This window comes from Convolutriloba macropyga, chromosome 1 (assembly GCF_964194025.1).
Source record: "Convolutriloba macropyga chromosome 1, txConMacr16.3, whole genome shotgun sequence".
Taxonomy (NCBI): domain Eukaryota; kingdom Metazoa; phylum Xenacoelomorpha; order Acoela; family Convolutidae; genus Convolutriloba; species Convolutriloba macropyga.
In genome coordinates this window covers 8,584,607-8,656,695 of record NC_134468.1, presented here as the reverse complement: position 1 = coordinate 8,656,695, position 72,089 = coordinate 8,584,607, and the positions used below count along the sequence as shown (strand labels likewise).

General features: G+C 35.2%; 2 protein-coding genes across 2 annotated transcripts; both read left to right on the top strand.

Moving 5' to 3' along the window:
* The first annotated feature begins 24,996 nt into the window (after positions 1–24,996).
* Positions 24,997–26,778, top strand: LOC142334733 (lysosomal dipeptide transporter MFSD1-like). The gene has a single exon (XM_075382999.1). It carries the CDS (start codon positions 25,027–25,029, stop codon positions 26,626–26,628), a length of 1,602 nt encoding a protein of 533 aa, XP_075239114.1. The 5' UTR covers positions 24,997–25,026; the 3' UTR covers positions 26,629–26,778.
* A 769-nt stretch (positions 26,779–27,547) lies between these two features.
* On the top strand, positions 27,548–54,244 carry LOC142334726 (uncharacterized). The gene is made up of 11 exons (XM_075382985.1): positions 27,548–27,904; positions 31,663–31,927; positions 35,941–36,125; positions 36,665–36,856; positions 37,457–37,833; positions 38,271–38,460; positions 41,305–41,471; positions 41,641–41,848; positions 48,898–49,075; positions 52,213–52,463; positions 53,454–54,244. The coding sequence occupies exons 1-11, from the start codon at positions 27,622–27,624 to the stop codon at positions 54,002–54,004; spliced, it is 2,847 nt and encodes a 948-aa protein (XP_075239100.1). The 5' UTR covers positions 27,548–27,621; the 3' UTR covers positions 54,005–54,244.
* Positions 54,245–72,089: the final 17,845 nt, after the last annotated feature.

The window sequence follows — 72,089 nt, the reverse complement described above, 5'->3', positions numbered from 1 at the left end:
ATAAACAATCAACTTAGTGATTTCATCATTATATATTTCGTTATAGCAAAATTTTTTCTAAATATAGCAAAAACATGCTAAAGTTGATATACGTTCCATAATCGCCTTCAAGTTAAGAAATGAAATCTAATTTTCCATTCCTGAACATATTCCGTACCGAGCTCAAAGTGTAAATCAGTGCTGGGCAATTGTAAATGCAAGTCTCCCATGTAATATAATTTGCTCGCTTTCTCGCTTGAAATTTGCTTTTTTCAAGTGTAATTTAACGGCGCATAAGAAAATGATGCACTAGTCTTGGTGGCACAGTAAGAACGATCATCTCGGGAGTTTGAGATCGTGGGTTCGCTATGCGTACGGAATTTAATTTTCGCACTCGGCTTAGTCTTGCCAAGTCTTGGCCAAGTCTGACAAGCCCTAAATTTGTTATGATCATAGCTCGAATCAGTACTGATACCTAGACTTGGAATGAGACCTGACAGTGCTGATATTGACTTGGCGTTAAGTGCGGGATTAAATTCACCCATGCCAGCCAAGTTTACAAACTTTTTTAAACAGAACTTTTTGTTTCCGTCATTTAAAATCCTTCTAACGTCCTTCCCGGGCCGAGGAATTTGGCCAAAATTATGTAAGATCAGCGGCAACTAGCGTTGACAAGTCGGAAAATTCACCGCAATTTTCTTACATAATTTTGCGTTGAATGCGTTGAATTTGAAGACAAAAATTCAACGCATTCAACGCAAAATTATGTAAGAAATGGCGGTGATTTTTCCAACTTGTCAACGCTAGTTGCCGCTGATCTTACATATTTAGCGTTGAATTTAGCGTAGATCTTACTTATTTAGCGTAGAATTTAGCGTAGATCTTACATAATTAGCGTTGAATTTAGCGTAGATCTTACATATTTTTGCGTTGAATTTAGCGTTGATCTTACATATTTAGCGTAGAATTTAGCGTAGATCTTACATAATTAGCGTTGAATTTAGCGTAGATCTTACATATTTTTGCGTTGAATTTAGCGTTGATCTTACAAAAAATCAACGCGTAGAACTCTGGGTATGGGACTCGAACCAATGACCTCCTGTTTACTTGTCGCCTCTTCTACCATTGCGCCACCGTACCTTGGTTTCCTTAAGAGCCGCAATCCTTATAAAGCGTAAATCTTACATATTTTGCGTTGAAATTAGCGTAGATCTTACATATTTTGCGTTGATTTTAGCGTAGATCTTACATATATTGCATTGAATTAAGCGTAGAACTTGCATATATTTCGTTGAATTTAGCCTATATAAGAGCACTAAAAAAGTTTTTTTCTGACTTCTTGTTTCTCACCTTAGGAGTATAGGGTTCGAAATAGTGAAAAAATTAATTTTTCGAAAAAAAAACTTGCAAAAGTTTTGAAATCGTAAAATGGTCTGAAACGGATTTTGCACTTTGAAAGAGCACTAAAAGGTGATTTTTCTCACCTGTGCAGTATAGGGTCGAAACACGAAACAGTTAAAAAATTGACTTTTTGAAAAAAAAACTTGAAAAATTTGAAATCGTAAAATGCTCTCAATTGAATTTTTCACTATAAAAGAGCATTAAAAATGATTTTTCTCTGACTTCACGTTTCTCACCTTTTCAGCATAGGGGTCGAAACAGTAAAAAAAAATTGATTTTTCGAAAAAAAAACTTGGAAAAATTTTGGAATCGTAAAATGATCTCAAATGGATTTTGCACTATAAAAGAGCACAAAAAAGTGGTTTTTTGCTGACTTTGCTTTTCTCACCTGTGAAGTATAGGTATCGAAACAGTGAAAAAAATTGATTTTTTGAAAAAAAAACTTGAAAAACTTTTGAAATCATAAAGTGGTCTGAAACGGAATTCAAAAAATTCAACCTTAATTTTGTAAGATCTACGCCAAAACTCTACGCAAAAACATGTAAGATTGGCGTTGAATGCGTTGAATTTATGTAAAATCTACGCTAAATTCAACGCTAAATATGTAAGATCTACGCAAAAATTCAATCCAAAATATGTAAGATTGGCGTTGAATGCGTTGAAATTATGTAAGACCTACGCTAAATTCAACGCTAAATATGTAAGATCTACGCTAAAATTCAACGCTAAATATGTAAGATCTACGCCAAAATTCAACGCAAAATTATGTAAGATTGGCGTTGAATGCGTTGAATTTATGTAAGATCTACGCTATTCAACGCTAAATATGTAAGATCTACGCTAAAATTCAACGCTAAATATGTAAGATCTACGCCAATTTTCAACGCAAAATATATAAGATTGGCGTGGAATGCGTTGAATTTATGTAAGATGTACGCTAAATTCAACGCTAAATATGTAAGAGCTACGCTAAATTCAACGCTAAATATATAAGATCTACGCTAAAATTCAACGCTAAATATGTAAGATCTACGCAATAATTCAACGCAAAATTATGTAAGATCTACGCTAAAATTCAACGCTAAATATGTAAGATCTACGCTAAAATTTAACGCTAAATATGTAAGATCTACAACAAAATTCAACGCAAAAATATGTAAGATTGGCGTTGAATGCGTTGAATTTATGTAAGATCTACGCTAAATTCAACGCTAAATATGTAACATCTACGCTAAAAATCAACGCTAAATATGTAAGATCTACGCCAAATTTCAACGCAAAATATGTAAGATTGGCGTTGAATGCGTTGAATTTATGTAAGATCTACGCTAAATTCAACGCTAAATATGTAACATCTACGCTAAAAATCAACGCTAAATATGTAAGATCTACGCCAAATTTCAACGCAAAATGTGTAAGATTGGCGTTGAATGCGTTGAATTTATGTAAGATCTACGCTAAATTCAACGCTAAACATGTAAGATCTAGGCTAAAATTCAACGCTAAATTATGTAAGATTAGCGTTGAATGCGTTGAATTTATGTAAGATCTACGCTAAATTCAACGCTAAATATGTAAGATCTCCGCCAAAATTCAACGCAAAATTATGTAAGATTAGCGTTGAATGCGTTGAATTTATGTAAGATCTACGCTAAATTCAACGCTAAAAATGTAAGATCAACGCTAATATTCAACGCTAAATATGTAAGATCTACGCCAAAATTCAACGCAAAATTATGTAAGATTGGCGTTGAATGCGTTGAATTTATGTAAGATCTACGCTAATATTCAACGCTAAATATGTAAGATCTACACCAAAATTCAACGCAAAATTATGTAAGATTAGCGTTGAATGCGTTGAATTTATGTAAGATCTACGCTAAATTCAACGCTAAATATGTAAGATCTACGCTAAAATTCAACGCTAAATATGTAAGATCTACGCCAAAATTCAACGCAAAATTATGTAAGTATAGCGTTGAATGCGTTGAATTTATGTAAGATCTACGCTTAAGCGTAGATCTTACATAAATTCTACGCATTCAACGCCAATCTTACATAAATTTGAGTTTTTTAGCGTTGACACCTCGACCCGGGTTACCAATCATTTATAACTTTAAATATATAATCAACTTAGTTATCTCATCATTGTAATATATTTCTTTATACTTATATTGATAAAAAGAAAACCTATCTAAGCTTGAATTACAAATTAGTTCCCTACCCTAGTCGAGACCTGGAATTTATGAAAAGACCTATTAACCCCAGAAGTGTGCGGGACGGGGGGGGAATATTGAATTAAATTACACGGTGGAGGACCCTAGTTAAATTCGAGGCTAATTCTTTCCATAAGTCCAGACAAATTCTTTTCAATTCTTCCCAAATTCTTCCCAAATTCTTCCCAATATCTGTCGAGGACAGTCTTTTCATACCTTAAATCTGTCGATGACGGTCTTTTAATATTTACAGGTCCCGACTAGGGTATTTATATCCCTTACTCTATAGGTATCATAAATCCTATTAAACTTCAACATCCCTTATCCAATATTGTTACAATTATCAAAAACTTCATTTTTAGTTTCCACCACTAGAAATATAAATGTCCTTGCAATCAAATCTTACCAGATTATTAACACCGGCACGTTTATGTGCCATATATCAAACATCTGAGCGTTACGAGGTCAAAAGTAAAGACTGGTTTTAATAGGAAAAACAGTATGAAGACTGTAAGCCAGACTTGAAGGGGCAGATTTAAATGACAAAAATGAGTATCTAATACGTTATAAAATGTTTTAACTTTTCGTGCACATGGGTATAAAAGTAAACAAGGCGGCTCGTTAATGTGCGTTCGCCCATGATGTTGCGACCCGAGCTCATCTGCATGTTTGACTTAACTGTCAACCAAATGAAGAGATAACAAAAATAGATGTTTGAGTTTTAAAAAATTGTTACAAAACCTAAATACTAATTGAATTACATAAAGCCATGCCTCATTACAGCGCTCATGAGATCTGCCAATATAAAGACTACGAGAAAAAAACAACAAACAGCAAAAAAGCAAACACAAACATTTCACGGCAGAAACCCAATATATAAATTTAAAAGCACCCAGTAACAACGTCAAAATGCAATCAGATAAAACCTTAACTACACAAAATTAGTTTTTCATAACTATACAGCAGATGGATGTTTTCCATAATGAGACTAGGTAAAAAGTCGACATGGAGAAGAAAAATGAGGTTAAAGTCACAGATCAATCAATATTTCTTAAACCAATTAATTTCAAAAGTCAAAAAATCCTTTAGCTTATAACAAAATAATTCTTGATAAATTTACTAAAAATCATTATGAAAAAAATGAGACCTGTCTTTGCTTAGACTAAGCCATTGGAACGGACTAAATACGAAGAAAATCTCAAAAAATTTTGAACAATTTACACAAAGACGCAAAAAATCTCAAAAAAGTACAAACAAAAACACAAATTATCGAAACCATTAAAATCATTAGCTATTACCTGAATTTTAGGTAATTTTATTTGAGTTTTCATTTATACTAATTCAGCTAAAATTATACTGAAAGAGTAAATAAGTTCGTTCATATGGGCTACATATGCAAATCATTGGGATCTGTTATTACCTGAATAAGCTAAAAGAAGAGAAAAAGAAATACAGATACACCACTCACAACTTTTTTTAATGAAAACACATATTGTCCACAAACAAAACATCAGTTACGACATAATATCAGTAGACATGTTATTTTTTGAAATTCAAGGAATTGGATGGGACCTCTCAATGATGAGAATAAGTTACAAGTTGACAATAAGTATCATAAATTTTCAGACTATTGGCTGTAAACTGACTGTTTCGGGTGACAAAATTCATATAATCGTCAATTAAAATTTTATGAGACCGGTCAGAATTTTACGGCTACCTAAAAATAAAAAAAAAGGCAAAAACAAACTCAAAAAAATTTACCGAGAAAAGTGTCAACGCCATCAGACAATGAACTTTTCAGTATAATCTCTTCTATTTTCAATTAAATTTTTAACAGCAGGGTGATTGTTTTTATTGTTACAAAAAGACTTGAAAAATAACAAATATAAACAAATATATTAAAACCACGACGTTTTTAAGAAAAACCCTAGTATCAAAGACATTAAGTTCAATAGTTTTCAACGGAATTAAATAAATAAGTTCTGCAGTGATGGATTAGCAGTCGTACGTTTCAATCATTGCTCATCGATAACTAATCGCAATAAGTCGTATGGCAATGAAAAATACATCAAAACCACGAAACTTCTGAGAAAACCCAGAGTATCAACGTCATAAAATTCAATAGCTTTCAACGGAAGGCATTTAATACGCTAAATTATGCCTATATGATGTAGTAACAAAGATATTTGTCAATAAAAAGTTATCAATTAGACATTACAACATGTCATTGACTATGAAAACAACAACAAATACAGGCAAATCCAAAAGTTCAGTTGAAAAGTGCAAGAAGAAAGTGTCGACGCCATTTAAACCATAAGCTTTTTTCTCTGAAAAATTTTCTACGATCCATTGAACGTCTTCTCTACGCCAATGGGAGCTGTCAATGTTAGGATAATGTAAAATGATTTCAAAACTAACCAAAATTACTAAAAAAAATAACCAAAAATAAGAAAAAAAATTATGAAAACTCGTGCACCGAAGTCAAAAAACCAATAGTTATAAGCAATACAACACCGCTAAACAGATAAAATGTTGTGAAGTAGAAAGAAAAGCGGTTCTGTCATTACTGAGACCGACTTAAAGTTCACGGAAAAAAGTTTAAGATTGATTAATGTTCACAAAAGAATTAAAAAAACTAATTTTTGAAGACTTAACAGCCCTTAAATTCAATAGCTTTCAACAGAAGTCAATGAATACGCTCAGCTATGCCAAAATGTGGTTGCAAGGATGTTTTTCATGCCTATCTAATCAATAAGACATCACAATATGTCTTATGACTATCGAAAAAACAATTACACTCAAAAACCAAAAATTCTGTAGAAAAATGCGAGAAGAAAGTGTTGACGCCATTTAAACCATCCTTTTTTCCCTGAAAATTTTTTCTATGATCTTTTTAACGTCTTTGCTAAAACAATTGTAGCCATCAATATTAGGATGACGTGATAAGATTTCAAAAGTAACCAATAAAACGAAATGTCCAAAAATGAAAAAAAAATTGATATCTTGTGGCATTGAAGTCGTATAACCAATAGTTATTTGCTAAAACTGCTAATAAGATTAACATTGGTCGCAGTAGGAAGGAGTGGGGTTCCTGTTTTTACTGAGGCGAACTTACAGTTCACAAAAATAGGTTTATGATTTACTAATATTAAAAAAAAAACTTCGAAATTTGTTTTCGAAGCCTTAACAGCCGTTAGCTCTCCACTCACAGCACTAGATAGGTTCATTTAATGCTCATTACGAAATCTATTACACCTTTAGGCAACGAGTATATGCCATAGGATTCTAAAACTTTAGTAAAACCTGAAAAAGAAAATCAAAATTTCATTTGAAATTACGAAAACTGAGATACGAATCCAAAAAAAAAGATGAGCGATCCCTTGGAAACGGAAACGAAGTTTTTGTTCATTGGGCTTCGTTTGATTGTAAGTAAAGTTTGCCATTAACGGAGCCTTTTTTTAAAAAGTTACTGGTCGCTAGGTGACTTGAAAAGACAAAAAAATGCAATATTTTCGAAAAAAAAGAGCTCCCAAATAGAATTCGATTTTTTTTCGATATTAAACTTCCCTCTGAGATTAGAACTGGTCTTTTTATCGCCTTTCGTCTATTAAGAACCAAAAATTGATTTATTTTGTGGCGTGAAATCTAATTTTGAATTAAATTTTTCTTAGAAAAAATGTTATTTCGAACAAAAATTACGGGGAAAGTGAACAAAGGTGAACCAAATATCCCGTGTTCACACAAAACTTCAATCCTCGATAACTCTTCGAAAAAAAGAAATTCAAAAAAATCTTTTTAAATAATTTGAATTCTACGCTAGATGAGCATTTTAATGATGCCACTCACATTTCTCTACGATGAATATATCGGTCGGCCAAAATTGACAGAACAAAAAAAAAACCCATTTGAGTATATAGTTCCTCCCCCCACAAGTGGGTCGGAACAATAATGTTTTATGAAGGATTAATTAGGTTCATAAAAAAATATGTGATAAAAGAATCCACTGAATTTAATGTTAAGATGAGAGCACAAGCAAAAATTGAATCCGGCAGATATCCAAACATATAAAAAAATGTCTTGGAATCCAAAAAAAACATGGGCGATCCCTTGGAAACGAAGTTTTTGTTCATTGGGCTTCATTTGATTGTAAATAAAGATTGCCATTAACGGAGCCTTTATATTAAAAGTTACTAGTCGCTAGGTGACTTGAAAAGACAAAAAAAATGCAATATTTTCGAAAAAAAAGAGCTCCCCAATAGAATTCGATTTTTTGTTCGATATTAAACTTCCCTCTGAGATTAGAACTGGTCTTTTTATCGCCTTTCGTCTATTAAGAACCAAAAACTGATTTATATTGTGGCGTGAAATCTAATTTTGAATTAAATTTTTCTTAGAAAAAATGTTAATTCGAACAAAAATTACGGGGAAAGTGAACAAAGGTGAACCAAATATCCCGTGTTCACACAAAACTTCAATCCTCGATAACTCTTGGAAAAAAAAGAAATTCAAAAAAATCTTCTTAATTTTGAATTCTACGCTAGATGAGCTTTTTAATGATGCCACTCACATTTCTCTACGATGAATATATCGGTCGGCCAAAATTGACTGAACAAAAAAACACATTTGAGTATATAGTTCCTCCCCCCACAAGTGGGTCGGAACAATAATGTTTTATGAAGGATTAATTAGGTTCATAGAAAAATATGTGATGAAAGAATCCACTGAATTTAATGTTAAGATGAGAGCACAAGCAAAAATTGAATCCGGCAGATATCCAAACATATAAAAAAATGTCTTGGAATCCAAAAAAACATGGGCGATCCCTTGGAAACGAAGTTTTTGTTCATTGGGCTTCATTTGATTGTAAATAAAGTTTTCCATTAACGGAGCCTTTATATTAAAAGTTACTAGTCGCTAGGTGACTTGAAAAGACAAAAAAAATGCAATATTTTCGAAAAAAAAGAGCTCCAAAATAGAATTCGATTTCTTTTTCGATATTAAACTTCCCTCTGAGATTAGAACTGGTCTTTTTATCGCCTTTCGTCTATTAAGAACCAAAAACTGATTTACTTTGTGGCGTGAAATCTAATTTTGAATTAAATTTTTCTTAGAAAAAATGTTAATTCGAACAAAAATTACGGGGAAAGTGAACAAAGGTGAACCAAATATCCCGTGTTCACACAAAACTTCAATCCTCGATAACTCTTGGAAAAAAAGAAATTCAAAAAAATCTTTTTAAATTTGAATTCTACGCTAGATTAGCTTTTTAATGATGCCACTCACATTTCTCTACGATGAATATATCGGTCGGCCAAAATTGACTGAACAAAAAAAACCCATTTAAGTATATAGTTCCTCCCCCCACAAGTGGGTCGGAACAATAATGTTTTATGAAGGATTAATTAGGTTCATAAAAAATATGTGATAAAAGAATCCACTGAATTTAATGTTAAGATGAGAGCACAAGCAAAAATTGAATCCGGCAGATATCCAAACATATAAAAAATGTCTTGGAATCCAAAAAAATGAGCGATCCCTTGAAAACGAAGTTTTTGTTCATTGGGCTTCATTTGATTCTAAAAAAGGTTTGCCATTAACGGAGCCTTTATATTAAAAGTTACTAGTCGCTAGGTGACTTGGAAAGACAAAAAAATGCAATATTTTCCAAAAAAAGAGCTCCCAAATAGAATTCAATTTTTTTTTCGTTATTAAACTTCCCTCTGAGATTAGAACTGGTCTTTTTATCGCCTTTCGTCTGTTAAGAACCAAAAAATGATTTATTTTGTGGCGTGAAATCTAATTTTGAATTAATTTTTTCGTAGAAAAAATGTTAATTCTAACAAAAATTACGGTGAAAGTGAACAAAAGTGAACCAAATATCCCGTGTTCACACAAACCTTCAATCCTCGATAACTCTTCGAAAAAAAAAGAAATTCAAAAAAATCTTTTTGATTTTGAATTTTACGCTAGATGAGCTTTTTAATGATGCCACTCACATTTCTCTACGATGAATATATCGGTCGGCCAAAATTGACTGAACAAAAAAACCCATTTGAGTATATAGTTCCTCCCCCCACAAGTGGGTCGGAACAATAATGTTTTATGAAGGATTAATTAGGTTCATAGAAAAATATGTGATGAAAGAATCCACTGAATTTAATGTTAAGATGAGAGCACAAGCAAATATTGAATCCGGCAGATATCCAAACATACAAAAAAATGTCTTGGAATCCAAAAAAAACATGGGCGATCCCTTGGAAATGAAGTTTTTGTTCATTGGGCTTCATTTGATTGTAAATAAAGTTTTCCATTAACGGAGCCTTTATATTAAAAGTTACTAGTCGCTAGGTGACTTGAAAAGACAAAAAAAATGCAATATTTTCGAAAAAAAAGAGCTCCCAAATAGAATTCGATTTCTTTTTCGATATTAAACTTCCCTCTGAGATTAGAACTGGTCTTTTTATCGCCTTTCGTCTATTAAGAACCAAAAACTGATTTACTTTGTGGCGTGAAATCTAATTTTGAATTAAATTTTTCTTAGAAAAAATGTTAATTCGAACAAAAATTACGGGGAAAGTGAACAAAGGTGAACCAAATATCCCGTGTTCACACAAAACTTCAATCCTCGATAACTCTTGGAAAAAAAGAAATTCAAAAAAATCTTTTTAAATTTGAATTCTACGCTAGATTAGCTTTTTAATGATGCCACTCACATTTCTCTACGATGAATATATCGGTCGGCCAAAATTGACTGAACAAAAAAAACCCATTTGAGTATATAGTTCCTCCCCCCACAAGTGGGTCGGAACAATAATGTTTTATGAAGGATTAATTAGGTTCATAAAAAAATATGTGATAAAAGAATCCACTGAATTTAATGTTAAGATGAGAGCACAAGCAAAAATTGAATCCGGCAGATATCCAAACATATAAAAAAATGTCTTGGAATCCAAAAAAAACATGGGCGATCCCTTGGAAACGAAGTTTTTGTTCATTGGGCTTCATTTGATTGTAAATAAAGTTTTCCATTAACGGAGCCTTTATATTAAAAGTTACTAGTCGCTAGGTGACTTGGAAAGACAAAAAAATGCAATATTTTCCAAAAAAAGAGCTCCCAAATAGAATTCAAGTTTTTTTTCGTTATTAAACTTCCCTCTGAGATTAGAACTGGTCTTTTTATCGCCTTTCGTCTGTTAAGAACCAAAAAATGATTTATTTTGTGGCGTGAAATCTAATTTTGAATTAATTTTTTCGTAGAAAAAATGTTAATTCTAACAAAAATTACTGTGAAAGTGAACAAAAGTGAACCAAATATCCCGTGTTCACACAAACCTTCAATCCTCGATAACTCTTCGAAAAAAAAAGAAATTCAAAAAATCTTTTTGATTTTGAATTTTACGCTAGATGAGCTTTTTAATGATGCCACTCACATTTCTCTACGATGAATATATCGGTCGGCCAAAATTGACTGAACAAAAAAACCCATTTGAGTATATAGTTCCTCCCCCCACAAGTGGGTCGGAACAATAATGTTTAATTGATAAAAAAATCCACTGAATTTAATGTTAATATGAGAGCACAAGCAAAAATTGAATGCGGCAGATATCCAAACATATAAAAAATGTCTTGCAATCCAAAAAAAACATGGGCGATCCCTTGGAAACGAAGTTTTTGTTCATTGGGCTTCATTTAATTGTAAATAAGGTTTGCCACTAACGGAACCTTTATATTAAAAGTTACTAGTCGCTAGGTGACTTGAAAAGACAAAAAAATGCATTACTTTCGAAAAAAGGACCTCCCAAATACTATTCGATTTTTTTTCGATATTAAACTTCCCTCTGAGATTAGAACTGGTCTTTTTATCGCCTTTCGTCTATTAAGAACCAAAAGTTGATTTATTTTGTGGCGTGAAATCTAATTTTGAATTAAATTTTTCGTAGAAAAAATGTTAATTCTAACAAAAATTACGGTGAAAGTGAACAAAAGTGAACCAAATATCCCGTGTTCACACAAACCTTCAATCCTCGATAACTCTTCGAAAAAAAAAGAAATTCAAAAAATCTTTTTGATTTTGAATTTTACGCTAGATGAGCTTTTTAATGATGCCACTCACATTTCTCTACGATGAATATATCGGTCGGCCAAAATTGACTGAACAAAAAAACCCATTTGAGTATATAGTTCCTCCCCCCACAAGTGGGTCGGAACAATAATGTTTAATTGATAAAAAAATCCACTGAATTTAATGTTAATATGAGAGCACAAGCAAAAATTGAATGCGGCAGATATCCAAACATATAAAAAATGTCTTGCAATCCAAAAAAAACATGGGCGATCCCTTGGAAACGAAGTTTTTGTTCATTGGGCTTCATTTAATTGTAAATAAGGTTTGCCACTAACGGAACCTTTATATTAAAAGTTACTAGTCGCTAGGTGACTTGAAAAGACAAAAAAATGCATTACTTTCGAAAAAAGGACCTCCCAAATACTATTCGATTTTTTTTCGATATTAAACTTCCCTCTGAGATTAGAACTGGTCTTTTTATCGCCTTTCGTCTATTAAGAACCAAAAGTTGATTTATTTTGTGGCGTGAAATCTAATTTTGAATTAAATTTTTCGTAGAAAAAATGTTAGTTCGAACAAAAATTACGGTGAAAGTGAACAAAAGTGAACCAAATATCCCGTGTTCACACAAAACTTCAATCCTCGATAACTCTTCGAAAAAAAGAAATTCAAAAAAATCTTTTTAATTTTGAATTCTACGCTAGATGAGCTTTTTAATGATGCCACTCACATTTCTCTACGATGAATATATCGGTCGGCCAAAATTGACTGAACAAAAAAACCCATTTGAGTATATAGTTCCTCCCCCCACAAGTGGGTCGGAACAATAATGTTTTATGAAGGATTAATTAGGTTCATAGAAAAATATGTGATGAAAGAATCCACTGAATTTAATGTTAAGATGAGAGCACAAGCAAAAATTGAATCCGGCAGATATCCAAACATAAAAAATGTCTTTTTTGGTAAATCTTGGAAGAATCCTGATTTTATCCTAAATACAGTGTAGTTGTTGAACCTAGTTCAAGAGGCCCAAATTAAATATTTTACAGAAGTAGAGCATGATTCAGATATTTGTGTTCACGCGAAGATCAACCATTGATTTCGGATGTTGCAAAGGCTTAGAAAGATTTGTGAAGCGACCAATTGTTGATTTTGAGATGTCTGAACTGATTTCATTTTCTTTTGATGGTTACGAAAAAATTGTTCGTCTCCGTCCATTGATACAGGACTTTATTTATTCTGTCTCAGATATTTATGAAGGTTTTTGTGAAAAATTTGTAGTTCTTGTTTGACCATGAAACAAAAAAGAGTGTTGTATCTGCTTTTTTGGCCACAAGTCTTCCTCTGAAAATATGGTTCTTCTCACAGTTAAAACAAATTCACCATGCAAAATTTTAAAAAAATATGCTCATTTGTGTGTTTAAAACAACCATTTTGTGATTTGCGAACAATTTTGTCCTTGTATATTCTTCTAGAAAAAATCTAGAAATTTCCCTTTGACAGTCCTAACTGCTTGCTCGTTCTCTTACCGTGCATCTCTTCTTGGCTAGCACTCTTTTTTGCTGGGTGTCCCGCTTCTTCAACCCTATTCATTTAACTCCCTATTATTTAACCCCGATTTATTCACCCCTGTATCATTTAACCCCTCTATCATTTCACCCCGATTTTAATCTTTCTATAAAATTAGGGTTATTAAATTAGCAATATAATCATTTGGCCATGCCTCGCGTGCCATGGCCATGCCTCAGCGGCCCGTGGGACTTGATATGAAACTATCACAACCGAACGTGGGATTAATTTATCCACTTAGTTATGACAAAACATGCCTTTAATGTCGACTGTTAAGTGGGGGGATGAAATGATAGAGGGGTTAAATGGTAGACGGGTTAAATGATAGAGGGGTGAATAAATCGGGGTTAAATGATAGGGGGTTAAATGAATAGGGGTGAAAAGAAGTAGAACCTTTCAGCTGATATTCGCAGCACCATAAAAAGTCAAAAGTGCACTCGCTTCCCTCTGCCCGGGTCGAGGTTTTGCGGTGAATTGTCGTAAGAAATGCGGTGACAAAAAATAATTTTCACCGCGTAATTCTTACATTTTTTTGCGGTGAATGCGGTGAATCGCGGTGAATTATTTATTTTCACCGCGTTCTCAGTATTCTTACAAAAAAGAATCGTCCCCACCCGGGTTCGAACCTCTGACCTCCTGCACGCCTTCAACTGTTTAGTCCACTGCGCCAGCTTTCACTTACGTCTTTGAAATCTCTTGTGAATTTAAATCAGATTGAGTAAACTTTGGAAATCATATGCGGTGAATTTTTGTAAGAAATGCGGTGAAATGTGGTGAATTTTTTTTCACCGCATTCACCGCTTTCACCGCATTTCTTACATTATTTTGCCACGAACGTTGATGCGGTGAGTTTTTGTAAGAAATGCGGTGAATTTTCCGGTGAATTTTTGTAAGAAATGCGGTGAAATGCTGTGAATTACTTTTTTTCACCGCAATCACCGCATTTCTTACAAAAAATTACCCTGAAACCTCGACCCGGGTGTGTATCTTCCTGGTGAACACAATCGTCTACAATTGAAATTTCCTTAAATTTCGGAGCTCATTTATCATAATTTCGTAATTTATTTAGTTCATTTCATTTGCTCTCTAATTTGATGATAATTTCAGTGTCCTTATTTGGTGCTCCTTAGCCCTATCCTTTTTGTTCAAGTTTATATTGAGTATTTCGCGCGTTTTGTTTATATGAAGGATCTTTTCTGCTAGCGCCCCCCCCCCCCCGCTTAGTTAGGCACCCCCATTTATAAATGTGTAAGCATATTGTTAAAGCTAAGTAATCTTATACGTGAACATATATGAGCAATATGCATTTACTAAAAGCTAACATAGCTATGGTTTGAAAGTATTACGCATTCAACCAAAATTTGTTGCATATAACGTAAGCATCAAAAAAATTTCTGTATTCGATCATTTTTGGTGTCATCGGCTACGATAAGGGCTTGAATTTTTAAAACTTTTTTAAGGAAACTATTCTAAAAGTGCGCTAGCAGAAAAGATCCTATATGAATCCGGTCTGTGAATGTAGTTTCGGCTTTGCTATAATAATTGTACCTTGTTCATTTTTTTTCTGTGAATTGATTCATGATGAATTTGTTTATCATTATTTTGTGATACTGTAATTTCAATCTTTTCTTTCTCAATTTAAATTTCAATTAAAACTCCCAAAACGTTGATTTCACTAGCTCAATCCAAGAGCTGTCAACTGCGACGCGAATACAGCGAGAAAAGTGCATCGAACTTTCACAAAACACCATAGCAGATATTGGTGTGGTTTTGCGGGGCGAAAACCACCGATCAATTGTAACACAGCAAAACCGTGTTTGCCATGCAGTACTGTAAACATAGTAGTGAACTCAACTCGAATTAGCAACATTGGCCCTTGAAAACAAACATGACTCTTGATGCCCTACTCGACCACAAACCCACCGCAGTCAAAAATCCCACAAAACGCAGACATGGGGAACCACTCGAAGATCCAACGGATAACTCTGAGAGGGGGACGACAAATTCGAATTTACCAAATGGAACCTCAATAGGACCTCAGATGTCAGAAAATTGACTGAAATCGGAATGCTATGTGCTGAACTAACCTGGTCATTGTGCGTTCAAAAACGCGTTTCGTTACTATACATCATCAGTGTAGGGACAAAAGGGCGACGCATTAAAAAGTTCCCTTCTCATAGAAATTCCGTCAAGATGACATCTACAACATGACAGCACAAAACATGTGGGGCATGCTCGAACTGGCATTCATCTTATCAGGGAACAACAATATTGGTCGATATACAAAGAGGATTGCCACGCGAAACAGTAAAACCAGATAGAACTTTGTGCAAAGCAGTCAACATGGAAATGGGCTAACAGCACCAACACCGAATTTCATCTAGCTAATGGAGCAGCGTAAACCTGATCCAACTGTACAATCAACTTTGCGGAGGGAAAGGACAGCTATTACAACGTCTGCGAAATGGATTCAATTTAGACACGAACAGCACATGCAAAAACTGTGGAAAGATTTGGACCCCCAACCATAAGCAATCCTCTGGGGCAGTTGTTAGGAAATGTACTGATTGTGGACTTAAAAAGCAGTTCGCTATTGTGTATCGGAAAAAAATCAAAACAGAAAGAATACATAAAACACTAGAGTTAACAATCTCAAAAATAACAAGACTCAACAGGAGTCGAACGTCAACTGTGCATACAATTATAAAATTTGTTTCACATTATAATTCATCTGAGGACAACTAGAAAGCTACGGTTGATAACAAAAACATTTTTATGAAATCGCACCGCAAAACTTAAATCTAATTATCGGAAACATCGATTACACACTGTGACTTGACTCCGGGAATGGATGTTCACAAGCAGTTTATTACTGGCCAAACGAATAATGTACAATTTCAGTGAAGCCAAAGTTGGGAGAAAAAAAGTTAGAACAAAGATTGTTTTCGAACAACATACGCAAAAATCTTAGTGAACATGAAATTACAATGACTGGAAAATAAAGCGTGCGATAATAGTCGTAATTGAACGGGTTATTTTACCAATTTGGTTTTTACTAACTCGACAGCCAATTCAATACAATGAATATAATTGGATTAGTTATCAATGTTTAAAGGGAAATTGTCCGAGAGTTTGCAGAACTTAGAAGTCGAATCGGAAAATCAAAATAATCAATTTGGCGAAGTTCATGTCCAGCATAAATATAAAATTGAAGAGGGAAAAATAATGAAAGAGGCTCATATTCAAAAACATTCAAGTGGCTGTGTTCAATACTTCATCTCACTGATTATAGAAACATTTAAAAGGTGTAAATCAATCATAATACAGCGAGCTTTAAAAAATCTCAAAAAAATCACTGCATAAAAACAAGTAGCAAAAGCCAAATATTGAGTCGTTTCTTTTCACAAAAGTTTAAGCTCGAATGAACTGCAAGAGACGGTCTGTTTCACACAACAATTGATTCACCGTACGCTTAAAACTTCCTCGACATCCTGATACGACACGCCTTTGTTTTTTCAAAATAGTGAGCGTTGATATGACAGTCACTTACTGATTTAAAACGGGGTTTAACGATGTGAGAGATGTGCTTGCTGAATTCCAAAAAGCAATAAACTCTATGCTTACGGGCCCTGAAAATGCTCAGTGCTACTTAGACGACATTCTGACAGCCAATAGGGGAAAAACTTAGCATCATCTCACACTAGCAAAAGAATGTTTAAAGAAACTAAATAACAAAAACCTTGGCATAAAATTATCACAATGCCATATTGCAAAACTGGAGGCCATATGGTTGACTCGCAAAATTACCCGAACACGACTTACACTTCTGGCAAACGAATGCTGTTCAGTTAATCAAAGCCCCTAGCAACCTGAAAAATTGAGATCGATCATGGGAGCCGTTGATTTTTTTGGAAAATTTATCCCTAATCTATCCTCAATTTATCATCCACAGAGACCACAACCAAAGAGATATTCCTGACTCATCTGGAGTGATGAACAGGAAAACATTTACGAGACATTAAACAACAATTTATGAACAAAAAAACTTGAAACTACTGAGAACAAACTCCTCAACCTAGTCTTAAAAACAGGTGTGAAATAAGATAAATGCAGACGAGGTTTAATGGACGTCAAAAGACGCAAATATTAGAGAATTCGGCGATTGCATTCCTCCCGAGAACGAAGAAAGATTGTAACCCTACTTGCATGGAAATTATTCCTGAAGACACTTTTAAGTGCAATCTTTGCATCAAATTTCTGGAGATCCCAATGAAGAAATTCAAAAGGATTGTTCAGGACTGACATACAACGAAAACGATATACTTCCTAGCATGCATTTAGTGCTTTCCAAAATTTCTTGCAGCCTAAATATTCACTATAGCCAACGCACAGAATTTTCGTAAATTTCTCCACAATTTTGTTTTTATTTTACACAGCGTTCCAATTTTTTTAGTTTTTGTTATACTGATGGAGAAGCAATCACAATAAAATTTGTGAAATTACCGAAAATAGAGAAAAACATATTAACAAAAAATTATGTTTGTAGTTTGTTTGTATTAATTTCTTTGGAACATTTTTCTTTTCCTCCTAAACTTGTTAATTTTTTTTGTTTCTTCTCCTGATGCTATCAGGTGACACTGATTGAACCGTTGTCCACAACTGGATAAATTGATTGAGTATTCCATTTACTTGAAAACCAGAGGAGCAAGCAATTTAGAATCATTTTAACACTTAAAACTTAAAAACAATTTAAATTCTTTTGCAAAAAAAATCTCTAAATGCATATGTCACTGTAATTGAAACATGACTGAACGAAAAAATTAGAACTAAAAACATTTTTTAACGGCCTCAAATAATTTCTCTTGAGAATTTGAGAAAAGACACAACAGGGGCTTCAGAAGAGGAAACAGCCAGCCAGCATCAACTCAAATGTTGAAACGGTTGATGAACATTTTTTCGAACCCGTTTACGTTGAAAAAAAACCTTCTATTGAAGAACTATTTGTCAACGTTTCCTTTCGCTCGAACAAACATTTTGGGAACTACTTTCTGTATGACATAAGTATGGAGGTATCTGAGACATTTAGTATAAAAGACAGCCTTATTTTGCTAGGAGATTACAACTTGAACACAGAAAATTTAGCTAGATAATTATGCATTAAATTCGAGTTTAGCGTTTGTTAATTTCGGATTTGAGACCAGAAGTCAGAATGAAAAATTTATGCTAATTGATGAAACTTTCATTTTGAGGTATCAAATAACCGGTCGGAATGTCACAACAACACTTTACTTCCCCTAACTTTTTGTTTAAACCTTTGGATCACTTCTTTCGTTGGTATATTAGAGTAATCACACAATAATAAAAAAAGTGAACCTTTTTTACCCTCTAAAATTAAAAGAGATCATGCTCCTGCAGAAGTGTGGCAAAGCTACCAATTCGAGAATTGCTGTCATTTGTTTGATTCAATCATCAACATTTTTGAAAAGAAATTGTTGAAAGTCGCGTTTCAGTTCACATCAATAAAATACGATCACAAACATTAATCATTACTAAATCTGGGCTAACACACGAATTTACAAACTTGATTGCCAAAGTAGCCCTAAACTTGTTTTGCTTACAAAAAAATCCTGACAGTGAGACGTACAAACTATTTAAGCATTTAAAAAACTTAGTAATTAAGAGACTAAGGCAAGCAAATAACAATTTTTGTAACATTTTTTTTAAAAAGCTACCATCAACTAAAAAAGACACAGCTTCATTTAACAAAAGATCAGTGTGTCCTAAAAAATTTATTAAATATTGATAAAATGGATAGTAAAAATTAATCGACTAAATAATGGAACCCCCATTTTAGCATAAACTTTTCAGTGCCGCCTTTTGACGGATTTCTTGCAAAAGCATTAAATTGTTCATAAAGAGAAGTGTTGATTTTAGAAAAATTCTGCAAAAAATGATGTTACTGTATTGGCTAATTGGGACCAAAGTAAGGCAACTGTTGGTATTTTGTTGGCTCTTGTGAGGACTTCCAATTCAATTTTGCATGGTTTTTGCTTCAAAATTTCAAATTAATAGGTTTTTAATAGGAAAAAAACAATATCTGCGCTTCCTGCTAACCACGGACAAAGGAAAAGTTAACCGCTTTCTCACCGATTGCCAGATAATTTATGGTCTGCCACAGAGAATTGTTCACGGGATTAATTTTTTCAGTTCGCAGATGATACAAGTATTGTTTGTTGTGGAAAAAATAGTTATGTACATAAAAAAAGTATTTTATATCTTGTGGGAAAAAAGGATATGTATCAGTAGAGGTGAACAAATTTACCTCATACACGAAAAAACGAATTCTTTTTTACACCAAACAGCGATTTGGGATTTTTTTATATAGAAAAAGTTGTCACAGCACAAAATTGTTTCAGATAACTTGATATTCAAATTAACAGGAAACAACTTTTTGACGAGCGGTTGAAGAAATGTTTAGATAAGATTGCCGACACAATACGATCAATATCGCTATTGAGACATCGATTTTCCGTGAAGATGTGTATTCTTCTACTGAAATCTCTTGTACTTGCACTCTTATATTTTGCAACGCATTAATGGACAGATTATCTAAGATATAAAGATGTGACTTCGAAGTAAAAAAAATGGATGTTTCTTTTTTTTTCGTACGCTGAGGCGCAGGTGCCAGGGTGAAATCTTCATTGCATCCGCATATTGTTCATCTTTACAGCTTCCCAAACATAGCCAAGAACAAAGCCATCACGAATCTTGCTTTTTGTTAGCGCACAGCGATATTGCTTCAATGGAATAGCGTTCAGCCAGCTTGATGCTTAAATGTTACTGGCTAACTCACGTTGGTGAAACCCGTTCCTACTTCATTTGCTTTCAATTGTCGTCCTTTTCCATTTGACATCAGCGTCCTTCTACTTTTGCTTCAGATACAATTTATTGTTGTTTTTGTTTCACTCGGGGCTTGACTAGTAATGAAGTATGTATAGAATTGAATTGCTTGTTCGTGATCTTTAAAACAGTCTTCAGGTATAAGGACAATTAGGAAACCCCCAATTTGGTTATAGGCGTGTTTTTTATTAGACATGAGAATAAATTGATAAGTTTAGATAAGTTTATCGCCCGCTTCTATCATCAGTTATCATTGTCCGGATACCAATTTTGAACTTTGAACACCAGGGCTCTTATCAAAAGCTATCCGCCGAGAAGATTGATAATGACGAAGGAATATCAATTGAGACGTTGCTATGCCAGAAGACTTTGCAATCTGTTGATATCAGGCGGGTTTCTCTTCAGATGTATCAAGGCTCATTGTTGATTGATTTCTCACATTCTTTTTAACAAGTCTTAATTATTCTAAACCGATGAGGTTGAAGATTTGTTAATGTTTTCACGTGAAATACTGGCACAACAGACCATCTTTTTTAACAAAGTTTTCCGCTGTCTTAGTGATCTCTCTGCAATTGTTGTTGTCATTGTAAAACTCTTCTATACTACCAAATGCTTTATCGCTATCGGCTTTTTCCACATTGTTTTGAACAAAAGATGCTTGGTTTTTCCAGAAAGAGGTTGTTTTAATTAGAAAATAATCGGCAAGATGATAATCGTAAGCAAGAGTTCGTAAAATCAAAGAGTCGAAAAAGTTTTTCAGGTTATCAAGAGGGCAAGCAACGTTACAATCATCGAAATACCTTTTTTATACTAAGAGGCAATAATCCGAAAATTCAATTAAGGGAACTTTGGCAATCCCATACGACGAACTTGCAACGTGTTCACCTTGTGTTGTAGTGCACTGAGAGAGGATAGTTTCTTTCTCAACGAAATGTTTATGATTCACAATATGAAGTCTAAGCAAGAACAAAGAGGGAGTGGCATAATTTGCAAATGCTTTTTGTGGCAAGGTCGCGGTTGAGACAAATAAAAGCACTTTTAGCTTCAGTATGCAAAATCGATGGCGAATCTGTTTTTTTTGAAACCAAGTTCGAATAAACTTAAATGTTTTTTTCCTCATTTTGACACGCAATTAGTAGTTGATTACCATTTAATATCTTAGGGTCTGGTTCAACACAATTTACAATAATTCTTCTGATTTTTGGCCTTTGGACTTCACCAATTCTAGTCGATCGTACACAGAGACGTTCATGAAGAGCCATCACCGCACATGAATTATGCGGAAGGAAGATTGCAAATTAAAAAAAGCGTGCTGCCCGTTGGGCTTTGGTTCTGGTAAGATCAATCGAGGATATATTGAAAGAATTCTGAAAGCTGTGCCAATTTTGTTTGTTGAGGCGGGAAAGGCAATGGCTTCATTGAGTCTTCATGGCAGGTTGTCTACCCCTTGAGACATAAGAGTTATTCAAACATGGACTGACAGCATGGCAAAGTTTTTAAATTTTCATTGCTAAAAATGTAACTCATATTTCTTTCGAGTGGTTCTGTAACTCATGTTTCCTTTTAGTGGTTCTGGACGTTTCATAGTTAAGACATTAAGCACTGTTTTCTTGTCAACTTTGTCAATTTCAAGAAAGACACAAACTGTCTCTTCGTTTGTAAGTTTTCTTGTTGACATTTATTTGTCAAATTCTCTCTATTCAAAAACAGATTGTTTTCGTTTAGTTCTACTCAGCTTTTGCTTCGTTAAAAAGGATTTCGATTTCCTCCTCTATCCTTCGATCTATACGTCTTGCAACGATTTTGTTGTTTGAGATTTCATGCTTTGTTCTTGTTCTTGCAAGAGTTAGATGAGATAGCAGCATTGCGCAGTACAAAGCCGTTTCCGCTTAAATAGCATTTAAAGTGGCAGACAGTATTTGTTTTGAAGGTTTAAAGCCTCTTTTGGCTCGTGGTTAAGTCAATAGCTGCTGGGTTCAGATAAGGTTTCTCTATCAGCTTGTGATATCTGCATCTCATCAGTTGCGTCCATGTCTTAAAAATGTTGCCTCTGGGGTGTTTAGACTTGCTTTTGTTTTGCAGCTTTTGACATCCAAAATGCAAAATTGTCTATAATAAAAATAGGGAAAATGTCTGATCAATTTTCATTAAGACCTAGTCAAACCAGAAGATGTTGAAATATTCACGGGTATGTGAGTCTTCAACAAAATTGTCGAACAAAACAAATTATATCTAGACAAAATGTCAATAGCAACTTAGGAATGAATCCGATTGTTCGCCAATGCGTACATGAATGGATTGTTTTATCATGATGGCTTTGGTTAGCAAGAATTGCAATATTTAACTGGCTTTGGTTAGCACAAATGGCTTCGGTTAGCAAGAATTGAAATATTTAAGAAAACGCTGAATGATTTTTTGGGTCTCAGAGTATGAAAAGTTTCCTTTGAATAGTAATATAGGAGATTTTAAAAGATTTGTTTGTATTTCGAAAGAAAACAATTCGAAGAAATGTATGTGATTTTTTAGACCGCAAAAAAGGTACCACAAATGTTTAAAAAGGAAGTTGTACAGAATTTACGATATGCCGGTTCTTTGATCTGTCGTCATCAAAACATAAGCTTATACATCTAAATCACGGAAACCAATCAAGGTTGATGCGACCGTCGGCAACAGTGATCTTGCAACGTTTGGAACTCAGGCTGAAAGAGCAGCAAGCTTCATGGACAAAAATAAGAGGAGCAAGCCTCAGGGAGAAAAATAGCGAAGTGTCCTTTATACGCTCTGAAAACGCTAGCGCTTTGCGCGTGGGGCTGTCGAAGTTCGCCACAAAAATTTCGGTAAAAAGCCATAATAACAATGAACAACCAGAAGCTAGCTCTTCAACAGCTCAGAACAACGCTTTAATTAAAATATCAGGAATAAGCATTGAAGAACAAATTTTGGATCTTTTCCCGTTTGTGCCTACCATACGTTATGCGCACCCCAGTTACATAGCACGTGCCATTACATAGGAAATCTTAATGTAAAAAATAGTGCACATGCGTCCGTGGGTGCAAATAATATGCACCCACTAAGCTGTTTGTGGATTTTATCATTTTATTGATAGATTTTAAACAATACGAAATGCTTTATGAAGACGTAGTGCTGGGACTAGCCAATATTCACCCAGTGTTGGGGAGGGGCATTTCTTAATTTACCTATTTTCTTTTAAAAGTAATTGTATCTTGCTTTGATTTTGCTGCATTTCAGAATATGAGGAACACTGTAGACTCTGCATCCCTTCCTATTGAAATGAGGCCCGAGTGTGAGCCTTCTGGGTGCGGAGCCTGGCCTTTATTTAATCCTCGTTGTAAATGGCATCGGTATTTCGCCATGTTATTCATTTGCTCTCTGTCATTTGGTTCTTTCTTTTGTTATGATATGCCTGCTGCTCTCGCCAATCAGATGCAGTCAGACATGGGAATTTCAACCAGCCAATACACTCTCCTCTATTCAATCTATTCTTGGCCAAATGTAATTTTCTGTCTTTTTGGTGGATTCTTGATTGATCGAATTCTTGGCATTCGCCGAGCTGCCGTGCTTTTCAGCGGCTGTTGTGTCATCGGACAGCTTTTAGTAGTACTTGGAGCCTTTTTTGTCCAGTTCTGGCTAATGTTGTGCGGACGCTTTGTTTTTGGAATTGGAAGAGAGCTACTTAGCGTTGCGCAGTACGGATTCATGGCTGTTTGGTTTAAGGAGGCCGAGTTGAGCCTGGTCTTTGGGATTGAATTGTGCCTTTCTCGTCTTGGAACGTCTGTGAATTTTATTATTTCGAACCAGATATACGATGGTTTCAGTAAAAAAGTTAGTAGTGAAACGCGGGATCTTGGCTTGACATTATTTGTGGGTTTATTAATTTGTATTGTCTGTCTGGTATTTGCAATTGTTATGTGGTACCTCGATTACAGATCTTCTAAAATTGTAGCTACACGGTTTAGGGGAAAGACCATAATGCAAATATCGACGGTTAAAAAATTTCCAATAGCGTATTGGCTTTTAGTTGTTATCTGTGTGTGCTACTATTCTGCTTTATTTTCATTCATTGCTTTAGCAAAACTGTTTTTTATGGCAAAGTATGGCACCGGTAACAATCAAGCGTCATTAACCGTAAGTATTGTATATATTACAACCTTCTTGTCTCCAATTGTTGGCATTGTAGTAGACTTAATCGGACGGAACCTTAATTTCTTGTTCGTTCTGTTGACTGGATCTTTAATTTCTCACTGTCTGTTAGCTTTTTCTTGGGTTCCTCCTTGGATCTGTATGATTCTGATGGGTTTGTGTTACTGCCTTTCGGTTAGTACATTATGGGCAATGGTAGCGCGCATTATTCCTCAAAACCGACTCGCAACTGCTTATGGTATTATGGAGAGCTTACAGAACCTTGGTCAAGCAGTCGCTGCTATCATTTGCGGTATGCTGGTTGAAAATCAAGGCTATTTAATGCTCGAAGTGTTTTTCATTTGCTGCTTATGGGTGGCTTTAGTTGCGGCATCTTTCTTATTGCTATGTGATTATTTCTATCGATTGGAACTCAATTTATCGGCAAAACAGCGATCAGAGAAGCAGGCTGAAGAGAACGAAAAAAACGCATATGCTGCTTATTGCTATCAATTTTATACTTAGTTGTTTTGCTTGCATTTTTTGTTACAAAAAATTGGTAGTTTTAGAAATAGAAGCTAAAAAGTTTAAAATGTATACTAATGCAAAATTGAAATTTTTGCCATGTGCAAGGTTTCCATACGGCGTTTTTGTTTTTAAAAAAAAGATAATTGCATGGTTCACAAATTTTGCCCAAATCAGGTGCTTTAGAGACATAACAAATATTTAGTTATTTCTCTTTCCCCTTTTCAGATAATGGAAAGGAGTGTAGACTCCACAGTAGAGCCCGTTGGGCTCACAATTTCACAAAGTGAACCCACGGGGTGTGGTGCGTGGGCGCTGTTCAACCCTCACAATAGAATGCACAGGTTCTTTGTGCTAGCGTTCATTTGCTTTCTGTCTTTCGGATCCTACTTCTGCTACGACATGCCTGCTGCTTTAGCCGATCAGATTCAAAAAGACATGCATGTCTCAGCTAGTCAGTATACATTACTATACTCGCTCTATTCTTGGCCAAATACTGTACTTTGTTTCTTCGGAGGATTCCTTATCGATCGCGTGTTTGGGCTCAGAGCTGGGACGTTAATCTTCAGCGGGTTCTGTATTGTTGGACATTTCATAGTATCAACCGGCGCCTTGTTCGGACCCGATTATTACTGGATGATGGAGGCGGGGCGATTTGTGTTTGGCCTGGGCGGCGAGTCCCTTGCAGTGGCCCAGAACGCATACAGTGTTTCGTGGTTCAAAGGCGCAGAGCTGAACATGGTGTTTGGGTTGCAACTGAGTTTCTCGCGATTAGGATCCACTCTTAATATGAATATTATGACCCCGATTTACAACAGCTTCAGAAGTTCCTTCAAAAGTTTCGAAGACTACCAAGTACTGGGAGCTGCTCTATACGTTGGGTTCCTGCTTTGCATTTTCTCGTTCATGTGTGGTGTTGCAATGTGGATTTTAGATGCGAGGGCGGCAAGGGTCTTGAAGCGGAAAAAGGAAGAAACCGGGGAAAATATTAGGATTACCGACGTCAGGTACTTTCCCGTATCGTTTTGGGTGCTGTCAATCATTTGCGTTATGTATTACTCAGCGGTATTCCCTTTCATTGCGGTTGGGAAAATCTTTTTCATGGGTAAATTCGCGTTTTCAGACTCGGCTGCTTCGTTGCTGAATAGCATAGTTTATTTCATATCAGCCGGTGCTTCGCCTATTTGTGGAATCCTTGTCGATAGAACAGGAATGAACGTTATGTACTTGTTGATATCAACAATTGGAACCTTGATTTCTCATTTGTTGCTGGCGTACACCTGGATCACACCCTGGCTTGCCATGATTATAATGGGAGTTTGTTACTCGCTTTGCGCATGCGCGTTATGGCCCATGGCAGCTCTTATTATACCCTCAAATCAACTGGGCACAGCTTATGGCATGATGCAAAGCATTCAGAACCTTGGCTTGGCTCTGGCAACGTTGATTTGTGGCGCCATCGTCGAAGCCAGTGGTTATTTGATGCTAGAAGTGTTTTTCATTTGCTGCCTGTTCATAGCACTGATTGCCTGTGTTGTACTGTACCTAGTCGATGACTATTATGGTGTTGGGTTAAATCTTACAGCCAAGGCCAGGGCAAGAATTGAAGCCGAAGAACGGGATCGAGCCGAGATAATGGCAAGTCACTCCGAAGCGTCATCACAAAGCGAGTCGGTACATGGTGAAATCAACTATGACGTTTTAACTCAGCCTCGCGACGCGACCGCATTACGTCATCGATTCTATTCGTTTGTTGCTCCTGACGCTGAGGAGCCGGTTGAGATGTACAAAGCTAGAACTATCTCTCTGTCGCGCCGTTCCGTGGTATCATAGAAACTTTCATCATTTCATGTTTCTCGGGGAGCAAATGGGTACTGTGTCCTTTCCCACCCCTTGAACAAAATTTTGTTTTTAATTGACTGTGTGAACAAACCAATGTGTTTTTTGCATTGAAAATTGTTTAGCCTAATAGATGTAAATTAGGTGCAATTTATATATAACCCTACAAAGATGTAATATCAGTGTTCATGGGGGATGAAGGAGGCAAGGGGTAGGGGGGGGGGGGCAGTTCCCACAAATTATCTATTTTCATACACATATTTGATATTCGTTATTGATTTTGTTTCACCGAAATGTTATATGAAATTGTATATTAAGCTGTAAAGTGTTTGGAATGTTAAGATCAATGTTTACATGAAATGTATCGGTGCTTCTTTGTCTTTATAGAAGGTAATTTTTCTGATGTTAAAATCACGGCTGATGTGCCAATTCACACAAATTATGTTATATAATGTTCAATGTGTTTATGTTGAGTGTTGTGTTATTGTATTTTTCTAATTTCTCAATTTTACAATCATATCTACAAAAAATTGATCGGCGTTGACAAGCGGAGTCGTATTTCGATTTGAATAATGCGCCAACTTTCCTATTTCTTGTTTGTCTTCTCCGATCTCAATATTCAGTAGTTTAATCTATACATGTAGTCTTAAATGAAGCGTGTTAAACCTATCATTAGTTAGTCAGAAATACAGTTTCCAATGTTCAAGACTTTTGGTTCAATTTTATTCTATTTCTGTTGCAATATTTGCGAATTCATGATCATAAGAACCCTCTAAAGATACCCTATTATTTGCGATTAGACTTCTATGAGTCTTTTGAAACGTTAAATCTAGCAGAACTTTAGAACTCAACTTCTCATTACGGTAGTCATATAGCTACTATGTTCTTATGTGCAAGTTAAGTTAAACTGACTCAATTTTTTGTATCTTCAGAATCGAATATTGATGTGAATGTGATTCGTGTCTCAATTGACACTGACGCACAGTCATGACAGATACCGTGGCACTGTGGTCGCGGGTCAAGTCAGTTTTGGTTGCCAGTCGTGATAACCAGAAACTGCTCCAAGACGTCTACAGCAATTACAACATCCCGATTGAAATCAGGGAGCGTTTTCCTTCTTTTATAGAGGAGGTGTTCCTGCCGACTGTGGAAGATATCCCTGGAGAATTGGCTCCTTGTCAATCGTCCATTGTGGACAATGACAATGTACAGAGATTGCTAGAGTTCATGGTTGCCAGTATCAACGAGGAACTTAATTCTACGTCACAAAGTTAGTTCGCAAAACGAAAATACCCCCTCCCCGCACCCCATTCCAACCCCCCCTTTGATGGGAAATTGAACTGATACCGTCAAAACACCGGTGGATTATCACAAATTTTTGAAGCTTTAGAAGGAGGTACGTTCATTTTAATGGCTACATTCATTGATAAAACTAAACGATCAAATCAGACGATTGGACGTACGAAATTTATCCTTTAATATACACTTTTCAAAGTTTGAGTTGTATTTGACATCTGAATACACGATGCAAAATTTACTTCAAATATTGGAGGCATTATCAATTTGAACAGATTTCACGTGGAACAGCATACTGCTGATAACAGTGAACTGACAATCTTCAATCTAGATTTTTTCCGCAATTAGTCATGTCATTGTTCACTTAAGATGAGCTATTTACAGTCGATTTATATAGAAATAAAAAAATGGAGATCGGGGTGGTACTTAAAATGCTCCTCAAAGACAGGAGGCATACAATGTTGAATTCCAATGTGAGCTTTTTTTTATGTCAATGAGTGTAACCGCACCTCTATTTTCGGTTTAGCAAACCATTATTAGCGCACAGGTGAAAATATTTTCTTCACATTGTTAAGAAAACGAAAACTTCGGCCCAAGTTTAGTCAATTGTTTCAGAGTCAAGGTTGAAAATTGGGTTTTACTGATGAATGCTGCGCTTGTATTAATTTTCCAATAGTTTGAAAACTGGCTGTGTTTAATCATTCGTCTTCGCTATTTTTTTTCACATTTGGCAAAGTTGTAAATTTGAAACAGATTCGAAGATGTCGCTTGAAAAAGTCTTAGTGAATAGAACAAAAATTTTTTCACAGTAGATATGTCTAGTCTTGTCAAAACATTGCAAAACAAAGTATCAATTTACTTTGTGATTCGCACAAGCGGAGCTTTTCGAAAAGTTGTTTGAGGAAACTACATATTAAGTTATTTTAAGTTACGTTGCTATTAAATTTTGACACTCTAGATTTTGACACTTTAGAATTTGCTTCAGAACAGCAAAAAACAACAAAAGTTGGAAAAAAAATTTACTGCAGCATTACTGGATGTTCAAGCATCATAGATAATAAGGGGTATGCTAACATGGATAATAAGGTAAGATATACTAATCAATGTTTGAGTTATATTTGACATCTGAAGTACAAGTTGCTGGCTGCCGTAGAGGTTTTCAAATTGAAGACAAATTGTTTATGAGAAGTTTTATTAGCTCTCCAAGGTCTGAAGCCACACGAATTCAATTTTTCGGAAAGCTCAAGAAAGTTCCGAAGATGCCAACGAGGTACCTTTCAGAACCTCCCGCCGATCTTTTTTCTAGCACCTTTACATTTACAATAGCAAAAATGGAATGCTTACAGGATTAAATGACGATCTAAGCAAAGCTTTAGAGCACAAAAATAGTTTTATTATAGCTGCGAAGCTGTAAGCTGAGCGGAGCTATATTGCGGTGCTCTTGGTTTTTTTACAATTCAAAGAATTTGAATTGTATTGAGGCGCTGTCTTTTAATATCTGTTCACACATTTTCTTGATTTTTGAAGTCAAATTGGAGTAGTGATTTTGGTCACGCCGAAACAGGAAGTGGTTTTGCGGCGTGAAATTTTTTCGCTCTAAATTTAAAGTAGAGTGAGAAAACTGTGTTTGAACAAAAATTCGCTTTCTCGCTAGTGGTTTTTTTGTTCACATGCGGCAATTTTACATTGATTTTTACTTTTTTCGATTTTTTGGATTGTTTTTTTTCTAAATGGTTTTCCCAATCCATTCATAGTTCGTTCTAGGTCTAGTTTTCTGTCTAGTCAATGAAAATTCTTTGAATTGTACGTCAGGACTTGTCCTGCTATGTTTTTGTTTTTTGTTTCGTCGTCTGACGCTCTTTTTTTGTTTTACGTTTGTTCACACAGCAAAGCTGTAAAGTCAAATTTTCTGAATGACTTCTTCCTCTCACTAACAGCGTTTGCGCGCGTGACGTCATTTCTCACTCTCTAGCAAAAGTTTTTTGCGTGATTAGATTTTGGTCATGTGACTTAGCTCACTCAATAAAAGGGCTTCTGTACTTTAAAACTTAAGTTAAATTTAAATTTGGTTAAGGTCCAAGGAACTCATATGTGTAATAAGGGTCCCTAATGAAAAGGCTTCTGCGCAATGAATTTTAACAAGCTTTATTAATTTATCGTTTAATTTTTTTCGTAGGTTTTTGACCGGCGACGATAACGTTTTCAACTTATATCTGTATCGGTTTCTATCTCTATTATACGGCACGCAAGTCTATTCTTTCGCATTTATTCCGGCAATCTGCCGGCTATGTTCAAGTTTTGGCGAATTAAAAAATAACAATTTTGAGAAAAATTTTTTGCGTAAGGTGTTTCTAGCTCGAAGTTCCTTTCAAACTTGCCTTTATAAACAGCCATGATACCGGAGTCAAATAAATCTGGGTCAAATAAATCTCGGTCAAAATTGAGAAAATATGATCAAAAATTGTCAAAAAGTTTTCTAAGTTTAATTCTTTTAGGTTTCTTTAGTATTTGAAATTCCTTGTTGTTGATTCTAGGCTCAGAGAGCTTAAAAAATGATACCCCAGATTGGCCAGGAAGCCCTCAAAATTAGTTGGAAAAATCTGATCTACAAAAATTGTAGGAAAAAAGCATGGTTTGTTAATTGAGGATTCATTAAAAAAATTGCCTGAGAAATCTGAACGGTAAATATTGACTGTGAAGGCAATTATGATGTCCGGTGAAGGTTTCTAGTTTTAATTTGTATCCCTTCTCGTCGCCATTTTTCTCTTTCAAATGCTGATACAATGGTTGAATTTCTAATGTTAACTTTCTTTAAGTCGAGCAGAAATTTTCCGCCCTTTTAATAGACTGTAATTAAACAGTGAAGAACCGCATTCCATTTTCTTCCAATGAATCATTTAATGATTTAATTTTATTTGCCATTGAGAAAACGGACTTTGAGACGATTCAACATTTCAATTTTCAGCCTATAATTCGATGTGAAAGCTGTTCGTGTTTGACTCATGCAAACCCGTTTTCTATTTGAGCTACACTTTCAAGGCAAATCTAGTTATTGACTAACAAGAATGTAGTATTAGACTCCCACTACAATATCTAATTGAAATGTTTTTGTTCAGACCAAATGGAAACAAGTTATCAAATGTAAAATCGAATCAAGCTGTATGAATCATGATGAAACAAGGTTGACCATGATGCGTGCGTGTTATTTCAATAAAATCTTCATGCGCTCATATAAAATTTTATATCATAAAGTTTAAATCGTGCAAGTTATAGTACAGAGTTTGAAAATTTTAGCTATGACAGGAAGGCCCCGAATGGAGGTGTCGTGTCATCAAGCACAAGTGTCAAAACATGCTTTTAAACCAATCTGATTGGCTGAGAAATGGCCAACATTGTAATATTATGCGCTCATTTAGCCGACAATCAACATAATCTAACTTTTCGAAAGAATTGTATTGCATTGCCATGCCTCTGTGATCCGTTCGCTTTGACGCGAATCAATCACAGCCGAACGTGTGATTAGCAAAAACATTATCCATTTATATTTCTTTTCGGCTCTGCGTGATTTTAAAGTATATATGAGTTATCTTGCACCTTGTATCTTGAAACATGGAAATTATTATGAGCGAATTATATCCAACCCTTGGCCAATTAGAAACAAAAACTATATATTTGTAATCTCTGATCGACTATTTTGAGAAGCCCCAAGGTAACTTTGTCCTCACCTTTTAGATACAGACGAGGCAATAATGTCTACAATGAATCTTCAAGGAATTCTTGACAGACTCAAAACATACGCCGAGCAGGACCCTGAAATATTCAAGGCTCGCATGCAAGCGTGTCTTAACGAGGAGTTGAGAATGGTGGCGATTGCTGGCGCCTCAAATGAAGAGCCCTCATTCATGAATGGCAATGCAACAGAGTTGGTCGGCCAGATTGACGAACAGCAGAAAAATTCAATCAGTTTACATATCACAGAATTACTGACCAGAATTGCGTAAGTGTAGATTTTATAGAAAGTGTTCAAGCCATCCCGAAACTTGCGATATCATGTGTGCTCATTACTAGCTGCGAAGCTACAGTGAGGATATTATTGGGCTGATCGTAGTATTTTTACGACTCGAAGAGGAGTATTGGTTTTCCTTGAGGTTTTTGTAACCGGAAGTACTATGTGTTCAGGCGCCATTGTGACCTAGAAGCGAAAGTGACCAAAATTGCCGTGCGAACTACGTTTTGCTGAGTCAGAGAAGTTTTTTGTTCATGCGTTGTATTGAATGAATTGATTTTTGACTTTGAAAGTTTTTTTTACAGAATTGTGCATATAGCTAGCCGCTTTTACAGTTTTTTGTCGATTTGGCTCATTTCTGTTGATTGTAGTTAGGTTTTTATCATTTTTGGATCAAAGCTGTTATAATATCTAACTTTCTGCAATTAGTAATAGTGTTTTTGCGAACCCAGTAATTTATTATTGTGAGGGCAAAATGGCTCTCAATTTTCTTGTTTTGTTTGACTTTTCGATAATAACTGTTTTTTTATTGTTCTGCGAACAGTCTTTTTTGTAATAACTCTGAATGATAACGGTTTTTCAATATCCAGGTGTTGAGTTTTTTGGTTTTTAACGTGGAGTTTTCTGTATCATTTTTACTTTATGCGAAAACAATTTCTTTTCTACGTTTTTGCTTTTGAATTTGGGGAGAATTATTCTGTTTTTTATTTCGGTTTGATTTTATAGAATGAGTCTTTTTCGTGCATCGTCAAATCTTTAAATTCCGTTTTAAAGAAATCAATTTATTTTTGCATTAATTCTTCGAAATTCAATGAAATTTTTTCAAAAAGGCTATTTTTGTTTTTTTAGAAGTGAGAGATGTGCGTGAGCGTCTTATGTCTTGCCTGATGTTGTTTATTGCTTGAGCAATTTTTGTCTTTTTGGGATGAAACCATTTTCTCCATTTGTATGTGTACTTGTCGTATATGAAAAGGATTTGAATTTTATTATTTTTGTAGGTTAATTTACTTTTTGCCCTAGCTTTCTTCTGACGTAAGCTTGTTATTTCTTTCTGCCTTTAATCGCTCTGCCAGTAGATACTAGTTATTAAAAAAGCTAGTTTTGTTCGCGGAAGACGCATTCAAGTCTGTTTAGAATTCTTTTTGCTTAGTTTTTTTGAACTGTTCTGAAATTTTGATGCGATGATGCGAAGTGAAATTTTGGAGTGATGATTTGGGTCACGGAGAAGCATTAAGTGTCATCAAAGAACGAGTGGTTTTGCGGCCTAAAATTTAATCACTCCTATTATATTGTAAATTGAGAAAACGGCGTTTGAACAAAGGTTTGCGTTTTTTATTGCAGTTTTTGTTCTTTTTAGTTTGACTAGCTGTTTGACTATTGGTCTCGAGAAACTGCATAACTCACAAAGCCCACTGGCATTGTTTCTCTGTAGCTCTCTTGGAGCCTTCGTATTTTCTAAGTTAAAACTTTACGCAAGCTGCATAGGAAGTAGAGCTTCATTTTTCTTTGGTTTTTATGATTTATTGAAAATCTAAATAATTTATCTAGAGTAGTTTCTAGAATAGTTTTTCTCGTGACAGGCAATCGAGGTGATCATATTTTTTGACAACCGAGAATACAAATTGTAACGAAACTAATAATTAACTAGTAACTATTTTCACTGTTTTTTTTTTTAATTTTGCATCGGTTTGATTTTCTAAATGGTCTTCCCACTCCATTCATAGTTCATTCTGGGCCGATTTTTTAAACCAAATTTCTCTTTCTCGCTAGGGGTTTTTTGTTTACATGCGGCAATTTAACAGTGGTTTTCTGTTTTTTATCTGATTTTTTTTGGTAATGGTTTTCTCATTTCACTCATAGTCCGTTTTAGATCTAGTTATCGTTTACTCAATCCTGGACTTTTCCTGCTGTTTTTTTTTACAATTCGAAGACCTTAAATTGTAAGCGAAGCGATAGCGGCTATTATTGGGGACATCGTGGTTTTTTTTTACAATTCACAGAATTAGAATTGTATTGGGGTGCTGTCTTTTTTAAAGATTTGTTCACACATTTTCATGATTTTTGAAGTAAAATTGCAGTAGTGTTTTTGGTCACGTCGAAACAGGGAACGGAGCGAAAAAGTGATTAGTTTTGCGTTGTGAAATTGTGCCACTCTTATTTCAAAGTAGAGTGAGAAAAGTGGGTTTGAACAAAAGTTCGCTATCTCACAATTGGGTTTTTTTTTGTTCACATGCGGCATTTTCGCATTCATTTTTAAGATTTTTTAAAATAGTTTCTCCAATCTAGTCATAGTCCATTCTAGGTCTAGTTTTTTGTGTAGTCAATAAAAATTCTTTGAATTGTATGTCAGGATTTGTCCTGCTTTGTTTTTTTATATTCGGTTTACCTTTTGATCACGTTTTTCGTTTTACATGTCACGATTTCCACGTTTGACTTCTGACTTACTTCACTCACTGTTTCAACTGAATGGATTTTAATTTTTTAACGCATTCCTTTGCGCGATGTGGTTAATACTGTCAAAGTCAAAAGATCAAAATCAAAAGAGATGGGATAAACCGATAGTCTGGTCATTAAGTCGTTTAGAATTAGGTTATCAAAGTTCAATAAAGTGTTTGCTAGCTGACATTGGTATTCAGCTTGTTAGCTTTCAGTTGAGAGCTCAATTAAGTATAGCTTAAGAATTCAACTGAAACTGCACGCCAAATCAGAACACTTTTTGACACTGAGAAAAAAATTAGGCCAATTCATCTCTTCTTTTCTTTTTCTGTTTAAATCCCGAAATGCATCAAGCGCGTCAACGGCGGCTGTTTTCCGACAATCTGGCGGCTTTGTTCGAAACATATTCCCGAGAATACTGCTGCAATTTTTTTGAAGTGATTAGTTTTGCTCTTGTTGTTTAAAGTTTTATGGGAATTTTTGTTCATCAAATTGATCAGTTATGCCTCTCAGCAAATTGAAAAATTGAAGGTTTCTTTCTTAATTATTTTTTCTTAAGGTCCCGACTCCTCATTCTCTCAAATAGCAACGAATTTGACGGTTACATTTATACATTTGTGCACTGCCACAGTGATTCTGACTAATTGCAGAAAATCCGGATTCCATTTATTGCTCTCTAACGAACTTTGTAGCAAATATAACCGACTAAACGTCGGAAGAATTGCTCTTGAACGACTAGTGGGAGCTCTAACCAATTGCAGCCTGCTCCAGTCGGGGGGAGGGAGGGAGGGGGAGCCTAAATGGGACTAAGAAGTTCAATAGCGGGCTTCAAATAACCACATTAGAGGTTAACATAGCACTATTAAGATTTAAAGTAAAAAATGGCACCAGTTTCGGCGCACTTTTCAATTGACTTTTAGTATTAAATTGCCGCCAATTGAGTTCAGTTGCTTGAAATTGTGATTGAGAAAGAATTTTAGGTCACGCGAAACGCAAAAATTCACTCGAAAAGTCAAAACAGTCAAGCGAAAATTTTGCATAAAAAAGACACACGTTTACAATAACTGCTATGAACTTCGTTCAAGAGCAATTAATAATATTAGTCCTGTGGTCTTTTCTAGTGCGATATTTTGCTTGACCAATTTTTGGTCTGACCCATTTGACTTCTCAAAAACGGGATAAACAGGCAGAGCTCGGAGGACATTAAGTAGACATTAAGCTATCTTAGAGCCCTACACCTTACTAGTATGCCATTCACCGAAACTGTTTTGAGGAGACAATTTCATGGCGGGAAGGGCGATTCTTCCCCCCACTTACCCCCTCAACACTCCCCCGTCTCCACTCTCCTCCAACTTGGCGATTTGGACCCCCTCTCGGCCAGCTCTCCCACAACCCTACCCCCACCGCCCCTCCCCAATGCTAACATCCCTAAGCCCCAGCTGGCTACTACTGAAGCCAACCGCTCGCCGGTCGTTTGAGAGCAATTGGCCCGATGTTAGTCGGTTATGTTTTCATTTGGTTTTTAATCCTAGTATGTTGCGCTTCAATGCAAAGTTTGTGATGCTTAGTGCGAGAGTTGTGAATGAGGATGCAAATATCTCCATAATCCAAGAGACGCAAGACCACTTCTTCTCAACAGTGGAGAACTACAAGCAGAGAGAGGCTGAGGCTAAGTTGTTCAGATCACGCTATGGCGACACCACAGCTGCGGCTGTGGCTACATCTGCAACTGATGGCATTGCATTGCTCACGGGTAAATTTTCCTGGATTTATTCCTTATGATCTGTTTACTGGGTGCTTAACCTCTGTTAGTTTTCAGGATATGCTTTGTTCGAATTATGACAATCGCTAATTTGCCTTAAGTGAAATGACGGGCTAGTCTCATCTCATTTGTTTGTGAAAATTTGTCATGACTAATTGAGTTGGGAAAATACTATTCTAAGCGAAATGTTTGAAAATATTTTGCCGCTCATTAAATTGAGTTCTCTATGAGCAAGCAATACCTGTTCAAAAATTTCTTTGAATTGCTCGACCCAGATCAATTATAATAATAATAGGTACTACAGTAATAGGTACTACCACATTTGATAGTTATTGGGATCTTTTTCGTTTGTGCACCTCCCACCCTCCTAGTACGTTATCCGCGAAAGATCCAGTTAATGTACACCACTATAAATTCTCAAAATGTCGATTACAATTGTTCTATTCCACCAGTCGCATCAAGGAATTGGTAATCCCACAAAATATAGCAACAAAATTACTGCAAGTTGTTTCAATGTGACCAATATTTAGGCGGTAACTCGTCGAACCCCAACAGTGCAACCTCTCCAATGGTTGGGCAAGATGGACAGTTGTCAGGACCCCACAGTCCCTCGGACCCCCTGGGTAGTGTATTGGCTGCTGAGGCGCAGGCTCACACGGATGTGATTCTGGCTGCAAAGACAATCCAGAGCAACAGAGAGGCTGTCTACAACAGTCTATCAGGTCAGCACTCGTGAAGTGCTTTTTCAAACAACCCTGAAGCTAGCTTATGATTGGATTTCTAAGATTAGTTGCGAGGAGCTTTTTATAATTATGCCAGTAGTTTGTAATTTTTTTTCCAATTATACATAAATTTTTTAAGCTTGAAAATAATGTAAAATTAACTTTCTCTATTATGAGTTCAGAATTTTCTGAGTCTGTTCGTTAATTAGCATCTTTCCTGTTTGACATTCATTGATGTATTACTTTGCTCTATATAATTGTTAACTTCTTACACTCCCTCTAACTGTTTGTGGTTGTTTCTACTAACATTTTAGGAAATCGATTTTTTTTCGTTTTTTTGTCGCTTAATTCGATACCTTTATCTGACATCATCTCTAGATTCGAATAAAAGAATTCTGTTTGTTGCAGACATAAATGGATTTTTCTGGATAACTGGCTTGCCATTTGGGGTGGAAATAAATGGAATAAATTAATTGTTAAGGTGCTAGAATGTTAGACCTAAATGGGGGACAAATTCACCCTCCCTCATAGCGAATTAGGCTAAACTGGCATCCGGTTAGCGCTCCGTATTTTGAAATAGTTGGTGGCGTTGTGTTGTAGACACTGTTGGCATGATGGAGGTTCTGAAGAAACACATTCTTGTCCAAGTGGTCGAGTGGTGTTCCAAGCAACAGAGCTACGCTTTGCCACTCACATTTTCGGCATGTGGAGCCAATGCCACCCCTTCCACCGCCTCCTCAAACCCCTCAACACCTGCATCATCAGTGCAGGGTGCAGTTGGAGTTCCCCTGCTTCCACGTGACTCATCTACCCTGTCTACCTCGAGTGCCTCAACCTCAGGAGCCACAGCTGTTGGCACTGTCGATGGTTTCCACACAATGCCAGAGCTCCTGGAACAGAACCTGAACCGGGACTTGGACAAATTGCAGTCGTGGTGTGAAAGCTTGTGTGACAGTGTCCTCAGAACCAGACATCAGGTCATTATCAGCAGTCGTTGAAAACATTAGCGTTGAAGATCTTATCAATTGTCAATAGCTTTTCTTGGGTCGAATTATTGCCGATGTCTTAGAATTTTTGGTGATAGCCAATGATCTTTACCTACACACGAATTTTTCCTCTTTTTTTATTGAAAACAATATCTTCGAATATAGGGAATGACATTTTATTTGTCCCCGAAGAGAGGTGACATAAGATAATTTTTCTACATTATGTCACCACACTAGGGGAAAGTGATCAAGTTTTAAATTGATTTTTGTATACATAAATTCTTTGACATAACCAAGCTTATGTGATCCAGTTACTCTTTCGTTCAATAAATTCGCAAATTAATTGTATTTAATGGAGAAGCACAATTTTGAGTAACATCAGCCAATGTTAGAACTTCATCTTCCAACATCAACTGAGTTTGTTTCAGTGTCGGGAGTTTGTGCTCCTGAAAGAGACAGTTCCACTCCAAGCTAGTGACGATACCTCAATGCAAACATTACTCTCTAAGGTCAACCTCCTCCTCAAAGATCTTGTTGAGAAGACGTTCCTTGTTAACAAACAGCCACCTCAGATTCTCAAGAAGGACTCCAAGTTCAGTGTCAGCGCCAGACATCTGGGTAAGCTCTGGTTTATGCGTGGTCAAATTCCTTTACGACCGCTATCTCTAGAATGTCAGATCTTGAATAGCGATAACTTGTTCGCTGCTTTCAAACGAAGTTTGTAGCAATTGTATTAGTCCTGCTGTTCTTTCTTCATTGCAATTTTTTGAACTACCGACTCGTCGTCTGATCGTTTTTTTTTTGTCTGAGCATTTGACTTTTTGTCCTCAAAAACGGCAGAAACGGGTAAATCCCGGAGGGTATTAAATTACTGATTCGCTGAGCCCCCCCCCCCGCAACGCTCAACCCACACGCCAAATTAAGCTAAAACTAGCCTTCATCGCTCGCTGGTAGTTAGAAGTTAGTCTGTTACGTTTAATAGCCGCCCTCATCTTCTCAGCCGGCTATTATTCCGCTCCTATTTTTACGACTCGAAGAGGAGTATTGGAGAAGTCCTTTTTTTTAATCACTTTAGTTGGAGTGAATTTTGAAGATGGAAATGAAACGCGTGAAAAATTTTAGAGTGGTTTGGGTGCTGAACAAAAGTGAAGAGGGGAGCGAAAAGAGAGTGGTTTTTTGTTCATTCCGCTGTTTTCGAGAGAGCGAGAAATTGAGATGTGAAACAATTTCTGTGAGCGAGCGAAATTTTGTGTTCACGTGCGGCTTTTTAAAACCGTTTTTTTGTTAATTTTTTTGGTTTAGGAGTCTTATTATGATATTGTGTGATTTTAAAGGTTGCTTTAATAGTGGTTTGTAGGTTTTTGGTCATTAATAAGAATTTTATACCATTTTGCTGGTTTTTCAGCTATTTTGCTGAATTTTAGGCAATTTTTAGCAATTTTTTGCGTTGTCTTGTTATATTGCTTTGTATGGGCTTTGAATAGACGCATGTTAGCTACTGAGTCTTTAGATACCAAGTGATTACATTTTCTTAGGTTTTAAACGATTTTTTTGTTAAAAAAAAATGACAATAAACTGAAACATTTTTAATTCTTCTTCTTCTTAATTTTTTTGCGGTTTTTCGCCTTTTTTCTAAACTTAGAGAAGTTTCTTAGCCTATTCGGTTTTCCTATTGTTTTGGAAGTTTTTAAGTTTTTTTTTTGCTCCATTTAACTTTTTTTGGCTCTATGTGCTCTTGTGTTATCAAAAAAGCTTTTTTTTCTAAGATTTCTTTCAAGTTGTTTTTATATGCTCTTTGTGTTCAAGTTTTTATAGCATTTGGGGATGCTTATAGTCGAATTTAGTTGTTTTTGATGCTTGTTGATGATTTTGATTTCAGTTTTGAGTCGTTTTATTAAAGATAATTGAGTAATTTTTATGAAGATTTCCGCGAATTTTTGAGATTTTTTTTGAATTTTTGCTGAAATCTTCTGATTCTGCTTTTTGCTACTTTTTAGTATTCTAGTTTTTGAGCTTTTGATAGGAACTTTTCTAGAGCTTTTAATGGAATATATTTAGAGCACTTTTCAATGACAGATATTACTAACTTTTCTTAATCTTTTTACTTTTTTTTAATCAAATTTATTGGAGTGAATTTTGAAGCGGGAAATGAAACGCGTAAAAAAATTTGAAGTGATTTTGGCGCTGGAAAAATCTGAAGAGTCGAGTGAAAAGGGAGTGGTTTTTTTCATTCAGATGTTTTTGAGAGAGCGAGAAACTGATGTCTGAAAAAATTTTCTCTAAGCGAGCGAATTTTTTTTTTCACTTGCGGCTTTTAAATGCAGTTTTTTCCAACTTTTGATGGTTATGAAGTTTGATTAGGACATTGTATTAGTTTTAGGCTTGTTTTGATAGGGATTGAAGTGTTCAAGTAGTTAATTTGAGTTTGTTGCTAATTTGGAGTTTATTGCTAATTTAATGGTTTTTTGCCTGTTTTTTTTTGTTTTAATGCTTTAAGTGGGAATCGAATAGAAGCTTGTTACTTACGATATTTTCGGTTACCAATTGACTAAAGCTCTCTTGGTATCAATTTAGTTTTCTTGGGAAATTTGGTAGAAAAATTGAGAAATTTTAAACAATTTTTTCATATTTTTTGGGAGTTTTTCTCTTTTTTTAAATCTGAGAAGTTTCCAAGCCTATTATGACTTGCCCATAGTTTTGCGAACTTTTCATTGCTATGAGTGCAAAGGAAATTTATTCGGTTTTATGCTTCCTTGTACTATTAAAAAAAAACTCATTAAGTTTTTCTAGTTTTTTTTGTTCAATTTGTGTTCGAATGTTGTTTCTATTCTTCTTTATTTTTTATGGCATTTGTGGAAGTTCAGGGTTCACAATAGTTGTTCTATTTATTAAGTCATAAGTATGGGCAATTATATCCTTCGAGTCGTTTCCGGAATTTTTCCGGCTATGTTGTTTTTGTTACTTCGTCGAACTTTTTTTCGCTTTACCATTTTGCCGCTTTTTCGACATTTTGCGTGAAATCTTTTTGACTTCTCTAGACTAGTTTCTCTCTTCTCTCATTCTGCAAAAAGTGAATTTGAACATCAGTTGCTCAGCAAAGCAATTCAAAATGAACAGAGTCAGTATAAAAAATTGAAGTCAGAAATAGAAACGGGATAAACCCATAAAGCCCAATTTTAGATGCCCGCTATTTGAACGTCGTTCCTATAAGTCTTAGGTACCATCTCTTATGCTTATTGGCGTTGATAGTAGACCCTGTAGCCTCTCTCTAAAAAACAGAAGTATTTTCAACTACGAAATGCCATCAAAATAAATTGGACTTAAAAAATTTTTTTTGTACAAAAATCTTTTTTTTTTCAAAATCTTCTATTCGTTCAATCCCAATCATGCTTATTGGAATCAACGGCCGCTATTTTCCGGCAATCTGCCGGGTATGTTTATCAATTGATACTCTTGTTTTAGTGGGACACAAATTGTTGAGTTACATCAACAGTGAGTCGCATGGGAATGCGATTAGTGTGAGCAATGTGAACATAGACCTGTACTACGACTACGTGGCTAAGAATATAGTCAACGGAGAGGCATCACCCAAGACATCAGCGACAGCTGCTGTTCTCACAAATAACCAGGTACCCACTAAGCTTTTAAGAAAGGTAATTAACCTCGGTATATTTTTTAAGTATTAAGGTGCAATTTTTTCTTAATTGTGCTTTAACTGACCGCTTTCCGTTTCTGGCCCCAGCGGTAGAACCGTTTCAAATTAGATTCCAGTTATTTGAACGTTAAGTTTTTGTACAGGTTAAGAATGAGACAAATTTACTGGGTAAACAGTCTTGCACAGTGTTCAAAAACTTAGTGCTGACTAAGCTGAAGAGAACAGAGAAGAGAAATGCTCACTACACGGAGAGTGTCATGGAGGAGAAACTCAGGTTCATCCTACACACAGAAATCACCATGACCTCCAGGAGTGACATGCTGGTCCAGGGACTCTCAACTGTGCTTGGAAGTAAGTCCATGATCCAGACTCTGATTCAGACAAATTCAGTCGAAAATATAACATGAATCAGTACTGAGTGCTTATTGAGTCTGTACCAAAGTCGATGTACCAAAGTATGAGTATAAGTTACTATGGTGATTCTAACCCTGATTCAGACTCTAAATACAATGAATTGAGAGCAAAACGTGATGCGAATTAGTACTGATAGTTTTCTGTGAAATTTACACTCAATTGCTGTTAGAATTCATTACGGACGCCCAAATTCCCATGCCTTTTCTTTTGACTTCAAAAGACGTATTATACACTTAAAACCCACTTCCTCAGATCTAATTTTGGTAGGGACATTGGCAGGGTTCTTCCATGTATTTATCCATACGAGACGTCCCATTTCTCTATCGAGTTTTTCACAACAGTGTAATCAAATTTTTCTTTACTTGTGAGTACTTACTTTGGAAGTAAGTGAAAACAATTATCCGGTTCTTTTGTTTTTCGCGACATTCCAATTGATAAAAGTTCTTTCGAAAAACCGAAAGGTCGGGAAAAATCTTTTCAATTTCAGTACTGCGTTGGTCCTTGGAAATAAGATTTCGATGCTAAAAATAGAATTATTAGCCTTCAGATCTCATGGTGATTCTATCTCGTTGCTTATCAGATCCAAAATTTAGTTGTTATCGAACACAGTCATTACCTTCTCATCTGTTGACTCGAATCTTTAAGGTGTACTTTACTTCATAGAAAATTATGCAATTGCTCTCAAAAAAGTTTGAAGAAATTCGTGCAGTTGTCTTCTTTACTAGTCGATGAGGATTACTGGTATTATATAGGTTCTTAAGGTAAGCTGACGGATATCTGTGACAAAACTAAGGAGTCTTTCTTTTCGAACATTGTCTTCTGTTTTTGAACTTTGGGCCTTTACATTTAGAGTACTCAGTTCGTTGATAATGTTCAGTTGATAGAAGTGAAAAGAGCTCATAGATGAGTTCATGGTTATTCGAAATAAATTTAGCTCATTTGAAAGACGCTTCAACACGCAATTTCGTTTTTCAAGTTAGAGGAAAATTAAGTCGGTTCAATGGGAGCAATCTACAGTTGGTCCTCTCTTTTATTTCGGCCTTTGTTCGCTAATAATAGGCTTCTTCTCTGAAATTTAAGTATTTAGGAATTTGCCGTTCCTTTTAAAGCAGTTTTAATCAGTTCAACATGAGAATTCTGTCAAAATTGATTTTTTTGTTCGCAATTGAGTTCCATTTATCTTCAGCAAAAGAGCCAAAAATGTACCATAAAGTCTGCAGAATTGTTGTGCAGTTTAATCTCTCATAGCTTTCTTTATATTAGTCAAATTTTGAACTCGTCCTTAAAGGTCTTGCTTTAAAATTGTTAAGATTGTCTGTTTTGTTGTAACCTTCCGCGAAGAACAGTTTTTTTAAGTTTTCAGATGCAAATAAGACTTTCTGTCGATCATAGCTAATTGCTCAGCAATTATTTTTGTCCTGTTGGTCTTTATTATGCTATTCGTCGTGCTACCAATTCGTCAGTGTTTTCGTCTGACCACTTTTCGTCCTCAAGAAGGATAAACAGGTAACGTCTGGAGGATACTAAGGTGCTGAGCAGTTCTCTTAGCCATATGACTTTCTACTCTCTAAGCATGTGATTCAAGGAATCTGTTGAAGAGACTTGATTACATGTTGTGAATGGCGTATCTTAAGGCTAGCCTCCTTAAGCACCAGTTGGCTACTGGCAAAGTTGGCTGCCCGCCAGTCATTTGATTGTCCGACGTTAGTTGGTTATGTTTGGATTAGTCAGCTATGTTAAATATATTTATAATGCAAAGCTACGCTTGTTAACAAAAGTAAACGTTCAAATCGCAAAATTACATGGTTCTTTGCCTGTATTTTAGTAACTTTTATAGCCTTTTTAGTAACTATAAGAGCATTTTTAGTAACTTTCTGATTTTGTTTTTCTGTAAATTTTGTATCGATCGACTCGAAATTGATGTTGATCATTGAATTTTTTGTAAAAAGTTCAATTTTTTTAAAAACTTCAATTAAAACGACGGAGGCATGATCAATCTGAACAGATTTCTCAGCTTACTGCTCTTTATGGAAAACCGGCGAATTTCTGATTATATCATTCAAAAACCGGCTGTTTTCTATGATTTTGCTATTTGAGTGTTTTTTTTTCTGTTAACGACTGTATTTTGGGGAACCGTTTTTCTTTTTGTTTCGTCCTCTGACGTTTTTTCATATTTTGCACCCCTCAAATCTGTTTTGTTTTCACGTGTTCATGCTGCTCATCAGTTGCCTTTATGTACGTGATGTCATTCTTATGCTCTTTAGTAGTATTTTTGCTGAATTGCGTGATTAGTTCTTGTATAAATAGCCGCGAAGCTCTAGCTGAGGCTATTATTGGCTTTCTCTTGGTTCTTTTAATTTCGTCGTCAAGATTTTTGTTACGACGATATGACGTCGCAATCACTTCAAATCTGCTTTTTGTTCATTCGTTCATGCAATTTAAACTGAATTGCGTGCGTGACGTCATTTTTCGCGCTTAGTGGAGCGAGTTTTTCTTCATTCTCGTGATTAACTTTTGGGTCACACGTGACGTACCTCACTCAGAAATAACTCTCACTATGAAATTGACTTTTCTTTACGTTAATTCAAAGAGATGAGGTCAAGTGATTGTGTGTAACTCTTAATTGAAGGTTATTTGAGAGCAGCTAATAGAAGCATCAATAGTTTGTACAGTTTCTTAATCGAAATCAGCATTTAATAAAAGGGATTTCTTTTTTGGTCTGTTTCTTTTACAATTTTTTGAGACTACGGATCTACAAAGCTATTGCGGCTATTTTCAGGCAATCTAATAGCTATATTCATAAATTACTCACCTCATTCTCTAAATAACTTTCTATTACAGGAACATAGATGAAATGAAATAAGGAATTTTAGTTTCACGAAATGGAAACATTGCATTTTTTTTAAAAACTTTCGGATTTCAATTTAATTCAACTCAATAACCGTTGATATCTATTTTCTACGGCATTTAAGTCTGTTTTGCAGCAATTCAGGCAATCTGCTGGCTATTTTTCATTATTCTAAGACTGTTATAAAGGTTTGTGTCTGTACAATTAAGTAATCGGTTATGAAACTGCGCTCTACTAGTTTAGCTAGTTTACGAACTAGTTCTTGGCCATGGTTGTACAAACGTGTTTAAACGAAGCGATGGTTCTGTCTTTTCATATGCATGCTGTTCTGCTTGTTTGTTTAGAAAGTGAATATTGTTTCAGCTCTCAGTGATCTATTGTTTCCCGAAGTTTTCATGTTTTGGTTCTGAGCAATTTATTAAAACATAGGGCTATTCATAACATTATTAAAAATTAGTGCTATTTTATCCACCAATGTTTTATTAATAGCCGCACTGCGATAGCTGGGGCTATTATTGGACATCTCTTAGTTTTTTACAATTCAAAGAATTTGAATTGTATTGGTGCGCTGTCTTTTTTAAGATCTGGCACGCTTTTTTCGGCTTTCACGTTAGTGAGAAGTCAAATTAGAGTGGTGATTTTGGTCACACTGAAACAAAAAACAGAGCAAAAAATCGAGTTGGTTTGATGCGTGACTTTTTTCAAAATGCCTTCAAAGTGAAGTGAGAAATTGGTGTTTGAACAATTTGGCGGTTTTTGAGACGGATTTTTTTTCAGGTGCGTCAATTTGACTTCTGTTTTCAGAGTTTCCTCTCCTTCAGTAATTTTAAGACGGTATATTTGTGTTCTAATTGTGTCTATTTGCCTTTGCTTGAATTCTTTAGGGCGCAGCTAAAACTTTTTATGACTTTGCCATTATTTGTTGTCATAAAATATTGGGGAATTTTAGATTTTGGCCACTTTTTTCAAAAATTATCTGGTGTCTTACAATTTAGTATCGTCAATGACAGGACTGTTTGGTTGCTAATGAGGCATAAAAGGACCTAATTAAGGGTTCGTGTTAATAGCCAGTGGTTTTCATGACTTTGACATTGCTTTTTTCAAAAATTTTGAGTTAATTTTTGAGTTCTGCAAGTATTTATTGTACTTTTTGATGTCTTATCATTTAATATCATTGGGGACAGGTTTCTGATGCTGCTAGTAGGACTTATTTTTATCCATTTAATCATTTCTGCTAAAAGCTAGTGCTTTCTATGGTTTTGACACTAATTATTTTCAATAATAATTATCGACTTTGTTGAGTTTTGCGAGTTTTTCTTATGTCGTCTTAACTTTAATTTTGTCGTCTTAACTTGATCTCATTATCGTCAGGTCTCATTAGTTGCTAAAAAGGCTTAGATTAATGTCAGTCATTTCAGTTCATAGCTATTGCTTTTTGTGACTTAAACGCTTGTTTTTTTTAAATCTTCCTGAATTTTTTAATGTTATAGTATTTGTACTTTTTGCTGTCTTATCACCTAATCTCATTGATAACAGGTCTAAACTGTGATTATTAGGGAATCAAAAAATTGATTAATTGTATCTGTCAGTAGCGGTTGCGTTCTGTGACTTTTATACAAGCGATTTCAAAAAGTTTCCGCGAGTTTTGTTGCTATTTTTTGTTTTTTTTTTGTCTTATTTTTTAATAATAATAGTAGAAAGAGGACTCATCGTTATTTAGGTTGCTAATGAGAAATAGAGGTATATAGTTTGCAGTTTGAGTTCATAGCAGTTGTTTTCTGATGTTGATCCTGTCTTTTCAAAAATTAAAATTGATTTTTTAGGCTTGCTTGTTTTTGTTGTTCTGGTGTTGTTTTATTGCTTGGTCTCATTACTAACAGCTATCATCATTTGCCTTTTATAGAGGAGTTAATGATTGTCAGTTGGTCATAAATTATTTCAATTCTTTGAATTGTATTTCATGACTTGTTCTGCTATGTTTTTTTATTTCGTCGTCAAGATTTTTGTTACGACCATATGGCGTCACAACCACTTCAAATCTACTTTCTTTCATTCATTCATGCAATATCAACTGAAGTGCGTTCGTAACGTCATTTTTTTCCTTTAGTGGAGCGTGTTTTTTCAGTCGCGTGATTAAATTTTTGGTCACACTTGACTTACCTCACTCTCAAAAATGACTTCCTCACTTTGAAACTGACTTTTATTTGCTTTAATTCAAAGAGATACGGTCAAATTTGTGTGTGTGTCACTCTAAATGAAGATTGTTTGAGAGCCGCTAATAGAGGCAACAAAAACTTATACAGATTTTTAATCAAAATATAACATATTAGCCTTCAATGAGAAGACAAATTTTTTTGGTCTGTCTTGTTTACTCTTTTTTTCAGACTGCAGATCTACAAAGCTATTGTGGCTATTTTCTGGCATTCTGCCAGGTATGTTCCAGCGATGTTTTATCAATCAATGTTTTGCTTTTAAAAATTCTCAGTTTTTGAAATAAAGATGTAACAAGACTGTCCGAAATTTATAAATTTTGTTGCTTGTTGAATAGTGAAATAGACCAAGGTTAAGCACCACAGCTGAATTGAGGTCATTTTTAGTATTATTGCAGCCCTTTTTGTTTTTCGATAGGAGTTTCGATTTTCACACCGCTAGTTTGTCGGTAATATTTTTTTATCCTAATTGGGTCGAGCAGTTCACGCACGCAAAACTCCCAATATATGTAACCAAATCTGTATGAAATTGTTTTCGGCTGGGGAGAGTAGATCAAGTTATGCTGAAATAAGAAAATTTTATTGGCATGCTCACATGGCCAAGTATTTATGACAGGATTGAAAGGAGATGAATTGAAGTCAAGCCTTCAACTTTAAAAAATTCTATGCTAAGGTACAAGTCTATCATAACATTTATTGTTAATTATGTCCATTGTGAAAACTTTGATTCTAGCGTAAAATATAAGATGGATTCACATCTTTAAAGTACTTCAAATACGCGCTTGACATGGCAAAAATATCTGGAGGGTCATTGGTTTTATTAGAATAAAATTTTCCCAATTAGTTTGATGACAGTATCTCCCAAAATACTAACTAGATTGTCACATGGTCTCCTCTGAAATTCAAGTAAACTTTTTCTCAAGGCAAAAACTTGTGGAAAAATTTTAATACATAATTGATGAACATTACAGTTACTTCTTTTCAAGAAATTCAGTTTTTTCTAACAGAACTTTATTTGGGCCGTTCTATCGTGAATGCGTTTGAGCCTAACGGATTTCCGTCTGGCTGATTGCTCTCAAACAAAAAAGGCGAGGGTTGTCAAATTCTACAGCCCTTGACACAGTGAATTCATGTCTCCTCAACAACTTCGTGACAAATTTAGAGACTAATTTTTCTGAGGATTTTATTTGTTTATCCCGTTTTTAAGGCCGAAAAGTTGAAAGCGTGAGACTTAAAATGGGTCAAGCGAAAAATCGCATCAAAAAAAGATGGCTGGACTGATGTAATTGCTGAAAACTTTGTCTGAGAGAAATTGAATTTTGATTTATTTATTTTATGAGAAAAACTGCAATAAACTCGATTAGACAAACTAAAATTCCTGCAATTGCTTTAAAAAACTCGATATTTAATTACTGATAATTTTATCGACATTAGCTATCGGATTTGCATTTTTCATTTTATTTTTGAAACATAATTAAAATTGTTATAAAATATCAGCATTAACTAGTCAAGATCGTATAATTCTTTTTCGTTTTTGTGAAGAGATAAGATATTTGTAAATGGTCAAATAGTCACGATAAGACAAAGCGTTTTATAATTAATTTGTTTGATTTTTAAAGAAAAAAAACAATGGAAGATCAGCCTACGAGTACGGCAATTGCACAGACTGAAGAAACCTCAAAGGGCTGTAAAAATCAGTTTCCTCACCAAAAATAAATACTGCCTGTGAAAGAGTTTCGTGTCATGATATAGTAACCTGTTAGATCGGAGGCCTTTTCGTTTACCTAAATTGCCCCAAAAGTATGGCCATAGTACGTAATAAATATGTGAAACCCGAGCAGTATTCGAATAGGCTATTCAGAGCCAATTTTGTATAAAAGCCAATTTAACCCCTATTACTTGTTTTGAAAGATTGGTGTGTGTTTTAGGCAGCCAGCTGTTGAAGGAGAACGACTCGATAACATTCCGACTGACTTCCATGTCTCTGCCTGTGGTGGCCATCGTGCATGGGTCTCAGGAACCAAAGGCATCCGCAGTCATCCTCTGGGACAACAAGTTTGCCAACCAGTTCGTCGATCCATTCAAAGTGCCCGACTCAGTACACTGGTGAGAGCCGTTTTCAATAATATGTTAACTAAAATCTTGTAGCTCGTTGGTTCATAATGGCATCAGTTTGGTTCATTGTTATACTGAACGGCAAAAGTAAGTTAGCACTCCCTAGATTTACGAAGGAAAAATTCAGTTTTTGAGGCAATATTACTTTGAAAGCAATTTTTACACCATTGATCCCTTAGTACTCTCGCCTACCTTTGAAATTCAGATGAAACGCAACGTTCTCTTACCAGAAATCCCAATATGAAGTTGATGAATATCATCAAAGTTTAAGAGTAAACAGAAAGTTGTCACAAGATTCAATTTGTCCACATTTTTCTCTAATGTGCAACAAAAGTGCAAACGTAGCCATAGTTGAACAAGCCTGAAAACATGTTGTGACAACTTTCTATTTGCTCCGAAACTTTGATGGAGTTCATCAAATTTACATTGGGAGTTTGATAGGTAGGCGAGAGTACTAGTGTAGCAGTAGATCTATGTTGTAAAAATTGTTCTCAAAATGTCATTTTAAATCGAAGTAAAATTGCCTCAAAAATTGAATTTTTACTTCGTGAAAATAGGGGGTGCTAACTTACTTTTGCCGTTCAGTATAATATTGAGCTGGAGGTCGTGAGCTAAAATCAATCATAAAGTTATAAAAGGGATAAACTGATTTTTCGAGATATGTCATGTGTCTACACGCTAAATATGTGACTTTTGCGATGTGAGCAAACAGTGCTAGGTAAATCACTGACCTAGTAAAACAGTACATAGCTCTTACAGTTCTATAATGGTGTCGTAGTCCTCTGTCGAGTGTGCAGAAGAGAGTTTTGAGTTTCTTACAACTTTTTTGCACAATTATTGGTTTAGTGCCCGAGATCAATTTTCCTAGTGTCACGTGTGTCAACTCAAAATTAACAACTTTCAACTTAATGTATGTAAAAGAAAAGGTTAATAGAAACCAGTTGAAATATAAAATGAGGAAACTAGATTGGACATGAAATGATTATCAGTTTCATGTTTTTTCTAATCGGATTCTTGAACCCTCTTTTTAAGCTCTGATGCTTTGTCCTTTTGGTTTATTTTTGGTCAGACGCAGCATTCAAGAAGTTCAAATTTTGTACGGCTAAATTTGTTAAAGTTTTCCAAATTCTGCAAGGCCAACCCTCAGCGTCACAAAACACTGCAACTACTTTTCTGACAGGTTGACATGACATACAATCAACCAAGAGCAATGCCGAGAGCATATATACGAGTGTAATTTATAAAGAAGCTTTTTGGCGATAAATTTGAATTTCAGTCGTTAAGCCAAGATTTGCGACTCCCGAGAGCTGAGATCATATATATGGATTACCAAAGTTTGAAATGCGCTAATGGTGTTCTTTTATGTAGTCAAATTGTAAGACACTTATTAACATATCTGGTATATCAAAGTACGCGACCAAGGAACGGTTCATGCATTGATATTGTTTGCTGGTCCTTCTAAGAGCGCCGAGTTGTTTGTTTAATAGCCGCCCTCATCTTCTCAGCCGGCTATTATAGCGCTCCTATTACAATTCAAAGAATTTGAATTGTATTGGGTCGCTGTCTTTTTTTAAGATCTGTTCACACATTTTCATGATTTTTGAAGTCAAATTGGAGTAGTGATTTTGGTCACGCCGAAACAGGAAGTGGAGCGAAAAAGCGAGTGGTTTTGCGGCGTGAAATTTTTTCGCTCCAAATTTAAAGTAGAGTGAGAAAACGGTGTTTGAACAAAAATTCGCTTTCTCGCTAGTGGTTTTTTGTTCACATGCGGCAATTTCACTTGGATTTTTACAGTTTTTTCGATTTTTAAGATCGGATTTTTTTCCAAATGGTTTTTCCAATCAATTCATAGTCCGTTCTTGGTCTAGTTTTCTGTTTAGTCATTGAAAATTCTTTGAATTGTACGTCAGGACTTGTCCTGCTATGTTTTTTTACTTCGTCGAATAAAAAAATGTTTCGCTTTACCTCATTTTGCCGCTTTTTCATTATTTTGCGTGACATCTTTTTGACTTCTCTAGGCTAGTTCCTCTCTTCTCTCATTCTGCTAAAAGTGATTTTGAACATCAGTTGCTCAACAAAGCAAAGTGAACAGAGTCAGTATAAAAAATTGAAGTCAGAAGTAGAAACGGGATAAACCCATAAAGACCAATTTTAGATGCCCGCTATTTGAACGTCGTTCCTATAAGTCTTAGTTACCATCTTTAATGCTTATTGGTATTGATAGTAGCCCCTGTAGCCTCTCTCTAAGAAACAGAAGTACGTTATGTTCAACTACGAAATGCCATCAAAATAAATCGGACTTAAAAAATGTTTTTGTACAAAAATTTTTTTTTTCAATATCTTCTATTCTTTCAATCCAAATCATGCTTATTGGAATCAACGGCGGCTATTTTCCGGCAATCTGCCGGGTATGTTTTAAATTGGGCTTTGACGGCAAAACAGACTGGGTTGAGAGGACCTGTCACGTTTTCACTCAAATTTTCTTCTGCCTCAAACTTTAAATTAAGTCGTTAATCTTCATTTAATCGTTACGCTTGTTCGCCGTTTACCCGATTAATTAGACGATCCTGGGTAATTGTGGAATCGGCCACGTGTAGTTTTAGTTTTTGGAATAATTCCAAGCAGTGCTAAAGTTTTTCTTTGTTTTTGAAAGTAATGATATTATCAAAATTGGCTGTTGTCTTTTTTCTATCTCAATATGCACTAAAAGAAAAAATATTTTAGGGTTCACGTTACTTTGAAATTACGTTTAATTGTCCTTTCTAGGGAATAGCTGAGATGGCTAATAGCGACAGTAGTTTTCTTTGGGTAAGTGAATGTCCAGCTTTAATTATGTTCACTCGTCAGTCTTTGCACCCCTATTTTAATTGTGGGGACTAATTATATTTGATTTGAATCTATTTGTCAGTAAATACCGATCTTGAAATCGGGTGAAACTATGTAGTGGATAAATAAATGCAGTGTTAAATAATATAGGAGTTACTAAAACAATATAGGGGTTAATAATATAGGTGTTACTATAGGGTTTAGTAAAGTCAAAGGGTACTAAACGTCAGGGCACTTGTAATGTTTATTGTTGTCATGAAGCGAACGGTGAAATTGTGAGATTTGACATTTGTTCATTTAAGGTACGAGCTCGCAGATCTTCTGAACTCGCGTTTCGTCTTCGGAGGAGAAGTGAACCGACTCGGAGCGGAGGACTTGAGTTTCCTATGTAGCAAATTGTTCCACAACCAGCCTATACCTGAGAACCCTACGGACAAGCACAACAAGAACTTAGTTATCACTTGGGCGCAGTTCTACAGGGGTCTCTCGCCCGGAAAAAATTTCACGTTTTGGGAATGGTTCTACGAGATTACAGAATTGATGCATGATTCGAGTAAGCTTTTGACCAACGAAAAAAAAATGTCTCAAATATCGCAGATGTTTGCTTATGTGACGATTCTGACGTGCATTACTATTAAAGATAGTTCACGAAATTTTTGCAAGTTAGGGTATAGTTAGGGCGATTCATAAGTCCTGGCCCCTCTAAGCTACGAGTGGGAAGTAAAAGGAAAAAAGCAGATTCTCAAAAAGTTTAAGACGTAATTAATAGCCGCCCTCATCTTCTCAGCCGGCTATTATTGCGCTCGTATTTTTTTTTACTTCGTCAAACTTTTTTTCGCTTCACCATTTTGCCGCTTATTCGACATTTTGCGTGAAATCTTTTTGAATTCTCTAGGCTAGTTTCTCTCTTCTCTCATTCTGCTAAAAGTGAATTTGAACATCAGTTGCTAAGCAAAGCAATTCAAAATGAACAGAGTCGGTATAAAAAATTGAAGTCAGAAATAGAAACGGGATAAAACCATAAAGCCCAATTTTAGATGCCCGCTATTTGAACGTCGTTCCTATAAGTCTTAGTTACCACCTCTAATGCTTATTGGTGTTGATAGTAGCCCCTGTAGCCTCTCTCTAAGAAACAGAAGTATGTTCAACAACGAAATGCCATCAAAATAAATCGGACTTAAAAAATATTTTTGTACAAAAATCTTTTTTTTTCAATATATTCTATTCGTCAAATCCCAATCATGCTTATTGGAATCAACGGCGGCTATTTTCCGGCAATCTGCCGGGTATGTTTTTAACATTTGGAGAAGTTTGATCATTCCGTAATAGTTCTTATGTTGAACATAATTAGAAATCTATTAAATTTCCCATGATATATCCGCGAATTTTGATTGAAATATATTTCCACCGATGTGTCGAGTTAGCTTTTTTAGGTCTATTGATTTTTTAATACTTATTTCGTATACGAATCTCAAAGTATAGTTGCCCTACAATGCTGCTGTTAGCAATGTTTGCTTTAACCACGTATTTTGCCAAATTTTAGATTTGAAGAATCCTCTGTACATTCGAGAACTGTGGAACAAGAACTACATCCGTGGCTTCATCTCAAAGGAACAGGCCAAAGACCTGCTGATGGCAACACAACAGCCCGGCACTTTTCTGATCAGATTCGCGGAATCTGAAAAAGCTGCAATTACCATATCATGGCTCTGCTATCTTCCGGGATCAGTCACGATGGAGGTGTTCAACCTGAAACCCTTCACAGTGCGAGACCTGCAAACGAGATCTCTCCCCGATAGGATCCGAGATCTTCACGACTTGGCTTACTTGTACCCTAACTGGCCGAAAGACCACGTCTTTGCAAGTTACTATTCCTCGAAGGAACAACTCTTAGCACCCAATGTTGACGGTTATGTTAAAACTGATCTAATAACAGACATACCAATGATTGGGGAAAGGTTGAAAAAGTCTGGATATGGTCCAGATTCTCAAATCGACAATGCGGCCCTGGATAATATTTTGGAAATGCTTGCCAACACTGATTGCCCAGAGGGCGAGGAAATGGGAATGGAGTTTACAAGTCCAGGGACATAGAAAGGATAACTGGACTGCTATGAAAATTGGGATCTATTCTGTTTCGAACCCCCCCCCCCCCCCCTCCCTCTAAAAACTAAATAAAATATAAACACCCTGAGGAAAAATAGTCAGAATAGGTTTTGGAAATATACGAAGAAGGGCATTTGTTATTGCTATCCTTAAGTTATCCAGCAGTTAGGAAAGCCTTCAATTCCAGCTTATCGGATCAAGTTGAAGGATAAGACGCTAGTTGAATTTTTTGAAAATTATTGCTTTAAAATCAAAAACATTGCAAGATTATGAAAGCTAATCACCGTTCGTAACCTATCAACTAAATAATGATTTTTCTATTCTAGATTAAAAGTCAAATGCCTTTTTTATTACTATGATTGTAGCACTGATGCATTATAAATGGACCATTTTTGTTTTTCTAATTATTGGTATCATCTGTCTGTCCCTAAATTATAAATGATGCTTCTATTCCTCGTTCCTGGCCATTATAATGTGTAAATTGTAGATGTCATTTTAGTTAGAATACTATAATATCTCAAACCACGCGCATTGTTGGAGTTAATGGTGATCTGATCAATTCGCACAACTCTGTCATTGTTTCCCCTCAGTAGAACCCCCCCCCCCCCCCCCCCCCAGTATACGCCCAACCCCCCCCCCCCCAAAAAAAAAAAATATACGCCCTCCATGTAGAACCCCCCACCGTGAACAATTTGTGAACAAAATTAATGCTTATTTTTTAACACCAATTTTGTTTCTGTAATCCTGTTAAGACATAGTGTATATATAATCATGAAGTTGAATAAATCTCCATTGTACCTACCGTGTGAGGGGGGGGGGGGGGGTGGGAGAGGGTAGCTGGCTCAACCACTTTTAGATATGCGCGCCTCTTTTCTCGCTTTTGTGAGCTTCATTGATTAAAGTATAAGTATTGTCAGTGCTTAACGTGTTGATTGATATAAGAAGTTCTATTGTTGCCTTACAAAGTGGAAATACGTGTTGTATAATAAATTACCTCATCACATAGTTAATTTGTACTTTTCTATACCCAACACTAATTCAAATGTTGTCCCAAAATTTTCTTTTTAAGAACTGTTAGTGAAAGTATGTTTTTCAAAGATTTTCCGGTTTTTATATGCCGGAAAAAGGTGAAATTCCAGTATTGAACCTAAAGAATACAAGATTTAGAGAAAACCGAATGCAATTTTGTTGAGCTTACTGACATTTAATTAGTTTGCCCGATTTGTGAGCCGAATTCATTGGACTCAATAATTTGGCACGGTTGATTTTGTGCTAGGAATTAGAGACTAACGAGAATTGTAAATTAGTGTTGAATCGGAATTGAGAATACGAACGGAATTCTTAACTTAGATGGCCCAAACATTTTCATTGGCGGAAATGAAAGTATTACAAATGTAAGAGGCGAAATATTCAGTTGTCACTGATTGTATGTACGGTCGGGCTGATCTGCTCTCAATGGCCGGAATCCCTTATGACGAGGCTGGGGCTGTGACCTTCGTTAGATAATCGTTACGCTCTCTAATTGCTGTCAAACGAAGTTTGAGCAATTATATTAGTCTTGCTGGGCTTTGTATAGCTGCGAATCGCGTTGAGCGTAGCTATGTTGCGGTGTTCCTGGGTTACGACTAGAAGTGGAGCATTAGTTTTCCTGAGGATAATTAGTATTGGTTTTTAATTGCTCTCAAACAAAGTTTGCAGCAATTATATTAGTCTTTTTTCATGCTATTTTCGCGTGACCGATTTTTCGTTTGACTCATTGGACTTTCGTCTTCAAAATGAGATAAATAGGTAGAGCTCGGAGGGCATCAAGTTCTCTTAGAGCCCTAAGACTTGCTATACTATAAAAATGCGATTCACCAAAATTGTGCGGAGACAATTTCATGGTGTGAAGGGTAGTTCTTAATCTTACAAGGTTGACTCCCTTCAGTCACCCCCACCAAACACAACACTCCTTGTCCACCATCCTCCACCTGTCGATTTGAACTCGTCTCGTGTTTTGTGTTTTGGTTTAATTTATTGGAATTTTTTAGTTCGCTGCCAGGGATTTTAATTTCTTGTCAAGGGGAAGTTAATTTTTTTGGCGTTAAGTGTTCAAATTTCATTATTTTGTTTCATAATTGAGATTTTTGCATTTTATCGACATTTTTGGCAAGAAAATTTTCAAACCTCTGAATTCTGTGTTCATTGTTTCAATTTAACAGGAGGACTGCTTTGTTTTTTTATTGAACCTCTAATGACAAGTAATGCAATGAATTTGTTTGGATATGTTACATTCGATTTTGTGTACTACCGTATTTCGTACAACCGATTTTTTTCGGATAATTGTTTCGCCTGACAACAGAATGCTCTGTGTTTCCGTCTCTAGAAATGAGATAAACTTGCGAAATCCGTTGGCATTCAGTCACCGAGCAATTCCCTTTGAGGTTTAAGTTTCTCTAAGCATGCGCTGCACTGATAAGGACGAGGACTTGAAAGCTGTTGCATAGTTAACTAAGTTAATTGGAAGGCTCAAGTTCGGCATTCAGAGCGACCACTTAAATTTAAAAATTGCACTGTTATATGTGGTGGTTTTGATTTTGTTTTGGTATTCTGACTGCAGCTGTAGTTTAGAAAATAAATACACTGCCTCTCTTGCTCGTTGCGGAATTTTAATTTAAATAAAGAAGGGTTTTCATTCAGAGTATGAGTGCGCTGAGTTGTTTTTTTTTCTGTCGGTTCTGCAGTCTTGGTTTCGAAGAGCACTGCTTTGCATTTGGTTTCGAAACAGAAGGAATTGTTCAGGTAATTTTTTGACGTAAAGCCAAACATTAGATGAAAAATTGTTTTTATATGTGAGCCTAATCTAAATCTTTTTTTTTCAGAACACAACACTATTCATTTGAAAACCAGATTCACTGTATGCAGTAACTTTTTCAGTGCTCTTTAAGTTTTCTCATTCACATTAGTGCTGAAAGAACTGTTTTATTTTGTTCTGCGAATTTTCATTGATCGATATAAATTCATCGTACAGTGTAGCTTGTCAAGCGTACCATTTTTACTTATCCGTAGAATTATCGAAGTTTCAGGTTTTGTGAACGTTTGCCTCGCTTCCATTGTTCAGCTCATATTTCGTAATTTTTGCTGAAGTTTGATCACTTTTGCTAAAAATGGGATAAAACTCGTAACGAGTCTCGTTGGTGTTATGTATAACGATAAAAGATAAATGCCGAATTATTTGAATCAAAACTTTTGACCAAGTTTTCCTTAAAACTTTTAAAAATTCACCATTTTTTTAATGAAAACTAATCGTTGATTTTTGCATTGAAAAATTATTCGGATTGCATTTCGGCTGTCTTTTCCAATTTTTTTGCATTTTTTAATTCGAATTACAGACAGGTCTGTTTTCATTGAGAAATTGAGTTAGTGTGAGATCCAATATTCAAATGAGGTGCAATGAATAAACAATGTGTTTTCTGAGTAAAGTTCTTGGTTTTTTTACTCTGAAAAAGTGATTGTAGTCTTATGACCTAGTTTTATCAATGGATATTTCTTGATTTTTCTCTAAAAGACACCTTCATTTCATTTTTTTGGTTTTTCTCTAAAAAAAACTCAATAATTGTCTAAGCTTCATCCTTTGTATTTGATATATTGACTTTTTGGTCAAAATAGTTATATCGGTAATAATTGGAACAAGTATTTGTTTTAATAGACAAGCAGCAACTACTTTTGGACTGATTGTGGAATCATACATTTAAAAGATTAATTGGACTGCAATGAGGTTCTGTCCTCTTTTTTTTAAAAAAATTTATTTTACCCCTGTTGTTTTTTATGTTAGTTATGGAACAAATTGATTTCAAATCAAAACTCAACCCATGACAGATAAAATTCATGGGCAAAAGATAGCTACCGAACTTGAACTGTGCTTTAACGAAAGCTTTGTTCGCAAAAAGACTAATTTCGTAGAATTGATTGAATTTCTGGGCTCTGTCTATATTCGTTGTTATTCGGTAGACTTTTGGTTTATACTGACTATTGATAGTTCCATCCGGGTTCCTAACGATCAACAAAGAAATTAGGTAAGTTAATTACTACTTTTTAGTTGGAAGCTTTTGGTTGTTATGGCTTATGGATTGAAAATTTTTGCTTTCAATTTTAAATTTTGAAATTTGTTACTTTTGATCTTATCTCTATCAACTTTTGGCCTTCTCTCAGCAAAAAGAGAGGTTGTATCCTCCTTCAAGTGAAGTATAATGTAGTTCTTATATCTGCTGTATCATATGAATAATGGTTTTTTGACTTTGAAAGTTTTCAAATTCTTTTAATTTTTGTACAATTCCAAAATTTTTGAAATTTGAGTTTTTATTTTTGGTTTTTTTCTGTCTTCTCCAACTATCACATTAGTGACACATTAATCACAGGTCAAATATCTTTTTACTGGCGTAGAAAGAAAGCAGACGTGATTATTTTTTACTTTTTCAGTGAATGAATCACAATTTTAAGGGCTTCGACACAGTTTTCTCGAAAATTTTGTTTTTTTTTTTAGTTTTGGCCTGTATTTGTTCTTTTTGTAGTAATATAATGAAAGGTCTCAACCAAAGATCTCTCTGGCTAATGCAAAATCTCAATGGCTTTCTATGGACGTCTAATGAACGAGGCCGTTTAATGATTTCGGTTGATAGCTGATTGGTTTAATGACTTTGGTGTTAGTTGCTCTCAATGTTATAAGCCTGTTTTTTCTCTGGATTTTATTTGTTCTCGGTAAAGACAGCTCTGATATCATTTTTGGTAAACTGTTTTTGGTTGATAGTTGATCGGTTTATTAATGTAGGGGGGAGGAGGAATTATATACTCAAATGGGTTTTTTTTTGTTCAGACAATTTTGGCCGATCGATATAATCATCGAAGAGAGTTGTGAGTGGTATCATTCTAAAACCAGTCCAGCGTAGAATATGGAACTAAAATGATTTTTTCAATTTTCTTTTTTGTAGGGATTTATCAAGGTTTAAAGTTTTGTGAATAATTGCTGTTTTTATTCACATTTTCAGGATTTTTGACCATATTTTCGTCAATTTCGCTAAAAATTGTTAGAATTGTTAACTGTCCTGTTATTGATTTCATCTCTAAAGATAAAGGAGGGTTGCTAAGTTGTTCGATCTGAGTTTTTTTGGCTAGAATTTAAGCTAAATTTTTCAAAAAAACAGAATTTTTTCGAGAAAAGTGGGACTACATTTGCTGTTTTAGACCACTTAGTTTAATTTTGCTGCAAGCAGACACTTTAAAACTGCGGTCGAATTCTTCTTATGCTCAAAAAAGAGCTGGAGGTAAAAGTTTTCTAGCTATACGGCTTTAAAAGTTTTCTAGTTTATTTTTTTGCGAGTTCTTTGCAAAATTAAACTTGATGATTAAAAAAAGCATTATTTATTTTTGACAAACTGAAAAATTTTGTTTTAAAACTGATCAATTTAGCAATCATTTGAACAAAAGAATGATTTTTTAAACGCGCAGCAATATCTGTGCTGATCTTGATTTCACCGTGGATCCCTACGATAAAAAAATTTTAGATTTAAATTGGGCGTGACCTTTTTTTTTCAGAACATTTCCGCTTTGAAAATGTTTTTTTTTGTAAATTAATGACAAGGATTTGAAGTCAGCGCTTAAATATTGACAGATAATATTTACAAAAAGGGCGTCTAATGAAATTATTACATGGTTTCAGAGTTAAGCTCATTGTTTTTATGGCTTTGACCAATTGTTTTCGTAAAAATTTTTTAAACTTCTGGAGTTTTGCTTTTATTTGTTATACTTTTTGCAGCCCAATGACTTAGTGTCCCCAATCAAAATTTCAATTAGTTTTTTGGGAGATAAATATGAAGCTAGGCAATTCTTTCAGTTTTTTTTATGTCTGTTATGACTTTGAATATATTTGTTTTAAGAAAGTATCGGAGAATTTTAGAACTTTGCCACTATTTTATCTTTTTTCTCTCAACTTCGGGCGCAACCTCAGTTAAAAAGGCAGAAATCAATTTTTGTGAGTAATGAACTTATGTTGGAAACAGTTTTATATTCAACTAATGTTTTCTTTGTTTTGATGCTACGCGTTTCAAAATATATTTTTTTTCATTTTCATTTTTGAGCATAATCGCATTTCTTATGAATCCATTTTGTCCGTCTCGAATTATCTCATTGTTGGCAAATCTAACTAAATTAAAGCATAGTATGAAAAGTGAACAGTTTTAGAAAAATGCGTATCTGTATATGTTAATTGTTTTTGTAGAATAGTTTAAGCTTTTTCGGCTGCGACCAAGTTGTCTCGCAAACCTTTGTGGTTTTTTTGTTGTTTTTTCTGTTTGTCTTTCTTTTTGTTGTTGTACGCCATAAAACTGATAACGATAGGTCTCCATTGCTTTCCCAGGACGTATAATTCTACCTAGATAAAGAATCCTGTTTATAGCTGATTGTTTTAATGACTTTCAAATAAATTTTTTCAAAAAAGCTTTTTTTCGTCTTTCCTCTTTGCTTTCAATTTGGTCACCTAGTAACTCAATCTCACTAATTAGAAGCTTCAATTAATTTTCATGATTCAACCACTTTGATCGCGCTTTGTTGTACGTTGTAACTGATTGCTTCGACCAGATATTTTGAAAAAAGTTTTCGAGATTTCTATTTTGTTCAATTTTTTTGGTTTCTTTTTGTTGTCGTGTCTACGTTGTCCTTTTATAGAGAAGACTCGTTAATGTTAGGATGAGGAGAAAGAGTTGATTTACAGTTCTCGCAGATAACATCTTATAAGTATAGTGCCTTGAATAGTGTGATGACGTAAAATTGTTTGAAGTTTTGGCTTCCATGTGTGTTTGTTATGTATGTGTTATTTTGTGGGGTCGTGACGTGGTCTCATTATTAACAGGCCCAATTTGCTTCCTGAGGTGTTGCATTTTAATCCATCGCTTTTTGTTGAAATCTTAATTCTGTTATGACTTTTTGAAATTTTTCTTTTTGAACACACTTGGGTTTTTGAGCTTCGTCAATTTTTAAAATAGTTTTTTGGTCAAATTGTGGCTCAGTCTCTCTATACATAGGTCACAACCCATTTGCAGTGAGCTACAAATTAATTTTTTTTAAGGTTTTAGCTTCAAACTTTTGTTTCTCAGCTTTGTTACTTCTTTTACTACGAGACTTCATAAAATGCTTGAGATTTTTATAAATTTGTACATTTTAGAGGATTTTTGCTCTCTTTTTGGTTTCTAACAACAATCGTGAGTCCTATTGGCTTTAAAATGTTGCGCAATTGACAATTGGGTTATGGCATGTCTCAATTGCTTCCTATGGGGATATAAATCAAAATTTCAATGATATCAGGTGATATCAAATGACATTAATAACTGTGAAGTTATTTGTTTTCAAAGATAGAAACGTATATTTTAACCTTGCACCTCTTTGCTATTTATCACTTTTTTGTCGGCCTGTTATCCATTTGCACTGAGAACCAGTCCCATATCTTTTCTAATGAAGTATAGGTTAAACTGTTTCGTTTAGGTTTTATCTGATGCGAGTTAGATTTTGTTATGTTTTTTTTATTGTAGACATCGAATTGTGTTCGTAAATAATTTTTGTTTTTTGATCTTTTATGTCCTGTTTAGTTGTTCTTTCATCAAAAACTTTCATGGCCACCTAGCGTGGCTTTATTGTATTCCAATGGTTGTTTATTGAACGATATTAATGTTTTCGATCTCTTCATCATTTGGTAGCCAATTAAGTCAAGAATGTGGATGAGCGGGGTCGGAACATTATGTGCGTACGATCATTACCGAGCCTTTTTGTTCACTTTAGAGTTAATTGCTCTCAAAACTTATAAACCCATTTTTTTCCTTTGCCCATTATGTCTAGTTGTTATTTTTCCTCAATAAAAACAGGTCTGATATCTTCTTTGGTGCAACACAAGTCAATTTATATAGTTTTGTTTTAGTCTGATGCTGTTTTGATTTTTTTACTTAAAGTTGTTTGAAAAATAGATCCACTTTGATTTTCGGTCTGAATTTATATACTATTATTTCTTGTTGTTATCTGATTCTGTTTGACAGGTCTCATTAGGTGTTTTTTTTTTTTAAAAATAGATAAACTTTAATTTTCCATCGTAATTAATATTTGTTATTGTTATTTGATTCTGTTTGAAAGGTCTCGTTGGCCTTCTATTTTGGCTTTACGCACTTCATTTGTTAGTTTACGAGATTGTCTGCTCACATACCACTTATTTTCGAACATCTTGTGATCTTGAAAACTTTCTAACTCGTCTTTATTTTTGCAGACATATAAGCCGAAGGTGTGGTTGAGCAAATTCGCAACATTGTGTGCGAATGCACATTATCGGGCCTCCTTGATGGAAAATTGTGTTAACATATCGTCTAAATTTTTTTCCTGGAATTGAGTTTGATGGCTTTGTTGAGATCGAGATTTTTAGTTGAAGGCAGTTCGAAGGCAGTTTTTTGTAGATCATTTTTTGAAGGCAGTTTGAGTCTTTTTTAATAAAATTCATGAATGTGCCGAATACATTGCTGTTTTTTTGTATTTGGTACTAGCAAACTTTACAGCAGCAATACCGATAATTAACCGGAATTTTTGCTGTTTTTGTAAATTTGTTTTGTTCTTTTACAATTCGAGAAATTGGAAATACAATGGAGAGATTTTTTGTATGATCTATTCACTCATTTTTTTTAACATATTTCGGTGTTAATGACATATCAGTTTGTAATATCTATTTTAGTAACTCTAAAGTAAATAAAGCGTTATAACTAGTAGTTTAACGTGCAAATTTACCATTGCTTCTTCTCAAAAGAGATTGAATATTTTTCGGTTATTTAGATGGACGTGGATTATTGACGTCTGTTTTTCTGCAGTTCTGCACAAGCACTTTTAGAAAAAACAAGGTTGCGTTAGTAATGTTTTTTGTATTTGTCAATAAGCTGCAAATAAATTTTTAGATTTGCTTCTTTTTAGTGAGACATATTTTGTTGCTGCAAATTTTCTGTCCTGTTTTGATTGATTTTATGGCTTTCTATATTACGTGTTTTAGAGAAAACCAAGTCATTAAGAGTGCTTAAACCTAATGAGTCCGAGCATTAGGATCTTGTGCATTAGTTTACCAGAGTTTATTAGAATCAATGCTGATTGGCACAAATATAAATGTTGAAAGCGGAATTTTCCATACCTTTAAGGCGAAGAAACGCTGGACAAAAAAAATTTTTGACAATCAGTAAAAATTACATTATCAATTTCCGTATCTATTCTCATTTTCGTTTCACACTCAACAGTGGCCAGTAGGGATAACTGCGACTATTTCCCGAAAATCTGTCATCTCTGGTCAAAAACTTAAATTTAATTTGCTTTTTGGTGTCTAGGACAACTAGTTATGGTAGAAACGTTGGGGTTAGAGGAATTGCTTTGAGTTGCATGGCTAACCACGATTCTGCTTGTTGTTCCGACCCCCTTGGGGGGGGGTTATCATATACTCAAATGATTTTTTTGTTCAGTCAAATTTGACCGATCGATATACTCAACGTAGAGAGTCATGAGTGGTATCATTAAAAAGCTCGCCGAGCGTAGAAGATTTGTGTTACTTTTATTCATCTTTATGGAATTTTTACCTAAATTTTCCTCAATTTTGCTAAAATATGTAAACTGTGAACAATAGTAGTGTTGATTTTATTTTTAAAGACGAAAAAGTAGTGTTGACTATTTTGATTTTTTTGCTAAATTTTTGGCTAAAATTCGGTCTCTTTCTTCCCGAAATAAGCTTCTTCAGTCCACTTTGATTGAATTTGCCGAAAGTAAAACAACCTTCGTAAACTACAAAAGGAGCTAATCTTACATATACTTCCAATGAGAGTAGTCTGGAATTGAAATTTTTGTCGTTTTTCTCTAATTTTTGATTATCAGAAACGCAGCATCGGATTGTAATCGGAAAGAAAATCGGTTTATAATCAGTCGGTCTTTTTTAAATACAGCGTTCAGCTTTTTTTGTTATTTAAAGAACAGAACGATTCAAATCAAAGCTCATTGCTGATAGGTCCAAATGTCTTCCTATGCAATTCCATTTTACTGCGTCTAGATTCTTTACCGGAAAGATTATTGTCGATTTGACTTTTGAAAAATTTTGATTTCTAATTAAATAGCGGTTTATTTTTAATGGCTTTTAAACACTTTTTTCTTTTAACTTGGTCAACTTTTAGCTAAGCGTCAGCAAAGAAAGAAAGTTTTTTCTTCCTCATCTTTCTACTGGAATGAACCTTAATCTTAATTGCGGTTTTACGCTTTAACTTATGGTTTTTTTGGTTTTGATTCTACTATCTTTCGAAATTTTTTTAATTCAAGGCTTTGACCGCTTTTTTCTTCGTTTTGTCACAATATCACATTATTAACAGTTCACCAATCAGAATACAGCAGTTCAAAGAAGGGCAAAATTGAAAATATTAGAGTCTTTAATTAATATATTATGGCTTTAACGGCTTCGACACAACTCTCTCGAAAAAAATATTTGAACTTTTGACAATTGTTTTTAACTGTCGTTTTACTTTGTATTTTTAGTGATATGAATTTTTTTGGATAATGACAGGTTTCAATGGATTTTAATGGAGGAAAAATGAGACTATATTTTCTATGGGAGTAGATAACGGATGGCTTTCATGTCTTTGAAAACAATTGTTTTCAGAATAAAAAAACACTACAACTTCGCATTTTCGTTCCTTTTTTATAATTTTCACCTGGTCTCGTTAGTTACTGGTCACAAAAGACAATTTTGTTGTCGAGAGAAGGTATAAAGATAAAAAAATTATTTTATAAGACCTATTTTGAATAATTAAAGAACTCAAGTGGTTTCTTTGGACGAATAAAGGGACCTATTTAATTATTTCGTTTTGCAACTAATGGCTTTCATGACTTTAAAAATAATTGATTTCGAAAAGCTCAAAGTTTTACTTAATTTTGCACTTTTTTCCCTTTTTTCTCTACTTGTTACCTATTCTCATTAAAGAAAGGTCTTATGCCACTTTATTTGTTTTTGACGAAGGCGCAATTGAATTGAACATTTTTAGGGGCAAATGGTGGCCTTATGGCTTCGACGGCGTTTTCTCGCAAGTTTTTAATGATTTTTGTTTAATGTCTCTATTTTTTGCTCTTTTTCTAACCACATGAAACATTGAAAAGTTACACTTCTTATAAACCTCATATAGAGGCCTCTGTGATTATAATCATTTTGGATGTTTTCACTACCTGTCTAATGGTTTTCATTACTTTGAAAATAATTCCTTTTAGCAATATAAGCCAATTAATTAGCTGTTTTTGGTCTTTTGTGTCTAATTGTTACCGAACCTTATTATACAGTGATCCCATATCTTTTTTTGCGAAGCATAATTATTTTATCTAGTTTTAGTTTTATCTGATGCCAGTTTGACCTTGTTAATAAGCTTTCTTAAAAAAATGGAGATAAAGTTTTGAATGTATATAAGGTTTGTTGTTATTGTTGTTTGATTTTGTTGTTCGTCTGGACTTGTTTTCTTAAAAATGGCTTATCTCATCAATCCAAAGCAGCATTTATTACTCCACTGAGTTATTTGCATTGGAGGCAATCTTTTTGTTGATACAGCGATATTTTTTTTGGAAAAATACTTGATATTTTGGGGGTTTTCTATCTGTTCCTCATTTGGTAGACATTTTTGCCAAAAATGTGGATGAGCCGGGTCGGAATTTTTTGTGCGAACGCACATTACCGAGCCTCCTTGTTTTTTTACACTTTGCACCTTAGAGAAAACCTCTATTATTGGCGTTCCTGTATAGAAAAGGTACTATAGACATACCGCTCTTGGATGCTTGCCATCATTGAAGATCTCTTCATTGCACGGGGGAAAGCAACTAAATATTTAAACATCAGGATATGATATTATGATATTCCGAAATTCTTTATGCTTCTGGATGACTATCTCTGGCTGTTTCGACGTCTGATATTTCTTGTTATGAGTCGGTTAAACCACTTGGGTTATCTTCGCAAGGTTTTGTTTCTTGAGCCCGATGCAAAGTTCATTCCAGTTCCTACATAGCATGATCTTTGTCGTTATGAATAAAATCATCTAAAAATTTACCTTTTTAGCATGTATTTTGGCTTCCTTCTTTTGTTTCATCCGACTGTTTTCAAATTTTTGTCTGCAAAGTTTGAATATAGTGAAAGAGAATCTATCAGGACTTGTTGAAAAAGGAACACGCTTTTAATTCTGAGTTATATGGGACAGGATAGCTTTCTAGAGATGCATGTAAGCTTTTTGGACAAAATCTAACAGCTTTTGTACGTTTTTTGCTCACATTTGAACCGGACTCGGGATAATATGCCCACACGTTTATAAGTAATCTCTTATAATGTACTCGGATTTGCCCAAATGCCCAAAGTTTATCCAGTATTCACCCAAAACTTAAATGATCAAAAATACTATGTTGCAGTTCTGTTCCCAAGCGAGAGAATTTTTAATGTAATCGCAGCGGCCAGACTTCAAAAGCCAGTGGTACTTGGCTTAAAACTCCCAGGTTGCTCACCTCAGAAAAATTTCTAAATCTTTGTAACACATAGGGTGCCTTAGAAAACTTACAAAACTTAACACCACTTTGTATCAGGCCCTATCAAATTTGCACCGTACCCAAAAGTTTTGCTTGCCCAGACCCTTGTGTTATAACAAACCAGTATTGATGGTCATAGTAAACCAGTAATGATTCATATATCAATAGTAAAAGGCTATATCAGTACTGTAACAAAGTATTCTAAGGGTATTTTGCTCGAAGACTTCACAGAGTAAGTTCAGACTACAATTTTTTCATGAACTTAACATGCGCAGTCGGTTTTGATTAGTTTCTCTGTTCATACGAAAGTCATAATACATTTTGAAATTTCGAAAACTTTTTTCCAATTTTTGGACGATGCACAAGCATTATTGAAAAACGCGAGAAGTTTGCAAAAAGCGAGGTTTTTTGCAGACGAAAACCAGTAATTAACAAGCAAAACCAGTGCAAAGCAGTTGAAGACCAGTTAAACTACAAGATTAGCAACAATATTCCTTTTTTTTCAGGCAAGAATACTCTTTTTTTTCAAGAACATTTTTTCTTGCTAAAACGCTAATAACTAAGACTGCGCCTGCCATTTCTTCGAAAATTTAGTTAATTTGGATAAAATGTTTAGTAATTTTATCTTAATCTAGAAGTCTTCTTAATATACAATTAAAAATTCATTGTTATGTGCCCTCGTGTTTTACTGAAAGATTAGTAGGCGTGCCTTTTTTTTTTTACTTTAGTCCGTTATTTTTTTCGCATTCTGAGAAATACTATGCCCATAGCAGTAGCAGACTGTAATTCAATCTGTACATAGAAAAACAATAATTCGAATTTGCTCTGTTCAAGGTGTTTTCTGGCAGCTAATTTTTTGCTGGGATTTTTTTGTCTGATCTGTGTAAAAAGTGACATGATCATAATCAATTTAAAAGGGGCAAGCTTGCGCAAGCAGCTTGGTACTTTCGCAAGTTCGCCCCTTTTAAATTGATTTTATATGAAAAACTGACTTATGAAGCTATTTTTTTTAAAAAAAAAGCTACAACAACCTGAATGCTCAGTTTTCGCAGTTTTGTCAACCTGGGCTCCCTAGTCGAGACACGATGTTGATCTTGCAAGTATCACAACCATATTCAAAAATAAGTAGAACATTCAAATGTAGTTAGTGTAAAACATAACACAAATTAATTACCGTAAGGCAAACTATAGATGGTAACTTACGAATCAAAGTAAGGTCATAGAACAAAAACAATTTTTGGCCTTTAAGCGCCATAATGGTCCCTTCTATGGTACGCTAAGGTACCATATATGGTTCGTTTTATAGTAAGTAAATTTGGTCAACCAGGGTATAGCCCCCCCCCCCCCCCCCACACACACACACACACACACACTCAACCCTAGCTTTGTGGTCATATAACATATACCCCCCCCATTACAGTAAATATACCACAATGGAGGGTTATATTTTTGGTGGGGAGAGGCGAGCTATAATCGGCGGGGCCCCCAAAACCAATCACGTGAAATATTGCACAGATTGCTTGAAAAATTCGGTTTTCATTTTGCCCAATTTAGTAGGGATATTAGTTCATACGGTTCTCCCTAGGGAGTTAAAAGAGATGAAAGCTGCCTTAAAGCCTTAAAACTCAACCATATGTTACAGAAGCCCAGATTGACAGCCCGCTTTTTCCAGGTCGTAAATTAGAGGGTGATGCTGATTACCCGTAACACAGCTTTATGGCGATGTTTGATATCGAGTTTGAAATCGAACTGATCAACTGTTGACATTTTAAAATCAAAAGAATCATTTGCAAGTTCCTTCATTTTATTGGATTGGTTGTTGTTTGCAATGGTGGCAAATTTACCCTCCAAAATTTGGGGGGTTTTATACGAGAAAAATGTTCATTATTAACATAGTGCAATAAAATTTGGGATCAATTCTGTTTCGCCCCTCCCCCCTCCCTCCCCCCCCCCCGGTGTTTTTTATGACCCCCAGTTACAAACTATATGTTGTTATATAGCAAGTTACTATGCAAGAAAAAAGCACGTGCGTCTGGGGTCATAAAAGATTTATGCTCACTAAGCTGGGGGGGGGGGGACAGAATAGATCCAAAATTTGATACACCTTGCCGAAACATTCTAAGTATTTTTTGTCGACAAAACTTGTCATGCCTTTTGCAAGACATTGTTAGTTAAAGTTTTTATAATGATGAGTTTATAAGTTTTGGTGTTTCTTTACCAAGAATTTTGACAGCATCTCATTTCGATTTTTTAAGTTCCGTTTTACTACGACAATATTTATTAAACTGTTCAAGAAAAAAATATACAATGCGGGATCATCTGAAAACTTTTGCTGTTATTTGATGAAAAAATGACACATATGAATTTTGAGCCTAGACCGTTATGTTGTTAGTAAGATGAGAACACATGTTAATTAGGGCCATGGCTAAGAACTTTTTTGTCTGAACATGAAATTAGCTATGATTTTAGTGTTTTGTATAACATGCCAAATTAAATTTCCGCTCTAGTTTTTTTCAATTTCAACTTTAGTTTTCAAATTCTAAATTTCATTACCGAGTTTTCTTGTACCGATAATTTTATTTGCTTACTTTATTAACTCGTTTTGACCCCAAGAATCCCATCATATTTGGGATTAACATCACTTTTGATTGAGGGAACAAAATTTACTGAAAAAAATATTGAGATGTGTGACAACCCTGACTATAGGGTACAATCGTGCTGTGAATCCACGTAGATTTAGATGTATGGATTCGAGGTGCGAATCCAAGCTTCCAAAGTTAAATGAGTTGTTACTTTTAGAATTAGCCACAATCGCGGTGCGAATGTAGGCAAACTAAATGAGGTTGGATTTCTCCTTCAAATCCGCTAGGATTTTGTCTAGTAGAAAATAGATTAGATTGCGAACAACTGAATTCAGTACGGAGATTCAAAAGAATGAATAGTTGAGTAAAAGTGGGAGGTGTGAACGGTATGAAATAATGACTTTTTAGTCGGCGGTAATTTATAGTTATGTGAATACTGACTTTTAGTTTTACAAGGACAAGTATAAATTAATTAAGTACATTTTTATAAATGAGAACTAAATTATGGTACAACCGTACCACATATCCTGCGCTGAGCGAAAATTTTAAACTGTATCAGTATAAAATTTGGAATAATATTAAAATATGTACTGGTTATTATAGATAGTATACATAGTGAGTAGCAACAAATGAGTACCGAAGAATTAATGTAATTGAGTCTCAAAAGTAAGAGAAAACTAACATAACGGAAACTGACAACATATGCAGTAAATTTTTTGCACGCGATATAAATTAATGCACAAACGCGATGCGAATCCATCCACCTTATAATACGTGAATTATCGTTACAAATGCAACATCAAATTGAAGGAATGTAGAATTAACACACATGTAGAATTAAAATTGAACATAAACACAAAATTAATGGAAAAGCAGGGCAATTCCGAAATTATTTTAACAATTACAGATTGGAAACAATTCAATAATTTAACAATGAAAGTTTGAAACAGTTTTAGTTTAAATTTGGTTCTCCGCATCAAATACACTCATGCTAACTTCCCGAGCGTAATCTTCATAATTGTACTCTTCAGGAGACCAAGTTCCCACTGGTGGTGGTGCAGAGGGGCTTGCAATTGTCAGTTCATAATCTGTATCAGGAACTGGCGGCTGTGTAGCTTCTTCCTGAAGAATTGTCTCAATCACCGGATTTGTTCGTTTCGGTTTCTTGGAAACCGGAGCTGTTGAGTCGTCACTGACCGAATTGACCGAACTTTCAAATCCGTAATACTCTGGGGCTCGTCGGTTTCGTTTGGTGCTGGTAGTTGAAGGGGATGTGATTGGAGACGTTACTGAAGGGGCAGCAACAGACGATGCATTCTATGTATTCAGGCTCACCGATGTGTGACGTGACCGTTTTCCTCCGGCTTGGGGCTTTCGTGGTTTTCTTGCCGACATTGCTGTTTTTTCGTATGGTAGGGGTCGACGTTGCGCGTATTGCCATAAATCGGTGTTCCGTTCGGCGCGAGTACCGAATTTAGCAATATCGCTATTGCGAACACTAACTTCGGGTACTCCTGGTTGTTTGATGACGGTTGTCGTATCCGATGTACGAACAACCGTACTTCCTGGAGCCAGTGTTTCCCAAAGACCGCGGAGGTCTCTTTTTGATCGTTTAGTCACCTTGCGGGCGAGCTTCAAATCCAGTGACTGTTCCGATCTGGGGATGGGATTATTTAATTTTGGGTGTAATATGAAGCGAGAGACAGATTTGTTGTGTTCGCCGTTGTAGCGGCGTCCGGCGTCAACGTGGGCTCTTTGCATAGCCTCTTCAATCAGAATGTCGCTTCTGTCTCCCGTCACCCATCCATTATCGTCTAGGTAGTCCTCAACAGGGACAGTATCGGCGTCTAAATAGTGGTGAAGAATGTTTTCATATGACAGATTAGATGATTTAGGTGTTGTACTTATATTACTTAGTGGTGTGTTTGGCTTTCTTCCGAAATGTGCTTGGAAAGGTGTTACATTTGTAGTCTTTTGTTTACATATACGTAATTGATATACAATTGAGTTTATTGCTTCTTTAATTGTGAATGTTTTATTTCTATTGTCTAATTTCATGCAGCCTAAGCGTCTTTTAATTGTTTGTATCAAACGCTCCACTAAACCTATGGCTCTATGATCGTTTACAGGGGCAGGTAGTATGTTAATATTATGTTGTTTGCAAAAGTTTTTAACTTTATAACCTATTAAACATCGTGCTTGATCTAGTCTAATATTTCGGGGAACACCGTGGATTTAAATGTAATCATCTAAAAACTTTAGTACATTTGGTCCATTTGCTTTATCAAATACTTCTACAGAAGGATATTTGGAAAAACGATCAATACATGCAAGAAAATATGTATCTTAATCTTTTTCAAGCGTGATAGGACCTCCGAAGTCAATCTGTATTTCTTCATTTGGTTCAGTACATGGTATTAAAGGTTTCCATTTCGACGCCGGAATAACAGGTTTAAGATTCTTATCAATCTCAGTACATGGCTTGCACTGAGCCGCTTTATTTAAGATTTCGCGGTGCATGTACGGCCAGAACGCGTATTGGCCAAGCGTGATCATCCCCCAACTTCCCGGGTGGGTTAGATGGAGGCTTTCCAGTACCGCGTCTTGTATGGCATGGAGAATCGCCACACGTTCGTCTACACAGACGCATCCTGACCGGACGTGCAAGTCTCGCCAGTACGAGAATAGATACGGGTTGACTTCCTTGCATCTCTGGGGGTCATCTTGAAGTATGCAATCCCGTACCTCCTTCAGAACTGCATCTTTGCTTGTCAGTACTGCCAGGAAGCCTTTTGTGAACAACTGTGTCAAGTTATTCTCAAACACCTCTTCCTTGGACAATTCTACACTAGGGGAAGGGTGTCCGTCATTTGAGGATCGAGTCGTTCCTGAATTTGGAGTAGATTGAAATATCACTC

Excerpts from the sequence above, each read along its gene's own strand:
- LOC142334733 (XM_075382999.1), top strand. The coding sequence starts at position 25,027 with ATGGAAAGGAGTGTAGACTCCACAGTAGAGCCCGTTGGGCTCACAATT.
- LOC142334726 (XM_075382985.1), top strand. The coding sequence starts at position 27,622 with ATGACAGATACCGTGGCACTGTGGTCGCGGGTCAAGTCAGTTTTGGTT. Across the intron at positions 36,857-37,456 it reads TGTCTACAACAGTCTATCAG|ACACTGTTGGCATGATGGAG; the intron begins GTCAGCACTCGT and ends GTTGTGTTGTAG. Across the intron at positions 38,461-41,304 it reads TGTCAGCGCCAGACATCTGG|TGGGACACAAATTGTTGAGT; the intron begins GTAAGCTCTGGT and ends CTCTTGTTTTAG.